This window comes from Mixophyes fleayi, chromosome 6 (genome assembly GCF_038048845.1).
Source record: "Mixophyes fleayi isolate aMixFle1 chromosome 6, aMixFle1.hap1, whole genome shotgun sequence".
Taxonomy (NCBI): domain Eukaryota; kingdom Metazoa; phylum Chordata; class Amphibia; order Anura; family Limnodynastidae; genus Mixophyes; species Mixophyes fleayi.
In genome coordinates this window covers 4,080,382-4,145,042 of record NC_134407.1, presented here as the reverse complement: position 1 = coordinate 4,145,042, position 64,661 = coordinate 4,080,382, and the positions used below count along the sequence as shown (strand labels likewise).

General features: G+C 42.4%; 1 protein-coding gene across 1 annotated transcript; it reads left to right on the top strand.

Moving 5' to 3' along the window:
• Positions 1–6,607: 6,607 nt before the first annotated feature.
• Positions 6,608–61,029, top strand: TDRD1 (tudor domain containing 1). The gene is made up of 24 exons (XM_075215633.1): positions 6,608–6,685; positions 10,469–10,610; positions 16,179–16,249; positions 16,373–16,526; positions 17,310–17,415; positions 19,190–19,250; positions 20,262–20,372; positions 20,876–21,061; positions 25,792–25,935; positions 26,037–26,208; positions 26,299–26,388; positions 28,003–28,185; positions 28,288–28,395; positions 40,592–40,762; positions 40,843–41,196; positions 42,502–42,612; positions 43,474–43,644; positions 45,797–47,230; positions 48,931–49,050; positions 49,327–49,443; positions 51,022–51,189; positions 51,669–51,896; positions 52,223–52,260; positions 60,040–61,029. Exons 2-24 carry the CDS (start codon positions 10,475–10,477, stop codon positions 60,094–60,096), a joined length of 4,491 nt encoding a protein of 1,496 aa, XP_075071734.1. The 5' UTR covers positions 6,608–6,685; positions 10,469–10,474; the 3' UTR covers positions 60,097–61,029.
• The last annotated feature ends 3,632 nt before the right edge of the window (positions 61,030–64,661 follow it).

Sequence of the window (64,661 nt, the reverse complement as noted above, 5' to 3'; positions counted from 1 at the left end):
GGAGGAGCAATACTTTACATATATGTTATGATGTATGTGATTCCTTTCCCTATTACCTTATGTAGCAGTGCTCCTCACAGTGACTGTAATATGAAGTGCTAAGTTATGTGTACTGTAAGACATTTTTATTACCTTGTGCAATAACTATAGGAGCTGTAGTTCAGTAATCATGTCTGTGTGTATGACATTACAAACCTCATTACCATACGTAGCAGTGCTCCTCACTGTGACTGGGAGGAGCTCAGTGTGCATATGATAATCCCCTACTCATTATTCTGTGCAACAGATCTCGTGACTGTACCAGGAGGAGCCGAGGGCCTCCTGAAGGAGAGGTCAAGTGTGAGTGCGAAGGGGAGACACAAAATTTTGGACCCGCCATGATATGACTTTAATAAATTAAAAAAGTAATTATTATGTCCGCACCCACAATGGTGTGTAGGTGACCCAATTCTGGCGTCTTTTTATGGTAGCAGGATTTGTGGGGAGCCTTGCGCTTTATATCCCCTGGGAATGTGACATGTGTCCCTATTAGTGGTCCCATAATGGGTTACCTTGGGCTGAGCTACCTGCATTTGTTTCCAATAAAATAGGCTGCTAAGTCGAGTCTTGCCCCCGGGCTGAAATTTGCCAGCCCTCCCCTGATTGTGTCATTGTGGTCTCTGTATGATGATAAACACTAAACAATAAATCATCAAACAGGAATCATGAGCACCCCCCAGAAAATGAAATCCCTATAACAGGTCCACCTCCTTGCAATGCTTCCAATGCACATTCCTGACACTTCTTTAACACTAATAGTCCATACAGAAATGTGAAGCAAATGGATTTTTTTGTGTCAATTTCAACTCTGCAGACTCTGTACACTATAATGTTCTATGGGAGAGCTCATTAAGTAAATGATATCATTATATTAGTGCTTTCTACAAAATGACAGCTAGAATCTGATTGATTGCTATAGGCAACATCCCTACTTTTTCAAACCCGCAGCTTAGTAAATCTAGCCCCTAGTCTTGATCTCTGTTTAATAGATAATTGAATTCCAACAACAAAAGTATTAGTCACGATATACCTCACTATATGATGCTATGTTTAACATCTATAGTCTCATCCACATTAATAAAGTCATGTAGTTCAGCCTAGTGACTCTGTTAATATGGATGAGACTATATATACTTAATATAGCACTACTGAGCATGGTACATAGCGGTAATACCGTTATTGTCAGAGATTATGTCCTAATAAACGGAGGTTATTTTATTATGGAATATGAAGGGCAGATGAAATTTGATATATACCCCTACAATATCTATTCCATAATAATAAGGAATAAGTTTTGAATATACTACCTAAACTCCGTGAGTGATTACTTATTACGTATTTAGGATATCTCCCGTTTAGGACCTAAGAATTTACACAGTCCTCCGTTTCTATAGATGCACAGACAGCTACAATAATATTTTCTCATTTATCATAGACTATATTTTTTGGAGAACCTTAAAGTTGTCTCTCATAACACTACGAGGCTTGGCGGTGTTTACTGCCATTTTAAATTTATATTTTTGTTAATTCCTTATTTTTTTTGTTTATATTTTGCAACTGGTGCTACAGGTACTATTTTTGGACCCATTACTATTTTAAATAAAACTAATAAAATGTAAGTTTTAAGCTACTTAACAATCATCGACTCCTGCTGATGATGTCATCGGTGTTGCACAGATCGATCCCATCATGGAGCAGTAGCGTGTAGTGCTGCACGTCGATCCCCCCTCCATCGGGTAACACAGCTGCTGGGAACGGCAGATTGGGAAAGCAGCAGGAAGCAGGACATAACTGCTGACTGTCCCTGCAGTCAATACAATGTCCTACTATATGGAACAGTTCCTGGAATCGGGCACCAGGTCCGTTGGCAGATTACTCTGTTCTGCTCTTCTTCCTGTTCTGCTGCTGCCAATGTCAAAAAATCCTATTTGTTGGATTCTAGAATTTGGGTGCTTGTTTGAAAAAGGGATAGGTATTATTCACCTCTTGGAAAACCAATAAATTGTCAGCACCCATGTTTAACAATTAGGCCTATATAACCATCCCTGATAATAAATTATTACCCCCCCCCCCCACACACACACACATTTAATACATAGACTCCACATTGCATTATTTGCCCTTACAATATATTGCTTACTTGCTTGTTCTGTGACAACATGTTGCTGTTCTTTGGTAATATACTAATTGCTAATTCTTGTCTGTTTGTTAATGCTATTTTTAAAAAGAAATAGTTAAAAAAAAAAAAAACTTTATTGGGGTGAAATAGAAGTAGCAAAGGGTAGCATTAGTAAGAGACAATGAAGCATCAGCTAATGATTCGTCACCTAGTCTTAGACCTCCTTGAGTTGGCATACTGTTGGTTCGTTTATTGCCATTGATTGCCATCTTCATTTAGTCTGATGTAGAAATGCTCCATTAGACAATATATGAGAAAATAAGTGTAAGCTAATGAAAATGTATAATCACCCCCTTAAACAATGCAGCAGGGATGACCCTCTAGTCACCAAGTGTTCAGGCTTTTCTGGGTTTGTCCTAGTTTAGGGCCATCCTGCTGTCCTGGTTTGCTCCCCGAAAATCAAGACCAGAAAATCTGGAATTTGAATCGTCCATCACTGCTATTTATCATTAAAAAAGACACGATGCTCAGCTTGTTGGTGACACTGACTGGCAGCGGAAAGCACCTCTTCTCCGGAGTGAAGAAACGGGGTCTCCATGGACTGTGGACTTTTTATCCATCACTCGTTTCTCCCAGTAGCATTAACTTTTTAACCCATGGCCCACTTTAAGTATATACACCAGCGGTCAGGGCCGGATTAACCCGAGGTCTAACAGGGCTACAGCCCAGGGGCCTCGGGCATCCAGGGGGTCCTTAAAAGTGGTCAGCAGCATTATTGATCAGTACGGGGGCCCCCCGGCCCGATCAATGCTGCTGAGCCTGCCACTGTACACTGTAGTCATTCCGCGGCCCTCAGTAACCTCCTTACTGAGAAGATCTCGTGATATTGTCACGAGATATCCTCAGTAAGGAGCTTACAACGCGCCACGGAAGGACTACAGTTTCAGGAGAAGGTAAGTGCTTGGGGGGGGGGTGGTGCTAACAGAGGGGACCTCACGGGTCTCGCAGGGGGGGCCTCACGGGGAATGATGGAGGCCTCTTAGCCCAGGGGCCTCCATTCCATATATCCGGCCCTGCCGGCAGTGTATTATATCATGTGTTATTCCATGTTATACTATACATTTCGCCCTATTGCCTGTAATACTGTATGTATTGGAAATGTAAAGACAACTGCCATGTTGTTCACACGTGACCAAAACGCCATCTTGTTTCAGCTAAACTCTTAGCTTAGCCAGTTTTGAAGTTAGGCTTCAGCATGGTTAATTAACCAACTGAAGTGGTCATTGTCTATTGATTAATTATAGATAATTTACCTGCCTATACAAACCAAACATGGATAATGTTTTGTGTATTTAAGATCCAGACATTGTGTTTCTAGGTGTAACCACTGGATGTAATCAGTTCAGCCATTGTGCGCTATATTCTTATATTCGCAGCCCAGCTTTTTGGCTAAGATCAGGGGGTAAATGTATCAACCTCCGGTTTCTTCAACTCCCGCGAGTTCGGAAGTTTCCCTTTACAAGGCAGCGCCGCTTTAAATTTAAGCTGCGAAGACTCCAAACTCGTGGGAGTTGAAAAAACCGGAGGTTGATACATTTACCCCCAGGTGTAGATGCCCATGTTAGCACTTCTACCTCACAGCACTGGGGTCATGAGTTCGATTCCCAACCATTGCCCTCTAGCTTTTGGGAAGGGTTCAAAGTCCTAACTGCACTGGGTGATTTGGAGCACACAGCTCGGGGTTCAATAAAAAATTGGTTATTAGATTCTGGGCCCTGTAAAATGCTCTGACAGAGGGAAGCTGAACACCCCCTGCATTCTGAGGCTATTCCGAGAGTATAAGAAGGGGCAACACAGAGAAGTAGGGTCAGTCTAACTTGGAAGATCCTGGTGTATATAACACCAGCACAAAGAACTCTGGGCCAGGGATGGCGGTACCGCCGGAGGACACCCTACCAGGACAGAGGGTAACCACCGTACTAACGAAGGGTGGTTTCCTCACATCCGGTCAGTCGGTTCCGTCTGCATATAATTGACCTGGCACCCACAGCGCCCTGGGAGGCCGGTCACGGCTGCAGATTGTAAGAAAATGTACAAAATATAAAGATTTAAAAAAAAATAGAAAATAGTAAAAAAAACATGAAACTATCTTTAAATGGAAAAGATGCTGTATGTAATTAGATAAAGCATTGTCCCTGTACCGCTGCTTCAATAGCAATCACCTTGATCCTTCTTAAATAGACTTCCTCATGCTATTGCAAGAGGAGGTGGCCAGCAAAGTCAGGAGCCAGTGATAGCTATTACCGGCTTTGGGGTTCAGAAAATAAAGAGAAGCCCTGACTCTGACAAAAGCACCTGTGACCACCAGATTTAAAGCTCTTCTTCTTATCATACACTCCATAGACTTTGTCTTTGATAAATGTTTGAAATAAAAGTAGCAAAATCATTTATTTGGAACAGCCCATCCTGTCTATGGCAACTGTGTAGCAATTTTGTGTGGCCCCGCCCCTGGCACCGCTAAAATTACACACTGTTCTTGTCTGACATCTAAAACTACTTCACTATAATACTGGGGTACCCCCACTGTCTCCATGGTAACACTGAGTAGACTTGCACATGGAGAGACTATAATACTGGAGTACCCTCACTGTCTCCCTGGTAACACAGAGCAGACTAGCACATTGGGTAACTATAATATTGGGGTAGCCCCCCTGTCTCCATTGTAACACAGAGCAGACTAGCACCTTGGAGTAACCACAATACTGGGGTACCCCCACGGTCTCCATGGTAACACAGAGCAGACTTGCACATGGGGAGGTTATAATACTGGGGTACCCCCACGGTCTCCATGGTAACACAGAGCAGACTTGCACATGGGGTGACTATAATACTGGGGTACCCCCGCTGTCTCCATGGTAACACAGAGCAGACTTGCACATGGGGAGACTATAATACTGGGGTACCCCCACTGTCTCCATGGTAACACAGAGCAGACTTGCACATGGGGTGACTATAATACTGGGGTACCCCCACTGTCTCCATGGTAACACTGAGTAGACTACCACATGGGATAACTATAATACTGGGGTACCCCCGCTGTATCCCTGGTAACACAGAGAAGACTAGCACCTTGGAGTAACCACAATACTGGGGTACCCCCACGGTCTCCATGGTAACACAGAGCAGACTTGCACATTGGGAGACTATAATACTGGGGTACCCCCGCGGTCTCCATGGTAACACAGAGCAGACTTGCACATGGGGTGACTATAATACTGGGGTACCCACGCTGTCTCCATGGTAACACAGAGCAGACTTGCACATGGGGAGACTATAATACTGGGGTACCCCCACGGTCTCCATGGTAACACAGAGCAGACTTGCACATGGGGTGACTATAATACTGGGGTACCCCCACTGTCTCCATGGTAACACAGAGCAGACTAGCACCTTGGAGTAACCACAATACTGGGGTACCCCCACGGTCTCCATGGTAACACAGAGCAGACTTGCACATGGGGAGACTATAATACTGGGGTACCCCCACGATCTCCATGATAACACAGAGCAGACTTGCACATGGGGTGACTATAATACTGGGGTACCCCACGGTCTCCATGGTAACACTGAGTAGACTATAATACTGGGGTACCCCACGGTCTCCATGGTAACACTGAGTAGACTATAATACTGGGGTACCCCCGCTGTCTCCACGGTAACACAGAGCAGACTATAATACTGGGGTACACCCGCTGTCTCCATGGTAACACAGAGCAGACTATAATACTGGGGTACCCCCGCTGTCTCCATGGTAACACAGAGCAGACTATAATACTGGGGTATCCCCGCTGTCTCCATGGTAACACTGAGTAGACTATAATACTGGGGTACCCCCGCTGTCTCCATGGTAACACAGAGCAGACTATAATACTGGGGTACCCCCGCTGTCTCCAAGGTAACACAGAGCAGACTATAATACTGGGGTACCCCCGCTGTCTCCAAGGTAACACAGAGCAGACTATAATACTGGGGTACCCCCGCTGTCTCCATGGTAACACAGAGCAGACTATAATACTGGGGTACCCCCGCTGTCTCCATGGTAACACAGAGCAGACTATAATACTGGGGTACCCCCGCTGTCTCCATGGTAACACAGAGCAGACTATAATACTGGGGTACCCCCGCTGTCTCCATGGTAACACAGAGCAGACTATAATACTGGGGTACCCCCGCTGTCTCCATGGTAACACAGAGCAGACTATAATACTGGGGTACCCCCGCTGTCTCCATGGTAACACAGAGCAGACTATAATACTGGGGTACCCCCGCTGTCTCCATGGTAACACAGAGCAGACTATAATACTGGGGTACCCCCGCTGTCTCCATGGTAACACAGCTCAGCCTTCGGCCAGGCCTGGAGGACACGTGACAGGTCAGGTGGGCGGGCAGCGCGCGGAGCATCACGTGGGGGCGGCGGAGAGTCCTGAGCTCAGGAACACGGCGGCCGCTCAGCTGCGTAACCGTGAGGTGATGATGGCGGCTGGGGGCGCGGAGGGTATTACACACAGTGGCTGGGGACAGAATGGAGGGAGGGGGGTATTTATTTGGGGGATGTTAAACCCCACTTTACACAGTAGCTCAGTATATTCTGGGAGGACGAGGAAGTAATGGGGGGGTGTTATTAACAGTCAGCTGCACGTGGTGCCCGCGTGAGCATGGGGGGGGGGGTGTTATATACAGAGCTCACGGCACACAGTGCCTGGGAGTAATATGAGGGGGGGGGTGTTATATACAGAGCTCACTGCACACAGTGCCTGGGAGTAATATGGGGGGGGGGGGTGTTATATACAGAGCTAACTGCACACAGTGCCTGGGAGTAATATGGGGGGGGGGGGTGTTATATACAGAGCTAACTGCACACAGTGCCTGGGAGTAATATGGGGGGGGTGTTATATACAGAGCTCACTGCACACAATGCCTGGGAGTAATATGAGGGGGGGGGGTGTGTTATATACAGAGCTCACTGCACACAGTGCCTGGGAGTAATATGAGGGAGGGAGGGAGGGGGGGGGGGTGTTATATACAGAGCTAACTGCACACAGTGCCTGGGAGTAATATGAGGGGGGGGGGGTGTTATATACAGAGCTCACTGCACACAGTGCCTGGGAGTAATATGGGGGGGGGGTGTTATATACAGAGCTAACTGCACACAGTGCCTGGGAGTAATATGGGGGGGGGGTGTTATATACAGAGCTCACTGCACACAATGCCTGGGAGTAATATGAGGGGGGGAGGGGTGTGTTATATACAGAGCTCACTGCACACAGTGCCTGGGAGTAATATGAGGGAGGGGGGGGGGGTGTTATATACAGAGCTAACTGCACACAGTGCCTGGGAGTAATATGAGGGGGGGGGGGTGTTATATACAGAGCTCACTGCACACAATGCCTGGGAGTAATATGAGGGGGGGGGGTGTTATATACAGAGCTCACTGCACACAGTGCCTGGGAGTAATATGAGGGGGGGGGGTGTTATATACAGAGCTCACTGCACACAGTGCCTGGGAGTAATATGAGGGGGGGGGGTGTTATATACAGAGCTAACTGCACACAGTGCCTGGGAGTAATATGAGGGGGGGGGGTGTTATATACAGAGCTAACTTCACACAGTGCCTGGGAGTAATATGAGGGGGGGGGGGGTGTTATATACAGAGCTAACTGCACACAGTGCCTGGGAGTAATATGAGGGGAGGTGGGTGGGTGTTATATACAGAGCTAACTGCACACAGTGCCTGGGAGTAATATGAGGGGAGGTGGGTGGGTGTTATATATAGAGCTCACTGCACACAGTGCCTGGGAGTAATATGAGGGGAGGGGGGGTGTTATATATAGAGCTAACTGCACACAGTGCCTGGGAGTAATATGAGAGGGGGGGGGGGTGTTATATATAGAGCTAACTGCACACAGTGCCTGGGAGTAATATGAGAGGGGGGGGGGTGTTATATACAGAGCTCACTGCACACAGTGCCTGGGAGTAATATGGGGGGGGGGGGGTGGGTGTTATATATAGAGCTAACTGCACACAGTGCCTGGGAGTAATATGAGGGGGGGTGTTATATACAGAGCTCACTGCACACAATGCCTGGGAGTAATATGAGGGGGGGGGGTTGTTATATACAGAGCTCACTGCACACAGTGCCTGGGAGTAATATTGGGGGGGGGGAACTAGATACAGAAAGGTAAAGGGGTGTGTGTGTGTTACAGTTACATGCAAAGTATAGGGGGGGGTATCATACAATGAGGGGTAAGTTCACCATGCAGGTTGTATACTATGGACAGAAGGTATAAAGATTTCTCACTCACATTGTAATGGCTGAATAAATACTGTCATTAATGTATAAGAACATAATACAAATAGCAAAGGGAATCTGCAAAAAAAATTTTTTTTTTTATCAATCAGAATAAATATCTATATCTTGTACTTACACCCTCACTCTTCATCATTTTCAATGTCTTGTCAGTACTGGAAGACTGAGGCTTAATTATTTGCAGGTAGAGCAAGAAATACCACCAACTGCTGTGCAGGACTCCCGTTGAGTCACATTTGGTCCATGTTGCTTACAATGTTTACAATAACTAATGTTCAGTAATATGTAATGGAAGTTTCTGGCAATGCCTGTCAGCACACTGCGCTTTCAGGTGAAGTCCACGGTCAAATTACCTACTGCAGAGGTGCTCAATCCCAGTACTGAATAGCTACCAGCAGTTCATGTTTTCTGGATTGCTGTTTGCAGAAACAGGTGGGATAATTACTGACCCAGCCAAATAGTCACCTGTCCATATATAGAAGACCTGAAAACATGACCTGTTTGTAGTGCTTGAGGACTGAGTTTGGGCACCTCTGTCTGACCTACTGCTTCTACAAGTGTTGCTTTCATTGCCCATATGTATGTAGCATTAGTATTTCCCACAACACTAACTTGCATTCCTTCTTCTGCATACCAGTGTGGTATATATTTGTTGTATAGATCTTTACAGGTGGTAGCTGGCTGTCTATCACTTGGCCCTCACTCTTCCTCTGGATTCTGGGAGCAAGCTCTCACTTCAAACCATTCAAATACTACCACCCTGATTAGAACTGTTAATGGGAACAGTAGTAGGGTGCTGATACGAGTGAAATGCAAAATCTACGCAGTGACAGAATTATTTCTGCAGAAAAAAAAATCTATTCTGTAATGGAAAATAAGGAAAATGTGGGAAATTTTTTATCTAAGGCGTTCACAGGGTAATTGGATATGAAGTTGTACCAAGCTGTGTAGTTTCTGCCTTGAAATAATTTTTTTCTAGTTCTTTGGGCAGCTATTCAGGTAGTTATATTTCAATAATTTAGCTCTGACTGGATTTTTTATTTTTTTGGAAGGAGGAGGTTATTTGTTTTTGTTTTGCTTGGGTGGTTTAAAAGGAAAATCAGTTATTCCTTGATATTAGGCACTCCTATTGGGGGCATGACTAACATTGTTAGTGATATTATTAAACTGAAATTAGTAAGGGAGAATTCAGGGTATTATGGTACCTAAAACATTGCTGAATTTTGCTCGCACCTTTATGAGGTTTGCATGACCAGAACTGTGGACATTTTACCCAGATAGTTTTGGTGATTGGACTAAACTTGGACCTTCAGAGGTGATCTATGTGGAACCTTCACTATAATATTCAGTGAGTAGAAGTGACACTGAGTACACCTTGGCCTTTTAGAATAAAGTTGACACTGCAGGGTTGGTTGTGATGTCAGTGGTGGTGGTTTGGGGACAAGTTTATGCCCATTTGCACCCTGTATGGCTCTTAAGTTTATACAAACTTCTGTTCCTCAAACTCCACCTTTTTCTTTGGGAAACCATTTACAATGTAAACATTTTGGATAGTCTCAGAACTTTTCTGATATAAAATTGGTCTGCTGTTGTGGCCTGTAAATGTACCAGTGCTGTGTGAGATAATTTATATGGCATAGAAAATACTGTTATGTCCCTTCAAGTTTGTTTTCAAAAATTTTTTGTGTGTGTATTTACATATATATTTCCTATGATGTGTATTGAAGTCTTTGTGTTTTGTTTTTAAAGTGTTTTCGGAGCATCTTTTTTTTTTAGCTAATCATCATCTCAATCACGTCTGTGTCTCCCCATATTTGAAGTGGGTGGGAAAAGCTTTTGTGATGTGTCTTTTTGGGTTAATGGAAACAAAATCAACTTACTTTTTACATTTTTTTTTTTTTATTTTTATGTTGTTGTGCACATGCTGTGTTATTTCTGATCAGAGTTCAATGTCTGAGGAGGTTCTTCTGGATAATGAGAAACGCGTTGGAGTTCAGCATGCATCTCTAAGGAGCCCCCGATCTTATCCTGAGCTGTTTGATGCTGCTAGCATTGGTAAAGGAAGGGGTATTTGTTCCATCCAAGGTACTTATAACAAGATGCCAGACAGTGTTTTATGTGGCAGATGTTCAGGTTCTTCTGTAATAACAGTATGTTATGACACTGGGAGAATCATGATGTGGGTACTGGTGACAGGTGAAGAATGATGGACTGGTTGATGCCATGTGTCAGGGCGCAGGATAGGGCTGGTATATTATGCTGCTGATTTATAGAGTATAGTATTATATGTCTGCCACTGTGTTACCTAAAATCACTTTGCATTGCTTGCAATTTGTTACAGAATTGGTGGCTCTTAACCTTTAGATACATTTTGTCCACAGTTGTCTGTTTATAATACACAGGTGTCATTAAAGTGGTTATACAACTCACTTTTTGGGGAAAGGTCCTGCAGCATTGACTCTGGGAAAAGTAAGAGCTGTCAGCACTGGTGAACTTAACCCATCCTAGCTGTTACAAATTGAAACTTGCATATGATGAGAAATAATGTACAACCTATAGTTGTTCTGAACACATCTCTCCAAAATTAGGAACCACAATATTGTAACAAGCTAATCCAATTTTCCATCCTATTGCTCTCCTCCTCATTCTCCCTTTTCCCCTTAATCCCCCTATCAACATGTCCCCCTTCATTATCATAACCCTGATCCCATTATCTCTTCATCATTATAATCATAATAGTTAACCCACATAGTCATCATTAACCCTTCCTTCCGACATCATTACCCCCATGCATTACTCAATGTTAACCCTCTTTCAACCAGCCATCTAATTCTTACTCCCATTATTATGAAGCTCATTCTTTATTATTAACCCTCGCCCACTGACATCTCGCTCCTCTGCATTTACTCAGAGGGGAACTTATAAAACATAAGTTCCTCTCTGAGTACTAACGTGCCACCGCCAAGTCTGCTTGATAAGACAGGAGCTGATCTGTGATCCGGTACCTGCGGAGCAAGTTTAGATTTGGCGCTGCAGATTGCAGGCCATACGCACAACATTCTGGGGCGTCGTTGGATGCAAATATTGTCAGAGCAAAGAACTCGGAGCAGAGCTGTCTGCGGCTGTTTAGACACAGCAGTGCATGTCCTTATTCACACATGGCACAGCTCCATTGGGATTGTGGAGCACTACGCTATGTATTGTAAACAGGCCTTGCAGAGCTGTATAGGAGCAGGTCTTGTGGGCTCGTTCTTTATATATATTCACAGAACCATTTGGTGATCTTTATATCTCATAGTATTTGTTTCGTAATTCCATATATAACATACAAGTTACGTTTATAAAATTTCAGTAATAGACAGGGATTTGAGCCACTGCTGCTGAGGACTCCTGGGTCTATTAGTTTAAGTAATTGTTACCCATTATTATTATTTTATTTCATTCCTTTTGCATATGTGCAATATTCTTAGGATGTTAAGATGCTTCTATATATTGTTTCAAAATACTTAACCTAAAACTGCACATTATATACAGTTTCTGAGATCGGCATTTTATTATTATTATCATTTATTTGTTAGGCGCCACAAGGTTTCCGCAGCGCCGTACATAATACAAACAGGAGACCATACAGGGTGACATAGTACAGAGCAATAAACACAAAGTACCAATACTTCAGAACTCTGGGCAGACATATGAGCGAAGATGGAGTAGAAGAACAGGTATGGAGACAGGAGGGGAGAGGGGCCCTGCTCATACGAGCTCACATCCTAAGGGAGGGTGGACAAACAGGCACAGGAGGAAACCATTAAAGTAAGGGGGAGAAAGGCGGGGCTGGTGGAGAGAGGGGAGAACGAGAGAAGGATGTTTGCGAAGGTGCAACAAGGTAAGGGTTAAGTGGATTGTTGGTAGGCTTTGAGGAACAGGTGAGTTTTGAGTGCCCGTTTGAAGGAGCACAGACTGGGTGAGAGACGGATGGAGCGAGGGAGGTTGTTCCAGTGCAGGGGGGCTGCACGGGAGAAGTCTTGGATTCTGGAGTGGGAAGAGGTGATCAGAGTGGAGGAGAGGCGACGGTCATTGGCCGAGCGCAGGGAGCGGGCAGGGGTGTGAATGGTGAGGAGGTTGGAGATATAGGGGGCAGTAGACTGGGAGAGGGCTTTGTACATGGTGGTGAGGAGCTTGAAAATGATCCTGTAGGGGAAGAGGAGCCAGTGTAAGGCAAGGCAGAGAGGGGAGGTGGAGGAGGAGCGGCGTGAGAGAAAGATGAGTCGGGCAGCCGCATTGAGAACAGAGCGAAGGGGGGCAAGGTGGGAGAGGGGGAGGCCAGTAAGGAGAAGGTTGCAGTAGTCGAGGCGGGAGATGATGAGAGCGTGTATGGTGGTTTTTGTGGCATCTTGTGAGAGGAAGGGCCGGATGCAGGCAATGTTACGCAGCTGGAAGCGGCAGGTTTGGGCTAGAGATTGGATGTGGGGGACAAAGGAGAGAGAGGAGTCAAGGGTGACACCCAGGCGACGGAGCTGGGTGACAGAGGAGATGGTTGAATTATTAACCACGAATTATTAACCACGGCATTTGTTATAATTTTCACCAAGAAGTGCATTTAATGGAAAAAAAATTAAATGAATATATTGTTCCTTGAAGTTCATGATGTAGTAAGATGGACGAAACAGACCAAAAAGCAATCCACTGTAAATAAAATACAATAGTAGCCTTCTTAAAACAAAATGTATTCACATTTCTCTGTTATAAAATAATGTTGCCTCACAAAACCAGAAAGAGTAGATTGTAATCCTCACTTGTGGTCAGAGACATGTAAATCAGTTGTTTATATGTCCCTTGTATCCAGAAATAATACCACAGATACTATCGGATATGTTCAGCAATATTTTCAATTCGCATTCAGATGTTTCAAGCTTATTAGATGCCATCTGTGCAAGATATGTTTTAAATGCTTTATAATCTATCGTGGATGTTGAGTGTCTCCAACTAGAAATCTTCTGTTTTTTTTTCAACTTAAGCTTATTTTATATTTTGGAAAGGACCCCCTAGATTGTGGCAATTGGTATATTGTCAAAAATAGTGAAATATAGGGCATTATCCATTTCCAGTGCTGACATATCTTTTCTTTATGTAGAGACGCAGTTGCCGGGAGAGAGTCCTTTACTGTTTGAGCTTTTGGACCTCTGATCTCTGGCTCCTAAAGTTCCTTGCAGTGTGAGGACTGTATCAGGTTGTTTCCCTGGTATTGCTGAAGCACTAGCTATGGCCCTTTACCCCTATAAGCAGATGTCATCCTCTGTTGATGAACCTTTGTCATTACCCAGTTTCTAGTCACCCTCCTTTACAAGTCGTTGGGCCACTCCTGTTGATGAATAGAGTTTAAAGATTTTGTTCCTCAGTCATTTGAATTATTGTTTTCTGGATTCAATCCTATATACACAAAATCTCATGTGGTGACACTTTGACCAACATGAGTATTGTGCTTAGAAATAAACATCTGGTTATTTGAAATTTGTCCCACCACAGTCTTTGGCTTTTTTTTTTTTTTAAGGTTCCATTATCTCTCCACCTTAGTGGTACCCTATGGATCATAAGGAATGTGCAACTGTTGTGTAATGCCCAATGCCTGTCATACGTGACTGATAATTTCACTTGTGAGATGTGTCCCCCGTATCTGATGACCTAGTGATTAGTAACCTTTATCTATTGAGAAATTCTTCTAGCAATTTCTTTGCTGGTGTGACAGCATCTGCTTCCACACAAGGACAGACAACTACACAACCCGAAATCTGAATCTACACACACAATCTTGTAATCAAACTGATATTACACAAATGTATAAATGCCAACTATCTGCAAATTCCAAAACAGCTCCTGAGTTTTTGGCGTAGGTGCCTGTCTAACCTTTGCTGGTGACTTGTACAATGATACAATAAGCAGGGGAAATCAGTGACCCCATCCACCCTTTGTTCAAATGGGAAACCTCACGTGATACTTGTACCAAAGGAAACAAAAAGTGAAGGCGTTGCAGTGAGTCAGTGGGAATGGTCTCCAGAATCCATCAGTATGTAGATAACAATCAGCAAGAATAATGGTTGCTTGGCCAGCAGAATCCTGCAATGGATTAAAGGTTAAAAATCACTTGGTCAGGAGTCACATGTGCTTCAAAGTAAAGGTTGCAGGATGAGCCATGCAAACAGCAACATTTGTAGCAGTCAGGTCTGAGCGCTGGTTCGTCACAGCCATTATTATGGCAGCAGTGTTATTCAAAACGAATCAATCAGTTGTTTCAAGGCAATACACTAAATCCCAGATAGCAAGGGTATCAGACTCCCCTGTATTCAGGGAGTATTATCAAATCTCGTATACACTATCTTTTCCTTGATCCCTTTTAATGTTGGCTACATGATTAAGAAGCTTTTTTGCTTCATCTAGTTTTAATCAGTATCCTGGAGGGTTCAGATCTCCGTAAGAGATGCTGTTGGCACAGAAAATTATAAAGAAGCAAGATTAATATTTTTTAAAGCACTAGACATGTTTTTTTTTTTTTTACCTGTCCTACAAATCATTATCTCCCTTTCAGAATATCAGAAGGTCGCAGTAACAGACAGACCCGCAGCTCTCAGCATGTCATGTGAAAGCAGAGCAGGGAGAAGGAGGGGGGTATTTTATAGGGGTTCCGAGGGGGGCATTCCAAAGCCTTTCTGCTCACTACATCATGTGACTGTGGTTGCCGTGGTAGTGACATGACACTGCAGCATTATCAATCATTAATAGAAACCTTAAAAAACACAACAAAGAAAATACTATATACTGATATTATTCTTATAGCCTGCCACACTGATACATGTTAAAAGAAAAGGAAATTAAACCTCATTTAAGATAACTCATGGGGGTAAATATATTAACCTCCGGATTGTTGAACTCCCGCGAGTTCGCCGTGTTCAGCGCTTAAATTTAAAGCGGCGCTGCCTTGTAAAGGGAAGTTTCCCTTTACAAGGCAGCGCCGCTTTAAATTTAAGCGCTGAAGACGGCCCTTTACAAGGCAGCGCCGCTTTAAATTTAAGCGCTGAAGACGGCGAACTCGTGGGAGTTCAACAATCCGGAGGTTAATACATTTACCCCTTGGTATTGCTGTTCTATTTGAATGATTTAATCCCAATATTTTAGGTATAAACTGTTCTGCTGCAGCTTCTCTCTCCACATAACTGCAGCTGACGGGCTCCTGCTTTGTGTAAACAACCCTGTAGTTTAGTAGTCACCAGAATGCACAGCATCAGTCTGACTTCCTACTCCATGTCATATCTAATTCCATATCCGTCCATACTTCAATTCATTTTTACCATCATACATAACATCTTTTAATTCGGCCACTGTGTGGTGACTAAATTTTCTGCCCAGTAATTATCCTATTCATTTCCATAGGGTAATTATTTGGCATCATAATACTGCAGCGTGTGACTGGATTAAGTGCTTATGATCATGAATGTTTGTGGTAGTGATACATCAGCCACATGGTGACCAAGTTTGTGTATGGGAATGATAGATACATCTGTAAATACTGAGTTACAGTTTTTATGAGGTTATTGCAATTAGTTTTGGTGATGGTGTTTGTTTTTTTTTTGTTTGTTTTTTTTTTAAATGATTTCCATCCAGGTAATTGCAGAGAGGATATGGAAAAACAGAACGGTTTTGCTGGATATTCGTCTGCCGATGCTATGACCTCTGTAAGTGCCATCGTTATGATCTCTATCGTGTCTTGTTACAGACTATGCAATATGTCCCTGATGCGTCACCACACAATACTGCCGTGTGCCCACAGTGATTGACAGCGTTCTCTTCTTGTGCAGGGACCGCATGCGAATGTCAGGGCTACTCCCACTAGTGAGAGAAAGCAGCGGGGGACCCTTGATAACATCATGTCTCTGGGCAATGACCCAGAATTCTTTAACATGATAAAACCAGTATCACGATCTACAAGCTGCCATAACTGTGGGTTACACGGTAAGTCTAAAAGTTTGCTGTTGGGGTACATTTATTGGTCCTTCTGCAGCAGGGGGATACAGATGGTGGTTATGTTTGTACCCCTCTTCTTGTCTGTAACACACCTGCACCTTCCTCAGGTCTTCATTGTCCTGTATAGGAGCTGGGGATAGAGCTATTGCCCTCATTTATTAAAGTAGCTCTTGTCTGTGTGGTGGTGTGGGCACATATGCTCGGGCATCTACTTCTGGAGACCTCATGCTTGCCCCCCCCAGACTTAGTTCAGTTCTCTTCGCCCAAAGAAACAGTGGGTTAGTTACACAGAGAGGTGTCCCTGCATGTGTAGGGGCAGCAACAAGAAAGTTGGATGTGGAGCTGACAGACACTTGGTAGCACAATAGGGTAATACCTTCAGACAAATTGAACTTACCTATTGCTTTGTATATGACCACCTGTACTTTACTAAATACGTTGCTTTATCTTTCATGTCCCATTCATTGTTTTTCACCCAAGTGTTTATCATCAATAACCTTTGTATTTAATGCAACCTACAGTGTATTTTCTGCAGTGCCATTATACCACTCCTGCACTCAATGTAAATCTCAAGGTGAAATGAGCCAGTAGGATTTGTTACCTCTGTCTGAAATCTTTTAAATCCGTTATCTCAGGATTCTTTCTTTATGCCACTTGAATTTGCCACAAATGAGTTTTTTGTAGTTACTGACGGTCAGATCAGTACCTATGATTACAGTTGTAGTTATTTCCCTGTGTTGTGTAATACGTCCAGCACTGTATTCTGTACAGGATCCAGGAGATGCTCCCAGTGCCAGCAGACCTACTACTGCTCGGTGGAGTGCCAGAAACAGGACTGGAAGGCACATTCTGTATTCTGCAAGCCGGCGATGACGACGTAAGTGATTGTTCGATTTACCAATACTTGGGTTATTGCTGGTATATTATCTTGCTGGTTGTTTACTTTTTAGCTTAACATCTTTCAAGCGAAAAAGGCAGAGTGTGGTGGCACATAAACTAAGAATGGAGAAAAACTGCCCTAAACCTTAGCCCCCAGAAATACTAGAAATATCCGCGCTCCATATAACCTAACTGCAGAGCCAATCTCCACTTCAGTGCACCATTTGCTTCAAAAATAGCGCAGAATCGTTGACCACAGTGTTGACGGTACGTCATAATCATGAGGTTGTTCGCTAAAATTAACAGCTATGAAGAACTTCTTATTAATTATTCCTCCAGGCTTGGGTAGACGTTTTATCTAAGTGGAGCTTCTCATCCTAAAGAAAGTAGGTCAGGAGCGTGAAAGTAACAGAATAGAGGAATGATATAGAATTTTTATTTATTTATTATAAATATGTCATATAACAAGAAGGTATAGTCTGAATTTGGAGGGAGACTGAAAGATGCAAGAGGAAAGCACTTATTGTAAAATATATTAAGTGTTATAAAAACATTACACTGCAATTCTGTTCTAATGTATTACCTATCTACCTTTACAGAAAGCTGAAGCTTCTCCCACATCTTAAGTACATTGTCCTAGTAGGAACTGGTTTCTGTCAAAAAGCTGAGTTTGCAGTCATTTTAGCTGCTGTGACATCACCGGCCCTTCCCTTGTGTCTTTCACTCTCTGCTATTTTAGAGAAGCTCTTTTCTCCTAGTAAGACAGTCTGCTGCTGAAGAGTGAATGTATGGGTGGTTGTATTTCATTAAGTATCAACACTAGATATTTCATGTATATTTTTCTGCTTTGTGATACACTTATCAAACAGTGACTTTTTTTAAAGCCTTAATTTTCCTGCCCCAGTGGTGATGTTTTTGAAGGTGTCACTGGTTGGTGTCAGGAGGATTTTATATAAGATTTTGTTGGTTGGAATGAAAGGATTTGGAATGTTGGATTTAGTTTCTTTCCCTCTCCTCAGTTTGTAATCCACACTTGCTAGGTAGCCTGGTCTACTCCTTGCCCCAGCATCTGATTGGATAGGGGCAGTAGCTATTCTTTCAGGTCCCATGTTTTTGTTGTTGTTGTTATTTATTTCTAAGGCATCACAGATTCCATAGCGCCAGATACAGAAGCAAGTTACAAATAGAAGAGATAATACATATAAGTAGCACAGATGAGTGTGAGTAATGCTATGGGGACTCACACGGAGTGCAGCAAAAGAAATGACAGGACATACGTGGACAATAGGTAGAGAGAACCCTGCCCACGAGAGCTTACATTCTAGAGGGAGGGGTGGTGAGAGACAGTAGGACCAACTGGGAGAAAATGGAGATGGCAGGTGAGGAAGAAGAGGTGATAGATAAGTTGTTCAGTACACCTGTGTTTGCTCAATTCCTCCAGCTGTTTGCATCCCAAGGGAGAGATCCCTACTGATATCCACCATATGGGTCTTCTTGGGGGAGGCGGTGTGTCCTTAATTCAACATCCCTTCTAATAACATTTTTGTCAATTGTTTGCAAATTTTAGAAAATGTTAATTAGAATAATAATAATTGAAAATAGAAGTTTGCTTTGTGCCATTTTATAGGAGCCAGTTGGTGGCGCTGCTGCTCTGGTTTTCTTGTTGGTACTCTCAATATATAATCTGTAGTGTAGAATGCACTGTGGTGTTACTGTCTCTATAATGTAATTCTGACCTTGCTATTAAGCTTCTGCTAAATCATTAATTTCAGAAAAGGGCCAGATGGGGATAAATCATCAAGAGGAAGAGGAAATACAAAAGTATCCCCAAAGGTAACAGAAAATCAGCATGTCCTAGCTATGGTGGCCAGCTATATTAATCGCTATTTGCTAAATTGTTAAAATTTTAAGTACAGTAATATTTTTTTTTCGTTCTGTTTAATTTTTGTATTGGCAGCAATTACAGTAAATAGATCTATTAAGAATAATAGACTGAAACTAATCTAATTAAATTATCAATTTAATGCAGAAATATTTTAAATAGGTCTATTTTGGCAAAAATATCAAATTATGTGTGGTGTATATAGTCAAACAGAGTTATAGCGACAGGTAAAAACAAAAGGGTCTTTGTTCCAATGTTTCCATCCCTTTTGGGACCTTTATCAAAGACAATATGTCCTTCCATCTCTTCCCTTAACCACCTGTCATGTATAGTTCATTAGTACATGGCACTTCTGTGACTCAAATGCTGGGTGTGTCTAACAAGTACTCGCCTGAAGATGGGTGATCTTGTGACCAGGAATCTTATCATATTTTATTTATAATCACTATTTCCATTCTCCTTAATTAATAAGCAGCGTTTCTGTACCCGTGGGTCCCATTTTGGGAGCTGCGTTGTCCCCATCACATGATCAATTTTCTTTATGCAAGCACTCCTTAGATTGAGAGCCATGTATCCATAAACGGCTGAGAGGCTGGGCGGGGAAAGATGAGGAAATGAAAAGGTGTAAATATATGGAAATAAAATGTGAGCCACGCGTTTCAGGAATGAATTAGGTCCGTTTATGAAAAAGTATCCATAATATCAGTCTAGGAAAAACAGTGACAAAAAGAGGGTAGAGGGATATTCTAGTATTTATGTGGATAATTAAATGGTGATTTTTGAACGTGAAAGGCACAAGAAAGCTCCCCCCCCAGTTGTGATGAATGAGCCTGTGTCTCAGTACAGTATCAGTCCCTTAGTCCCGTCAGTGCTGAGCATATAGGGCAGCGACAAGCTTTCTGTACAATGTGTTCATCACCTCATGCTATATGCTGACTGTTATTGTATCCTCTTTGTCTTAGCCCAAGCCATGTGCTGCCGTGCCTGAATTCAGGAATTTTCAGGAAGATGTAAGGAAGATTACGCTGCGTGACTTACAGGAGACGACTCTGAGTGAAGGCATGGAGATGCAGGTGATGTCGGATCTATCACTAATATCTGCATGTAAATGTTCCTATGCAGGTTCTCAATGCTATGAGTATGTCGCACTTATATATTGTGTTATAGGCTGGGCATTTCTTCATGTCCTCAATAGGGTTTACTGACCAAAGAAATTTGGTGTGTGCTGAAAAACATTTCCCATAATCGCAGGCTCATTATTTCAGATCTCTTCCTGAAACTTTGTTACTGCGCGGTGTTCTGTATAATGCAATATGCAGTTTGGTTTCAGCATCGGATGTGTAGATTACGTTACGGATGATTTATCCAATCTAACATATTCTGGTGAGCTTTACAGTGTAGACCCCACAGCTAAACGTGTCCTTACAGAGGTGGTGATTCACTGTTCAAACTTCTGATTTAGTTAAATTTGTAACGGTTTAGTAGCGATTCACCACTTTGGTTTTCATTTCCCTGTATGGAAAGTTTTATGCAATTTGTTGATTTTTTTTTTTGTATGTGTGTTTTATTATTTCAGGGTTATGTGGTGGAATTTTCAAGTCCGAGTAATTTCTTTGTCCAGTTTTGTAATGCTACTTCGTTGGAGTCTCTTGCGATGGTATCAAGGTCGCTGAAAAATGTGTACTCAAATCCAGAGAACGTGAAGAGAGGTTACACACCTGACATAGGGGAGGTATGCGTGGCAAAGTTCTCCCAGGATCAGGTAAGTGGCAGCTGCAGGTGTTGATGCATATTTGTGTACAGCATATTGTGATTATATTTCATAGGAGGTCTACACCTCTATCTTAAATTGAAACTCAAGCAACTAATAATTGTATGTAAGATTAAATGTCATTTTAACTCTTGGTTTCCTTTTTTTGCATTAAAAAGTTTCCATTGCAGTATTTCTTTTTCCCCTTCAGAGACAGTAAGAAATGCTTCAGCTTAGGAGGCCGAGCACTGGGAAAATGTAACTCATCCTCTGCACCTCCTTAGTCCTTATCCCAGCCCCAATCATATGAGGTGGCCATGGGCCCTTTTGCTCTTACTTTAGATTTATTTTTTTTTTTGTGTTGGGTCATGTTGGCTCCCTGCTGACTGGCCAGGGTCACCACTGCACTAGAACGGTCCATTAAGGGATAACTCGAAGAGTTTTTGGCCACGTTGAACTTTCTTTGACTGTCCAGGTCGCAAATGTCTCCACAAGACTGGTCCTGATGAAGAACATGATCGATCATTCCCCCAGTACGCCATTGGATTTCATGATCTCACAGCAGGGACCTGATGGAACAGCAAATGTTTTTGACAAGCAGATGAATGCACTTTTGTTGCCACCCTAAATGATTCTACAACCAAGAGCGCCTGTTTCAAATAGTGAAGGGTTCTGGTGGTCCCTTAATCCTGTTGAACGTATTTTCTTGACTTGGTTTGGGTGCCCTTCTAAGGCCAGTGCTAATGGCTACATATTGGTACCCAGTGATCATTATCATCCCATGTTCCCGTTTTTCTGATGGGAAGGGTGTCACCCAATGGTTTTATGAGCATGATGTTATCCGTAGGTTATGGCCTTCTCAGTTGTCTATCTGAACCCAAACAACAGTTGGTGGCTCAAAGCACTATTAGCTGACCTTATATTTGTGTTTTTAGTCCTGTTTTTTTTAAATGATATGCTGCCTTTTGTGTAACAGATATTTAAATTCTTGTGTAAAACATGATTACATTTATTACTTTGGTAACACGCATTTCTTTAATGCATTTTTCTCTTTTCGAAAACATACCACCTTTAATATACAAGAAATCCCCATCTAACACAGGCAATAGTCATGTGTATAGTCCATCGATAGAGTAGTCCCTTGTTGAAACACTGTAATACTTACTCTGCATAAAGTCTGTCACTTAAATAAGTTCATAAGTTTCTTATTTTTTCTCTCAAAAATCTTGAACAAATAGCCCAATAAACACCTTTAAAGATAGGGGAACAATAGTATTTCATCTGCCCTACAATATATTGATGGAAAAACACTTTAGACAAAGTTTAATTGTTATTTATAATCTGGTTAAAAAACCTGCCATATAGTGGGGAAGTAGAGCATACAAAACATAGAATACATTCTACATGTTACTAATGGAGTACAGACAGTATAACTGCACGGTACAGTAAAAATAAGGTATAAATGCAAAATACAGTGCATCAGATGTTAAAGACAAGGGGCATTAAAGGTGACATAGAGAGTGTGAGTCAGGGGAGTCACAGGTGGATAAGGAGAGCCCTACTGTGAGAGATTACAATCAAGAGGAGAGGGGAGTGAGATCTTTGACTGTGAGGTCGCATCATTTTTAAGCTCCTAACCCTGTTTCCGAGGGAGAAGGGGAGGAATGGTTTTGGGACTCCTCAGAGTGTGTGAATGATTATTTACCTAAGTAGACAATCTTGCATTAACTCAACTGTCACATGGAATTTACACTCTACAATCCTTGTGTATTCACATATTATCTAACAGAGTAATATAAAAGAATAGGGGAAGAGAAACTGATTGTAAAAAGTTGAATTTTAGTTGTGTATTTACATTTTTTTTATCGAATCAAACAATAAAAATATAAATGTATTGGTAAATCTAGTATAATACTATTGTGTATGTATATAATATACACACACACACAGACAGGTGGGAAAATGACCTGTTTAGGTACTTGAGGATCAGGATCAGTGTTGGGAAACATTGTGATACAGCAGACAGTGGCATCCTAGAGAACTGCACTTCCAGCTATATGGCCACTGTTTGGGGAAGGCCCTTTACTGTTTCAGCATGACAATTCCCCCGTGCACAATGCCAGGTCCATCAAAAATAAAAAATGTTTTCCTGGTGGAGGGGTGGTCAGTCATCTGATCCCGGACAGCCAAGGTCTGAATTAATGCTGGCATCTTTTCTCATTGGGACCTGGTCCTGGAAAAAATGAACCTCCTGTACCCCCAGGTGACAGTCCACTGCTGTGGTGCTAAAGGTACTTTTCTTCACATATAGTGGGACTGCCCAGTTATTTATGACTTTTGGAATCTCACCTATCAATCAGGCCACTGGTGTAAGCATTCCCAAGGACCCTCTGATACTTCTCCTCAACCACCCCGTCCCCCATCTCAGCAAACCCACTGATCGCCTGCTCTCATACATCTGCCAAGCCTCCAAATTGCTCCTATCCAGGGCATGGAAGCAGCCACCTCTCCCTCAAAAACTGAGCTGCTCAATCAATGTAGTTTTACTCTACATTCTATGGGGAAGATTCAATTACTTTTAGCATGGATTTTTGCTCGCGGCTCACAGAACTGTGAGCAAAATTCAACATTGATATTACCGTGCTAATGGTAATAATGCGCATCTATTACCGTAGTAACGGCAATGATCCACAACCCGCTTTGTTCTATATGATGCCACGGGGAATTGAATCTGTCCCTATAAGTTGTTTGTCTGTTGTTTTATATATTTGAGCCACGTACGATTTGGACAATGTATCTTGTTTACTGGGACTTCATGTTGTAATGTATCATTGTTACGGTTTGAAAATAAAGAGTTTGAGAACGGGACTGAGCCACACGGATCCCTGACCTCACCCCCATCATACACCTTTGGGATGAATAGGAACAAGCCAGGCCTTGTCGCTCATCATCAGTGCCCGACCTCACTAATTCCCTTGTGGATGAATGGATACCAATCCAGCATAGATGTTCCAAAATCTAGTGGACACCTTCCCAGAAGAGTGGGAGCAGCAAAGGGGGGACCAACTCCATATTAATGCCCATGGTCTAGGAATGAGATGTTCAACAAGCACATATGGATGGATGTGATGTTCCGGTGTCCACATACTGTTGGGAAAGTAGTGTGTATATGTGTGGTAGAATATTTGTTTTTATGTGTTTCTTAACATGTTATGAATAGTTTGTTCAAATATGTGTGAAAGGCAAACCTGGGCTCTTATAATTAAACATGGTTTTATTAGATTTTTAATAAATTCATTATTTTATTAGATAAACAATTTAAATAGAAATTATTTTTTAAAAAAAATATTTCCCAACTTCTGATAGACTTGTATTTGCTAATCAATAAGATGGTTGTATTAGAGTATTTAGATTGATTCTATGGTGAGTACTTGCAAATGCCGGAGATCCAAAACGAGTTGGACCTGTCATTATTTGAATGCATTATGAGGTGTAAGACTGCTGGCTTCTGACCATTACAGACAATGTAATGTGTAAGTTGATTCTTTCCGAGCTGTAAGTCAGGTATTTTTATGTTCAATAAAATGTAGCTTTTTACACCAGATTATTTTTCCCTTGTGGATCTGGATATTAGCAAGTGGTGGACCAGCACTGGGGAAGCCTTAACGAGGCCTAACGGAATAAACCACAGCTGGGGATTTCATACAATTTACACCATTTATCTAACCAAGAATAGGGAGTGGATTTACTCAGTTCACTCTTCACACACTGCTAGAATAATTAACCAAAGTGATAATAGGAGGACATCCCAATTCACAGACAATGCCTCTCTGACAAGGCAGCATTCATAATATATTATTGGGACATTAAAATAAAGATACAAAAGAAAGAAACTTTGAATCCCAGACATGTATGCTGGTCATGCATCCACTCTTCAGCTACCGAGGACCTGTCCAGACATCTCACTCTCCCTTAACCTTAATTCACTTAGGCACCTGCATTAGGGCTGTTGTTCCTTACATTTAGTGACACACATGGAGAAAGATTAAGGGTACCACGCATTGTCTGGGAGTTTACAGGGGACCACAAATGGTGCAAAACTGATAACCAGCTATTATCCTGTAATGTTCGTTTTTTGTTTTTTTTGTTTTTTTTGTTTTTTTGCCCTTTACCCAGGCAAACAACAAAATCGCATTATAGTTGACCTGACTACTATTAAAATACTTGTGCTAAACAGTATTTTCTTAAAAAATGTGGCCCGAATGCTTACTTAGGAACAATTCTATTGCCTAGTATGGCGCCCAGGCTTGGATCAAGACAATTCAATGTACTTGTTCTCTGCTCCAATCGTTCGGGATTCCACAGACACCATAGAGTTGTGGTTTAATTTGAGCACAGGAGGCGTAAGAAGCAGAAGTAACATCCATATGAGATACATACACTACATGGATAATACATGCATAATATTTTAAACCGATTCTACGAGCTATAACAAACAAATTGGTCAATACAGTGGGAAGAAGCTGGGGGGCCATCTCTGACCTTGACAATCATCTCCAGACTATCAGTTGATTGTAATTTTCCAGTTGTCTGCATTAAATATAATTCTTGAAAACTGAAGACTCTTGGTCCTTTAGACGGACATCTGTTCTTTTTTTACTTGTTTATATTTCACAATAGAGATATCATAGAAGACTTAGCCAGAAAGTGAAGATCCTCCTGTTTATACCCTTTTCTTTCAGCAATGGTACAGAGTGCTTGTGCACAATCTAGAGATGACTACGAGCACAGCACAGGTTCTGTATCTGGACTACGGCAATGTGGAGACTTTGAAGCTGGATGATTTTCAGCCAATGCATAAAGATGTAGAACTATTACCTCCTTCTGTGAGTCCAGACTTCTCTCAGTGGTGGTTTTCTTTTCCTGGGGAAATGCCGTTATTGAGTGGAACATATTCTCATGCCTATCTTCTCTTTGTTTTCCATAGGCTGTTAATTGCTGCATAGCTCATGTGGTTGCTCTTCCCATTGGGTGGACTTCCGAATGCCTTATAGATGTGAAGAGACTTCTTGTAGGGCAACGGTTGTCTTTCCGTATAGTCCATCTGGTTCAGGAGGAATTGCCAAGATACACCGTCGATGTTTGGATTCCAGATTCAGGTCTGCAAGCTGGTTCTTACCCATAGATACTGCTGCCTTACTACACTGGTGGTTTCTTTCATTTTCCCCATGTTCTTTATCTTTGTACAGGAGAACATGTACATAAAATCATGCTGGAGAAAGGGTACTCATTTACACCACTAAGAGGAACCCATGTACAAGATGAGACCTCTGGAAAAGGTTGGATGTATTTATAAGAGGCAGTAGCATTTGGGAAAATAAGACCACATTGTAATTCATGTAGAAACCTGACCAGGAATCTATCAGTAGTTCAGTCACAGATTTTCCATAATCTGCTCTTCCCTCAATGATTTATGTCTGTTACTATGCTACTCAGTGAGATGTCATTGCTTTAATCATATACTCTTATGTTTATTTTCATGGTCTTTGAAACAAATTTATCTGTGCAATGTAAAATGTATGAAAAAGCAAAGCTATAATCTGAATATCCACTTTGTTTTCAAGATTGCTGCTGTTAAATCCGTACACTTTTGAATGCTACTTAAGCTGTAGCGAGAGAGAGCTATTGGTAAAGCAAAATGAGTTTGTTTGATTAAATTTAGGTAGTGTAAAGTAGGTTATTGTTTTGTTTTATACAATTAGTTTTTTACTTGCAACAAAACCATGAATTTGGTTTATTCACTCTCATCTAAGTAGAGGGATATGTAAAGGGAATGGGACATTTTGTCATGGCAGATATTTGCTGTCAGTACTGGTGTGTGACCTGTCCCATCTCTGTAACGTTTCTCCTGGGATTAATACCTTAACACTATTATCCTTGACTTGCCCAGTATTCATGAGAAGTCAGGCCGTCATTCCAGCAGGCATTACTGACATCACTGAGGGGCTGAATATAGTCCAGGCCACAAACTAGTTGCTCCCGCTTTGTATAGATGCCACTTTAGTACAGTTTAAATATTATTTTTGCATATGAAGCAAAGTGCGGTAATATTATTTTATGCACATTACTGCTCGGCCCCTCTAGAGAACAGGTAATAAAATAAACCTGACCCCTGCTGATTTGTGTAACAGTGTCCCCCTGACACGTTAGTGATGAGCTGTAAATGGTTTGTCAAATGAAAAGGTCATAAAAAAATATAATCCAAGGTAGTAAAGATTGATGATTAGTGGAAGTTTTACCATTTATTAGGATTACCTTTTAAGTGTGTGAGATAAGAAAGTGCCAATCAGTGTCTAGTTGGACACTTGTGGCCCGATGATGTAAATTAGGAATGAATACATGATTTGTGAGTAAATAAAGCTGGTTTAACAGCAGCCACTGCAATATAGGAATATGTATTTATCTTCGCTTGGCTCTATTTGAAATGTTCCTCCTCGTCAGTGATGCTTGCTGTATTCCATAATATCTGGCTAAATGATTACACTGGAAACAAGTTTTATTATGCAGTACATGGGTTGGACATTGTTTGATTCCCTTAAATATGTGTACAAACATCTGCAAGATTTTACCTTTTAAAGCTGGCAACACATGCTCCAGTTTCGGCTGTAGCTCCCGTATTATCGTTCAGTTAAGTCACATGTGGGTGGTCAAATGGGAATCCGGCTGATGGATTAACCCGACAGCTAAGCAGCCGGATCAGCCTATAGCTCCATTGCATGTGTTATAGGTTTGACACTTTCAGGGGCTTGTATCTGCATTTCTTTCTTTTTTTTTCTAAATAACTATTGAAATTGACCAGTCCCATTTGCCCTTTACACATACAAGCTTGATTCTGCATGAAATAACTATTTTATCCAGTTTGCAAGTGAAGTGTGGCTGTTACGTTTCCATAGGTCCTGCCGTGGGGGAACTAGCGGAAATGTCTGGACAAAAGCAGGGGGAGCTCAGCAAAGATTCGCCCCCACCTATACCACAGGTCAGATCCATGTCCGCTTCTGTGGGAGACCGTCTTCAAGCCGTCATCACCGTAATCCATAACCCAGAAACATTTTTTTGTCAGCAGGTGCAGAATGCAAGTGAGTCTCGGCATGTACACATCTCATTCTGTTGTACTTAAATGTTAAAGCAGTTATATATTACTCCCAGATTATCTGACAATTTTCTTGTCTGTTTTTTAGAACAACTTGCGGAGTTAATGACATCAATGAATGAGCGTTATAGTACAATGCCCATCACTCCAGGTTTTATGCCAGCCCCCGGGGAAATTTGTGCTGCACAATTCACAGGTAAGTAACCTAATAATTCCAGTGTAAATAAACTAGGATGCGTCAAATCCTGTTCTCTGTCTAATCCAGAAATATTCTTCTAATCCTGATCCGAGTTAGAACCCTAATTTACATATTACAATTAAGCCGGAGGAGCCTATATCTGAGCTGGGGCAGAAGTGACATCTTGGAACCTGTATTCCTGGGGCCTGTTTTTGGCTCGTAGGTAGAACCAATCTCCGGGACCAAGTCCTGGAGGTCAGTGTGTGCCGGAGATTTACAGATAAAGTTCTCCAGCCCGCTGTAGTGTCACCAGCGCAGAGAAGGGCTGCATGTGAATGGGGGTGATCACACACCCCTGACAGTTAAGTAAAGGTGTCTGATCCTTGTCTGAGATAAAGGAACAGACTGGTTTACTCCCTTCTAGTATGTGTGTATCCGTAACTGTATTAAAGGAGTGCTTGAAGACCTTGTAGCCTAACAGATCTTAGACCTCCTATGTTCCTGTGCCCCAGAGATTAGAGCTAAACTCTAATCCATCTCTCAGATGTCATGTGATGAACCCAGCATCCAGTCTTACTGCTCTGCCCGCTATACAGCAGTCCTCTGATCTGAAGTAACCAACAAAGAGGTGCTGCAGCAGCTGTACACATAGCCCAGTACTGCAAGTGGTTCCAGACTGGGGTCAGTGTTATTGTGTGTCTGACCCGAGCAGTCAGTGGGTGACTGGTGGACAAGTGATGCCAGTGCCCATTGCCAGGGACAAGAATTTTAAGTAAAAAGTATATATTTACTGTCAGTATGTATTAAATATGGAATATGTGATTATCTTGTGAACAAAACAAGTTGTACATATATATTTCTCTGTCTTCCTTTGGGGGACACCGGGGACATTGGGGTATAGAGTAGGAACAGGGCGAACTGGCACTTTAAACTTCTGTTTAACTAAGTCCTAGCTCCTCCCCCTCTATACCCCACCTCCTGTCCAGCCTCAGTCTAGTTTAAGTGCCCGGCGAAAGGGCTGTGTCTGGGCTGCTCAGCAGCCCTCTTCTGTTACTTTTATTATTTTATGGCAGGAATCTGCAGTATGCAGCGTGTGGCAAGCACTATATGGAGGGGGGGGGGATCGGAGGTGCTGTGAGAGGTGCCTCTGTTGCCAGCCTCCCTCTCCCAACGTTTTCATACCCTTCTAGGAGCCGGGCACAGTCGCCGCAGGCTGTGTCCGTCCTCCTGATCTGACAGTCAGATAGACTGCAGACACTGCGTGAGGAGGGGTGGCAGAAGGTAAGTGAAACCCTTTCCCAGCACAATGCTGAGAGAGAGGGGTAGAAAATCTGTGTCCCTGAGCAGGCTGCTTCTTACTAGGAGCAGTCATTCTATGAAAAGAATAAAAAGAAAAGAGATTCTATTTTTAGCTCAGGAGACGGGGTCAGGCTGGGTCACTAACATAGTGAGTCCTGCTAGGCACTGGATTGTTGCATGTTACCAATTCAGTGCTGGGCCCTGGGGAAATCTATTACACTTCCTCCATGGTTGTCTCTCACTATTATGTGTGCAGACACCAGAATAAACAGCCATTTTATAGCTCCCCTTTTCTGTCCTGAGTCCTGATAGAAAGGTTTGGGGATTGTTATTTTCAAAAGTTTATTACTTTTACTCTGTGGGGCTTTATTGGCTGTATTGCAGGCTCACTTTCTGTTCAGTTTTGTGGGCTGCTTGTTATTTATATTGTGTTTTGTTACACTGTTTATTACACTGTTTTGTTTTTGTTTTGTCCCATCAACATGTCAGAAGGGGAAAAACCATGCGTGGTGTTACATCAATGTTGAGTTTCACCTGGGCTGTCTGTCACGTTAAGTTACCATCAGGTCAGTCAGACGCGCAGGCTCTGTGCGCAGCCTGCCGGTCCTCAGAGAGCATAGTGTGTAATACAGCAGCTGCTGCTTTACATACGGCAACACATGCCTGGGTTCTGTCTCTCTCCAATACAGTGGCTGAACTTGCTCAGTTGGCGCGGTCACAGGCTGTGGTCGCTCCATCTTCTGATTCTGCTTGCACTGTAGCAACTGATATGGGTTCTAAACTGTAACAAATAATGCACAACCCTTACAGCGCTTCACAATTCTCTGCAGCAGATGGACAAATTCTAGACCACACACGTAAGGTTCAAAATGGATATAGACATAAATGTTATTATAAATCAGTCCTTTCTGCGCTGAGATTCCTCAAAAACTAACAGCACAATAGCAAGTGTAAAATAAATGAATACTTATATTGGATGATGTTACGATATATCGTTGCTCTTTGCTATTTTCCTCTCCAATATTGATGTACATATGAATGGAAAGAAAAAATAACAACAATAGCGTAATTCTGTGTGATATTAAATGATCTCAAAAAATCGTACAATAATTCACAAGTGTCTGACAAATGGTTAATGAAAACCAGAATAAACCTTCACCGACAATTGTAATTGAATACATCAAACAATCGTGGGTGTCCTGGTCGGAGTTTCAGCAGAGTCCAGATCACAGATGACAGCCGGCGAGGTGAGCGGACTGCAGGATATAGCAAAGAGCAACGATATATCGTAACATCATCCAATATAAGTATTCATTTTTCTCTTTCATCCAGTCTGGGGGACACTGCTTACCATGGGGTTGTGGAGGGGAGCTTGGGGAGTTCCCACCTAACTTGTTAACTTTAGTACTGCCTACAGACCCCTCCCCTCTACAATCCCCCCGCCTCTTCCTCCTCAGTTTTTTTTAGGTGCCCACGGAGTTGGGCAGTACAACGGCTCTCACTGACAGGGACAGGAGAAACGGGTGCCTGAATTGGGAGTGACAAGCGGTCTCACGGACCGCTGTCACTCCTGGAGCCTCCCCGATAACCGGCGCTGCCACTGCAGGCATAGAGCGCCGGTTATCGGACATTTTCAGATCACTGTGACCATCTTGGATTTCGGGAACGAGGAGTGCTTCGGTGGCTAAGAAGAAGGGGGCTATACCTGGATCTCCCCTCATGCATAGGAGGGGGCATCAGGTATTATCCGCTGCGGAGACCTCCCCTGGAGGTCTCTACTACTCTGCCATATAATGCCTCTTATTTTTTCTATGGAGAATTGCTACAGAGGCAGCATTACTGAAGGGGGGGAGCTAAGAAATAGAGTTCCCCCTCCTTCCAGAGAGAGAGATGGTCTATCCCGGTCTTCTGGCGCCAAGGAGAAGCCCGGGAAGAGAGAACTGATCTGAGGGAGCAGACACCAGGACACTGCTGTTGGACTTCTCCCCTGTTTGGCCTATGGGCTTAGTATCAGATTTATTTAAACACATATTCTGTATTGCTGTGTACAAAGGAGCTAGTAGGGGTTATATTATAGTTCTCCTACTTGCTTAGGTATTATTTTGTGTTTAAATTATTACAAGTACAACTTTTATATCTAGATTAGTTGATTACTTGTAGTTTTACACTTTTCTCTCCACACATTTATATCTCTCTCTCTCTACTCAACTAAACTTAACAATTTAAGTCTGTGTGTTTGGTGTGTCTTCCTTTATAAGAAATGACAGATAAGGGAAAGGGCTAATTGCAAAATATTTTACATGTTCTAAATGTAATGTGAAACTACCTGGTGGACAGAGGGACCCGCTGGCGCTATGCTCTGTCTGCAAAGCAGGGGTCCCCCCTGCGCAAACCCAGCAGATTTCAGCGATTTCCGCCCCACTGACGGAGGACCCGGCCTGGGTGACCTCCCTGACACAGTCGGTTTCCTCTTTAGCACAGATGGTTTTTCAATCCAATCAATTGCTATCTCCTGTGGCTACTTCAGTGGCTAATAATTCTACTACACAGTTGGGCCTCCCTGTTACCACAGGTTCTATTGGAACGTCTATACCAGGACCTTCCTCATTACAGACTGACCAAGCCCATGTTCCCACAGAACCGGCATGGTCTGCAGCATTTATAAAGGGTTTGGATAACTGAACCAGTTACTTGATTCCCCAAACATCCCGCCTGCTAAAAGGAAGAGGCTTAGATCTGACAATCCCCTTATGGTCCTTTCAGACTCTGAGGAGTTTTCAGAGGAAGAGGGGGAATTTAATTCTGATCCTGACCAGGTTCAACCTTTGGGACAGGAAGAAAATTGTAAAAGCCAATTTATTAATGATTTGGTTTTAGCGGTCAGACAAGCGTTGGACCTCCCAGAACCGGAGGATCCTACCCCTAGAGACAGAAGTCTCTTTAAGAAGGCCAAAAGGAAGGCTATCCGTTTTCCCCCTTCTGTAGAACTTAAGGATATAGCAGAAGGAGCATGGAAACAGCCTGATAAAAGGTTCTCTGTTCCCAGAAGATTCTCTTCCCTGTATCCATTGCAGGAGGTAGATGTAGTTCGCTGGGAGAGTATTCCCAAAGTGGATATTCCAATAGCCCGATTGGCCAAACATACTTTACTTCCAGGTTCAGCATCTCTACAGGATGCAAATGATCGCAGAGTGGAATCTCAGCTGAAATCTATATTTGCGGCTGTGGGTTCTTCCTTTGGACCCACATTTGCTTCAGCTTGGGTTGCTAGAGCCATGGAAGCATGGGCAGACAAGCTGGCAGATGCCTTACAGGACTCTGATTTACTTCCCCTGGCTTTGCATTTGAAGGAGGCATCGGGGTACCTTTATGAGGCGGCCCAGAACACAGCGGCTGTATCCTCTTCTATTCAGACGGCATCTATTTCAGCAAGAAGGACGCTATGGCTGAAATCCTAGGAAGGAGATGCGGATTCAAAAAAGTCAGTTGAAACCATTCTTTTTTCAGCAGCAGGTTTGTTCGGACCGGAATTGGATACCTTGATCTCTCAGGCATCGGGGGCAAAAGCACTTCCTTGCCGGTATTCCCTAATAGGAGTCAGAACCCTCGGGTCAGCTCCTTTCGTCAGCCCATTCGGGGGACCTTTTTGACTAGAGGACAGTCCTTTAGAGGTAGACAGCCTAATGCTCGAGGCTCCTCTTCTAGGGGGAGATCCTCGTTTACGGCTAGGCGCCAGGTCTCCAAGACCCAGGAGAAGCCTGCGTCCTGACGAGACTCAGTTCTTCTAGAGGGGGCGCCAGTGGGGGGACGTCTGTCTTTGTTTCAGGAACAGTGGGCAGCGTCCTCCCAAGACTCTTGGATTCGGGGCATTACATCAAGGGGATACAGGATAGACCTGCTGGGCCCGGTTCCACTTCGTAACCCCGCTATCCCGAGATCCATCAAGAAGACAGGCTATACAGGATTGTGTCGCCTCTCTTCTTTCGCAAAGAATTATCTGCAGGGTCCCAGACTACCAGAAGGGACAGGGGTTTTATTCAAACCTGTTTCTGGTCAAGAAGCCGGATGGCTCCTTTCGACCCATCTTAAACCTAAAGGGCCTCAATGTGCACTTAAGGGTGAACAGATTTCGGATGGAATCCCTGAGGTCTGTGATAAACGGCTCGGAGAAGGATCAGTTTATGGCGTCCATAGACATAGAAGACGCATACCTCCACGTTCCCATTTGGAGCGACCATCAGTCCCTCCTCAGATTCACAGTGGGATCCTCTCACTATCAGTTCGGGCCCTCCCCTTCGGCCTCCCCACAGCGCCGAGGGTTTTCACGAAGATCAGGTCAGTGATGGCGGCGCGTCTTCATCTTCAGGGAGTTCAGGTCGTGCCTTATTTGGATGATCTGCTCATCAAATCCTCCTCAGAGAATTGCTTACGTCATCACCTGTCCCTCTCCTTGGCGGTTCTCGAGGGCCATGGATGGCTGATCAATTTAAAGAAATCCCAGATGGTTCCGTGTCAACGCAGGGTTTTCCTGGGCCTCATCATGGACACCAGCCAGCAAAAGGTGTTCCTGACTGTCGAGAAGATCAGTTCAATTCAAAGCATAATAACTCCAGGTCTTGTCTTCTCTCAGCTCCTCAATGCACTTGTGCATGCGGCTGCTGGGAAAGATGGTGGCCTCCTTCGAGACCATCCCCTTTGGTCGAGCCCATTCTCGATGTTTTTTAGTGGGATCTGCCTTCCTGGACTGCTCGCCATACAAGGTTTTGCCAGTTCAACATTTTTGCTTCTGCGGACACCTGTTTTGGCTGCAGCGTTTTGCGGGCTGGTAGGCCAGAGCATTCCCTCCCATAGGGGCTACTTTAGAAGGTCCCCATTGTAGCAGTGTCCCCCAGAGTGGATGAAGGAGAAAAGAAGATTTTTGTACTAGTGTTAAATCTCTTTCTACAATTCCATCTGGGGGACACTGTGTTCCTTCCCTTTTGCTGTTCTACACTTGTTTGTGGTGTTGCGCATTTTTCTTGGGACTTGAGTATCACTGAGGTCTGTGGGGTTGCAGAGGGGAGGAGTCAGCAGCAAACTTGGTTGTTAACTATTTAAGTGCCAACTCCATGCGCCCTCATACAACCCCATGGGGGGAATCGGAGAAAGAGATTTAACGTGAGTAAAAAAATCATCTTTTCTCTGTCCTACCACTGGGGGACACTGCGTTACCTTGGGGTATAGTAGGTGGGACTGGAGTAAGGAACTTATAAACTTGTTTGTTCCCCTGACTCCTCCCCCACTATGCCCCTCCTCTGTAGCTGACTTCAATTGTTGTAAGTGCCTTCTGGAGAAAGGTCACTTCTGTATAGGCTCCTGCCTATACTTAGTTTAGTTTTTTAGTTTTCATGTTTTTATTTTCTTCCTTTTGCAGGTGCAGCGTGGGGATCTAAGTCCCAGAGTGGGTGAATAGCCTGTCAGGTTTTCTTTACCCGGGTCCCTGTGCAAGGTAAGAAGCAGCTTGCCTCTCTTACTTTGCACCATTGCCGGCAGTCTCCCCCTAGAAACGAGCAGTTGGCCCTTTTATTGTCTCTACCATTCGGGCAGCAGCTATAATATGTATATTTTAAACGGCCATATAGACGGCCAGGGCCCTTAATTCTGTGTCGGGCAGGAGTGAAGCTACAATAGCCTCTCCTCCCCCCGCAGACATGCCGGCAAGTCCCCCGCCTCCTTCCCCCTTTGGGCAGCGAGTGGTGGGGACAGAGCAGCAATCGCGCTACAGTAAAGGCGATTAGCTTGCTAATGCTCCCCGCAGCCTGGGCACTTTAATTATAGCGGAGGATGCATGGTTACAGCCGACTGACATACTTGGTATGTGCAGTTCGGCGGCACGTGGAGGCGGCCATCTTGAGGGACGGATGGAAGTTTTAACTCCCTCCCCCTTTCAGTTTCTGCACACAGACGGCGCCCATGCCTGGAGGCTGTGACAGACAGACAGAGACCTGCACCTGAAACATCTGTCTCCAAACTGCCTGTACCTCTGTATTGTCTTTATTTGTTTACTAAACAACCGTTAACTCGTTCAGTCTTTATTGCATATAGACTAGGACTGTTTTCAAACTTTGTGTCTAATACCTAGAAACTTCCTGGCATATAGACTAAAGGAATTTCTATGCTGCATTGAACATGTAATATATATGAAAGGCTTGTTATGGACAACCTGTGCTTTTAATTTTCAATGTGTCTGCATAAGAGCTCCCAAGTGTAATAGTCATTCTCTGGTATTTCTGTACTATGATACACAGGTGGCATATGTACTTCTGGATTATCTTTTGTCCAACCTGTACAAAAGGCAGCATGCACACGTATGTGTGTGTGTGTGTATATGTATATATTTGTGTGTGTGTGTGTGTGTGTGTGTGTATGTATGTATATGTGTGTGTGTGTGTGTGTGTATGTGTATGTGTATGTATATATATATATATATATATATGTGTGTATGTGTGTATGTATATATATATATATATATATATATATATATATATATATATATATATATATATATATATATATATATTTAATATGTGTGTGTATATATGTATCACACAATGTATTTTATTAAAAAAAAAAAGGATTTATGATTATGCTCTATGCTTTTCCATGGTAGGAATTAGCATGGGCATGTTGCAATGTGTATATTATTAAGGTGCTCAAGATGTATTTGGTATCGCCTATTATTCCATTGCATTATGGCTGGACAGATTCCCCCAGTGGGAGATTTCCGTCTGTACTGACAATATTTATGTACAAATGACGAGATTCATTTATATTTCCTGACCCTTTGCTTACCATTGTCTTAGGTGTCAGAGTACCTCTCTGGTACACCTGAGTTGTATTATGTCTGTACAAAATGTATATTTTAATATCCCTTTTTCTACAGCTTAGCCCGGATGCTCTCTGTGGAGCTTATGAGACTTAGCTTGGCGAACAGGGTGCACCCACTTCGGTGACTGCAGTTCCGCAGAAGTCAAGCTGAGCTAAATCTACGGCAGCATCAATGGCCTAGGGTCTACAATCAGGGTGCTCCCATTTCGGTGTCAGCAGTTTTGCAGAAACAGGTCTGGCCTAAATCACTGTCGCCTCGGGTGGCCGAACTCATTAAGGTGATTTTAGAGTCCGAAATGGTGCGAGAGTATACCCTTTTTCATGCTTCTACACATGTTACACTGTGTTGGTTAAACCCCCACACAGCTTATATCTGTCCGCTAACACAGAAGTGGCATTCAGCTATTCAGGTGGAAAACCATCTGGACAAAAACGCTGTTGTTCACCATCTTTCACAGATGGATAGGTTTTTATCTTTCACTGTTGTCACAGTCAGAATCAGGATGTGGGTCATTCCTCACTTGAGGATGTCTATTTCGACCTTGTTTTACTAACAAGAACATTATTCCCTCTGGTTGCACACATGAGGTGAATTATCCCAGCTTAAACTTTACACTGTTTTAGCATTGGCAAAACACCAGTCTATATCTCAATTTGCTTCCTAAGCCTTAGTGACATCCTATTGAGAAAATGTTTTCCCTCATATATTACACTTGGTGTTTATCTTTGACAAAAACCTAGTAAACTGTAATAGACTGGCCAAATTTTCATCTCCCCTCCCTTTACCGTCAGAGTGAATACAAGGGAAGTATTCCCTGCTGGTGACAACTCTGTGGCTTTTCAGTTCTCTTATTCTGCTTATCCCGGTGGAAGCTGACAGAAGAGGTTGAGCAGGAGCTGGTAAAGGGATTTATCTAGAGGCTCTCTGACAGAAAGAAGTTCTCTAGCCTTTAGTTACATTAAGGGTTACTGGGGTGGTTTGTATTCACCCAGCAGAGTCATAGATGGTAGTCATATAGTCATCCAGCTATGATACCAATAGTTTTCCACCTGTTCACAGGAATACGTTACAATAACGGAACTCTCAGTTTGCACTATTACAAACGAGTATCCAAAGGCTTCTGGTGGTAGGTGTGCTTTCTTTTTTGTTATGTCAGCGACACCAGGCCATGATGTTTACGTGTTCCATCCGTTGATCCTCTCTGTTGATCAGAGGTCAGGGTGCCACATCCCGAGTCAGGCTTAGCCTTACAAGGGTGGTTATAGTTTATGTACAGTGGCAGTCAGGTAAACAACCATAAGTCTGGGGACATCCTCCGAAGGTGGAAGTTATTTATTACAACCAACGCTTAGCTTACAGCTAGACGTTTTCATTCAGAATATTATACTTGCAGCCTCTCAGCAAGCAGCAGGGCTGCATTATTGAGTTCACAGGTGGTCACTTTAGACCTACCCAGGTCTTTGCTCATTCTACCACAGCAGACGTGTTGGCTTATGCCTTATCTTCTAGATTGGGGTTTTCAGTATCTTCCTACCGAAGAACACGCTCATCTCTCTTCTACACAGTTCCAAAATGCTCCTGGCAGAATTTCCTTTCAGTAACAGGAGTTTCTTTTTCCCAAATTGGATACCAAGGTTCTAGTTGTATTATTGGCATTCCTCTCCCATGTCTCCACAGAGAGATGTTCATCACGGGAAGCTGCCTTCCTTGTTTTGGACATGCATAGCATCCCTCTGCCCTGATCCACTGGTTTACCTTTCGGGTGGTGCTTAGCCACAACGATTTTTAAGTGGGTCAGTTGTCCTTCTTGTACAGGGGGTCAGAAAACCTGTAGAGATTCGGTCTCATAATGCAGGGCTGTTGTATATTTGTAGCACTTCTGGAATACCCATATCCTAATTGCAGGATAGGGGTCGACCTGTGTATGGTCGGAGGGGTGTGCTTTGTGCCATACTATGGGCCAAGTGAGTCCAACGTATTTTTATTGAGTGCCGAATGCCTTAGCAATCAGTCATTTACCAGGTAAAGTGGGTCACTCCAGGATAATACCTTTGTGCCTTCCTGGTTAGGTCATAGGGCTCTCCGAGAGGGACCCCAGGTTCTTTTGACATGTTCACCTGTTTTGTCTGTCGGTTCTCAATCTAATGACCCTCAAGTGGATTTGTCCATAGCCAAGTCGCGTCTCCCTAGAACTTAGGGAGTGTACATGTTATTTACAGGTCCCATTTCTTCGTGGGTGTTTAAGAGTTTCTAGGAGGGGGCGCATTCCAGCTAGTCTGGTGGTCCGCCGTGTGTCTCGCAAAGCAGTGTTCTCCTGGTTTAGGGGACTAGCGTTGACGTCCCTCTATTTCCGGTTCCAGAGCGGCCTCATCTTGCAGTTTGGCCCTTTTTTAATTTCCATCATCTAGTTTGACGCTGAGGCGTCGGACGCCCAACATTTACGGCCTGAGAGCCCTTACAGGAAAATGGTTGCTACCTCAAATACAGCCGTAGAGCTTCTTCTTCAGCTGTTTCTTTGAGCTTGAAACTATATTCGGTTGGTGTAAATTCTTTGAGTTTTACACGTCCCACTCAGGAATCTTTAAAGGGTTTTCTTTTCTAGCTGGCTCCAATTCAGGTCTCCGCCTTACTCCCTTCAGCGGCAGTTCTCGTGGCTCTCCGGTTAGCTCAACGGAAGGCTGTCTTGCTTAAGGGGTTTCTTTAGGCTTAACCCAACTTTGGTTGGTCGCATATTTCCAGGGAGTCTAATTCTCGTCATCAGGGGGCTTGCTTCGGCCTCCGGTGACTCTCTGAATTTTTATTTTTAAAACTGTTAACTCATGGTATGAGTGTATATGTATATATGACGGCCTTACGTTGTCAATTCTCTATATGAGTGCTTCCTCAGATATCGCTGAGTTTGTTCAGTGTATATGGTGATCTTTTGGATATCATTCCTTAGATATCGCTGATTGGCTTAAGCTGTTGAATCAGTGTATATGGTGATCTTTTGGATATCACTGAGTGGATTGAGTTGTTAGCTCAATCCGGGGCGAGTGTGTGTATGGCTCTTCCTCATTTTATTTTCCAAAAATAAATAAATTAGTTGCGCGTTGTACGAGGCATTATTGGTTCTGACGTTTAGTGCCTGCATTCCACTGACACAGGGATTGCGGTATATCATTCTTGTGCCTCTTCTTTGTGTGTAACGTTTCTCCAACGGGAGATAGTGTGTGCTCTTGTTCGCACAGTTCCTGTTTAGGAATTTTATGCCCTTTAGCCTCTCTAGCGCTAAAAAGCGTAGGGGGCGGGGCAGGGTATAGGTGGTCTCTTGCCACTGCATCACGACCAACATTCTGTCTGTACCCTTCTGCAGGATCCAGTGACTTTAACAGTGCCAGGAGGGTTGCAGCTTTTTGTACAGCACAACAGCGTCATTCAATGGCGCAGTTGTACAGAGTGGCAGAGTCTGTTTCTGCTGCATGTTGTTTTCTTTGTTGCATGCCTTTACATTCACAAATGCAGGGTTTTGGCCACAAAATATTGCGCACAGCCGTTCCAGAGCATTCCCGCCCTTGGACACAGCTTTGGTAGCTCCCCAAGGTAACGCAGTGTCCCCCAGTGGTAGGACAGAGAAAAGAGGATTTTTACTCACCGTAAAATCAGTTTCTCTTACTACACTGGGGGACACTGCGCGCCCTCCCTTGCTCTGAAAGTAGTGCTGTCTTTGGTGTTTCTGCTTTCTAAATTGCTTCTCTCTTCCTGGCTTTGTTATACAAAACTGAAGTCCGCTACAGAGGAGGGGCATAGTGGGGGAGGAGTCGGCTTAACAAACAAGTTTATAAGTGCCTAACTCCAGTCCCACCTACTATACCCCAAGGTAACGCAGTGTCCCCCAGTGTAGTAAGAGAAACTGATTTTACGGTGAGTAAAAATCCTCTTTCATCTCATTCTTATGTAAGTATTTAGTTATTTGTTGCTTTTTTAAACGTGTCCTTAAAAAGTGATAACATGAGTATAAATTATATAATTTGTGGTGTTGCCACGCTTTTTATTTGTTGCCTGCAGAAGACAGCAATTGGTACAGGGCCAGCGTTGTCAAGCATATAGCAGATGATTCCGTGCTGGTTGGATACCTAGACTTCGGGAATGCAGAAGCTCTGAATATATCCAGACTGCGCCACATTGACGCTGATATGTTGTCGATCCCTTTCCAAGCTGCTCAGTGTTGTTTGGCAGGTAAGAGACCCTGCGATAAGTCATGCATGCTCTTGAGATGTGCAAACCATGAAGTGTACATGACCATACTGCCTCCGTAGGTGTGAAACCTCCATCGGGGACATGGACCTCCGAAGCCTCACAAGCACTGGGGGTACTTACTATGAATAAGATCATTACTGCTGCTGTGGTGTCTGAGTCCAGCGGGATTTTGACGATGGATTTAATTGATGAATCTATTACACCAAATATTTTTGTCTCTAAACATCTAATCGAGGCTGGGTTGGCGGTCCCAGACACCTCTAAATCTCCAAGCAAGACACAGGCCAGTCTGCCTGGGGACTCTTCTGTACAACTGAAGTGGGCAGAGCTTCCACTCGGACAAGTAACTGAAGTAGTAGTGTGTATGCTGCGGAACCCTGGAGAATTCTTCTGCCACATCTGTAACCAGACAGGTATTGTTTATCTGGAGCAGCAATGTTCTGCACAATGGGCCATTGTTTGACATAAAACTATACAACTGCAGTAAGTAGAAAATAGACTTAGCCATATTTTTAGCTTTCCTTTTTTATTTGTAATACTGCAATGTTATATAGTGGATAATACGTTTAATGTGTTACGAAGTTCTCCGGTCTGTAGATTTTGTATGTTTTTCAGTACCATAGTCCCTTGTGTTGCCTGATAGTGTTATTCATTATTCCAGGGTTTCCCAAATCTAGTAGTCAGGGAGCACTAATAGTGGAGTTTTCCAGTTCATGGGTGAAAGCATTAGTAGCACCTGTGGATCTGTTACAATGTATCAGTCAGTAATGCATACCCCTGTGCTCCAGCAAGCAGATATGGAAAACATGCCCTGTTAGGGTCCCCTGAGGATTGGATTGGGGAAACTCTGTATTAATTAGTTTATTCATTGATATGTAAATTATTGCAAGTATATCTTTCTACTATAGCTTGCGGGCATGGCCTAGTGCCAAGGGGTGGGAACCTATCTTTAGGTGTGGTATATGACCGTCTTGGAGTACCAGAGATATATGAGTGTTTAGGCAAAGAGGGTGGCAATCAGGTCTGTTCATAGTCTTCACAGAGAAACTAACTGAACTCTGTTATGCAAATGAACAGAAATGAATCACACACCTATTATAGAATTGTTAGACAAGAAATGTTATTAAGTAAACTGGGATTAAACATTGTTTTAACTATTTAACATTTTTTTTTTTAAAAAAAAATTACTTAAATTACTTTTTAGAGAAAAATAAATAAATATTTTGCGCTACTCTGATAAAACATAGTGATGTGATCAGATGATGGAGGGTGCTGGAGTCTAGAAGGAGCCTCCCAACCGTAGGACAGGTCCGTGCTATATACACTCTAGTAGAGCGTGTATGACCAACGTTTGTACGTAGGGTAGGCGTAATATGGGCCTTGAAGTCTTATTTTCAGAGTAAATCTCTTGAAATAAAAAGCGCAGAAAATGGACATATATTTAAGGACTATTTAATAGGGCAATTTTTTCGAAACGCTGTGAAATTACAACTCACCATGTTTATAAATTTCACCATATGTGACTGTTTACAGCCTACTCAGCTTTTATAGACTACTCCTAACATGCTGAAAACACTGAGACTAGTTTTATAGAATGTTTAATTCATACACCAATCGTTTTCCTCCTTTTTAGCGATGGAGGAAGAGGGTTTGTCTCTCATTGTCATGAGCTGTGTTTTCTTTTTATAACCGTGTGATGCAGAACTTCTAACTTTCAGATTTAAATTTGCTGGATGAATTGAACACAGCGCTGGGCAAATACTGCAAGGATCATACATCGGAAGATTATAGGCCAGTGAGAGAAGAGGTGTGTGCCGCATTCTACACAGGTTAGTGATCTGCAGCAGCTACAATAAACCAACATGGATACTATTTCCAAGGGGCTTTCTGTTACCTTTGAGTTAACTGACATCAATTGCTCATAGACACCCCTGTCTCTCATTGTAATACAGACTTCTGGAGTGTTAGTCGCAGTCTCCACTAGAGGTCAGTGTGTGACTGCTCTCATACACCTGTAACTGAACAGTCCGCAGTGTTAGCTGTGCCCGGGGTTAGACACCAGCATGCAGTATAAAGATAGTGAAGTGGGGTATATTTAGTGGGTTCTGTAAAGTGCGCTGTGGTGCCTCTTGGGCCTGGACTGGCAGCTATGTCCTTTTATTCTTCTTGTATATTACTTCTGCTCTGTATGCACAATGTAGTTATATCCCTTATGCATGGAGAGGATTCCTGCTGGTTACTACTGTCTCCTGGACATTAGAGGTTGAGCTGTCTGATTCTCTGCAAAGATCCGGCCTCTCCCATTGCTTTCCGTGGACTGGTAGTGTGAGAGCTGTACATGGCACTTTCTGTGGCATATGGTCCTAGAGGTAAAGCTGTAATTGGTGGCCAGTGAGTGTGGAAGGCTGACCTGGCAAGGCTAGTGTTAATAGGCTACTCTGTCTGTCGCCCTACAGCCTCAGAGACAATAACTTAATGGAATATTATTGCACCCCTCTTGGCTTCGCAAAGCATAAACTGACTGGTCAGTGACAGGAGTTTGAGGGGCAATATAAAAGGTTTAGTCTACAAACACCTCAGCTGTCTCCAGGGACTCTGACATATGATGGACGTGTGTAACATTGCTGGATAGATTATTCTGCCTTATGTTGAATCTAATGTGCTTTTTCTATATACCCCCTTCCTGCCAGGTGATGGGAATTGGTACAGAGGACAGGTAAAAGATTTTGCCCCTGATGGTGTCACAAAGTTCTTGTTTTTGGATTATGGTAACCTGGAAAATGTGCCAGTGGAGAAACTCTGTAAAATACCCCCCAGCTTCCTGGAACTCCCTTTCCAAGCCATGTGCTGCAGCTTAGCTGGTAAGTACAGTCATACACGTGACTAATTCCTCTGTGCTGCTACTGGGTGGGGGGTGCTGCAGGGTGTGTGTGTGGGGTGGGGGGGGGCTGCAGGGTGTGTGGGGGGGGGAGAGGGTACTGACTGTTTTAGGGTACAGACATAAAATTACTAGTAATTTTGTTAAACTACCATGTGTTTCATGTGTTTGAGGCCAACACCATCCAAGTAACAAGTATAATAGGACGTAATTTAGATGTAAAGCTAATACACTTTTACACAAGTTAAATAAAATAATATTTGTTGTGCAAATCAAGCTGACACCGATCCATCAGGGTTTATGTCCACAACTGGTGTCTCACGGGGAGCTTCCAGATGTCGTCATCGCCCAATGACAATGTCAGTCATCAGGTATCCTTCTCGCCTGCAGTGAGGGCTTTTAATTCCTTTACGGTGGGAGGCCTTGGTTGAGCCCAAGTATTATATGGGGTACCCATGCCAAGTGCTAAGGCAGATTCTACTTTTCCATGTCATATTCGTCCATTTGTGAAATTGGAATAGTGCGGTGATGGTGTTGGGAATTGAGCGAATCGGTTTATATGCTGAAGATGTAAAATATTTTGCTCGTGCATTTCCTCTGGCAGTTCCCTAAAATATAAAGCTTTGCGACTAAAGTCATCAAGTGCGGTTATAAAGCCGTTGTGAGGATAGCCCTATATTCACTGGGTATGTGTGTTTTTGGGTTAAAACTGAATGTCATGATGGACTTTATTTTTTATTTATGTTGGCCAAGGTTTGTATGGCCAGGCTGTGGATGACTCGTATAAGAACAAATAAATGTAGATTAGAATAAATTAGTTAATGAAACAGTGGCGTGTGAAGATTTGTATACAATTTGAAGGCATCTAGAGCAGATGAACTAATTCTCCTTACTCCTTGATAACAATGATGATACTATAGCAGCATTCTAACTACGTAGACCTTTGTAAATTGTGAGTTGTTCATGGATGGATAGCATCAGTCTGGTCTATTTATATTGCTTTGTGCATTTGCGAGAGGAAATGCCTGTCCCGAAACCACGTATTCACAGCTAACAACATGCAGTAACAGCTCCGTTTTGGATATTGAATTGGTGTTTTAAAGTAACACAGGGCATAGTTACAAACGTCTAAAGTTCCTCTTTGTAAGGTGTAATAAATGTTTGCGCTGGTGTTTGATACCGTAGCAGACGAAGACGGTTATACCTCATTCACCAGTAAGCGCACACAAGGCCAGCTCCAGAGAAACTCCTTTACTGGTAGGAGATGACACAGTAACCCATACTGCAGCTGACAGTATACTGTTGCGGTATTTTATAGTCATTTAGAAGGTATAACGCTACACCACGTCTGTGCTGTGTTTTGAGCGTCTGGTAGAAATGACACACAGTGAAAATATTCTCAGCAATGTGCATTGCTCTAAATCGGAACCTCTAACAGTTCCACGATGGAGCGACAGTATAAAAAGGTAATATATTAACATTGTGATAGCCCAAACACACATTTTGGAATAATTGGGCAGAAGAACAGTATTATACATCCTTTGGAGGAGATGTTTGTTGTTGTTCCAGACTGATTCTTGCCTGGGGTAATGCTTTATCTCTTCTCTAGTTTTTATTTAATATACTTTTTCCCTGTTGTCCCAAGCGCTATAACCTATCCAATAGTTTTCATTTAAATATAAAACCCCAGCTGCACTTACCGTAGGCTGCTAGTTGATCCTGTGGCCCCGCTGTCTGCCAATCAGAGTCACTCACACTTTGACAGTATGAATTCTACACAACAAGTGTCAGTCACATACTCTCCAGTACCTTCAGGTACAGACATCATGGTGACGTGTTGGCAGACAGACTGGGTTAACAGGTCACGTAGTAGAAGCTTACTGGTCTACGGTGAGTGCAGAACTTGATTAGTGTATAATTGCCACATTCTGAAGTCCAAATACACCAATTATACAAATGTTTCAGAAAGTCAGTGCACTATGTCCATTATATACCTGGAAAAGTTTGTGTCAACCTGTCTCTGTTCCAATGTATCAAAAAAGGTTAATTATAAAAAATTTGGAGTCAAACAAAAACTGGTTTCCCTTAATGCATTCTACTATTTTCAATGTGTTCTAACCATTCTATATTTACAGGGGTGAAGCCTCCTGGAGACCAGTGGGATAAACAAGCAGCTGAAACATTTCAGAAGTCTGTTGTGGGAATAAAGCTAAAGGCAAAAGCTGTTGGCCACACGAAGCATGGATACTCTGTGGAGCTGGTAGCCTGTGAGACGGCTAATATTATCACTGATGTGCTGCTTGCTGAGGGAGCTGCTGTGCGAGATGATGGCAAGGTTGGCAAAACCGCAATGGGGACTGGTCTGTCGCCAGTACAGGAGAGGGCCAATATGGTTAACGACTCCCTCAAGTCTCACAGAGATATAAAAATGCCTCCTCTAACTCAGAGAGAGTCTCACTCCACTCCCTGTACCTCACCAGCTGACTCCACTAAATCTTCCCTTTCTTTTCAAAGAGAATTGCTTTCTACTAATTGTAGACCATCAGCTCCCACAGAATTGCGTCCCCCTGATGCTATCTCGTTATCTCCTAAAGATTTCAACTCTGGTAATGCTACACCATCGGTTTATAGAGAATTGAATTCCACTAACTCAACCCCATCAGCTCAAAGTGCTTTACGCCCCCCTATCTCTACCTTATCAATGACAGAATCTCTCTTTGCATCTCCACCGATGCCTAGAGAGAATCCAGCTTGTAGCCCTACCACATTGGGTCCTAAAGATTTGCGTTCCGCTAACTCAACTCCACCAGCTCGGAATGAACTGCGCTCCCCAAACTATTCTCCATCACTTCCCAAAGAACCATTCTCCACTAAGTGTAGTCCACCAGTTTCTAGACAATTGGGGTCCACTAGTTCTACCCCACCTGCTCAAAGTGCTTTACGCCCCCCTATCTCTACCTTATCGACAACAGAATCTCTCTTTGCATCTCCACCGATGCCTAGAGAGAATCCAGCTTGTAGCCCTACCACATTGCGTCCTAGAGATTTGCGTTCCGCTAACTCAACTCCACCAGCTCGGAATGAACTGCGCTCCCAAAACTATTCTCCATCGCTTCCCAAAGAACCATTCTCCACTAAGTGTAGTCCACCAGTTTCTAGACAATTGGGGTCCACTAGTTCTACCCCACCTGCTCAAAGTGCTTTACGCCCCCCTATCTCTACCTTATCGACAACAGAATCTCTCTTTGCATCTCCACCGATGCCTAGAGAGAATCCAGCTTGTAGCCCTACCACATTGCGTCCTAGAGATTTGCGTTCCGCTAACTCAACTCCACTAGCTCGGAATGAACTGCGCTCCCCAAACTATTCTCCATCGCTTCCCAAAGAACCATTCTCCACTAAGTGTAGTCCACCAGCTTCTAGACAATTGGGGTCCACTAATTCTACCCCATCAGCCGAAAGAGATTTGTACTCTTCTGCAAACAAACAACGACCTCCAGTACTTCAAGAGACGCTCAGCTGTAATAATTCTGCCAACAGACGATCTCCAGTCATCCAGGACACATCAGGTAAGATATTGCTGTTAATGCTGCAATGTAAGAAGCTTATTGCATATTTATACCATGTTATTAAATCACCCACAGGGACTATAAAATATTAAATATGTATTTACTAATTTACTGTGTTAGACTAGAATATTTCCTGTTTGGAAACCTAGACTACATTACTCATTTTGAACATTAATTCATTAGAGTACAGATTGCCGCTTACATTTTCTAATTTAAAAGACACAATCGGAACAACGAACCAGCAATGATTATATTTCCACGGAGGTCCTAGTCTGAGCGCATCTATTTGAATATCTACCAATATGGCAAGAACACTTGACTTTGTTTCCAAATTTTTTCTTTGAGCCTTTTCTTGTTTTTCTACCAGGGGACAGGACAATATCTGACTCCTGTCCTCTTATGTAGAAGCTCCAGCTATATGATGTAGCTCCAGTTTTGTTTGTCCTGCCAGGAAATGTGTCTACACTTATATAGACACTATCTCCCAGATGTTTATTTACTTCTGTATGTTTGCAGGCAAGTTTTTTATTTTCTTTGATGTGGCTGCATGTGAGCTGTCATTCCCCTGTTACTGCCTCGTCTCTGAAGATGGGACTTGGCATGTTTCTGTTGTGGTAAATAATATATATACGCTGAAAGGTTAGGCACAGGAAGCTATACAATCCAGACACTTCCCTCAGTATTGTGTAGAGCTGAGAGCTTACTTAAAAACCTCCTTCCTGAATTGCCACAAACTTGTGAATCCTGGAAACTGGGGTCTGCCCTGCATCCACAAACTTGTCACTTCTTTCCTTAAGTCATGAGCATTTTATGTGGACTCCTGTGGGGCTTCCCATCCAAATCCAGTCTACTAATGCAACAGCGTTCGTTTACATAAAGATACGTACATACAATACACTGATTTACTGTCTGTGTGTGTTTTTATGACTCTCCACACATTATGGTAGAATGTCAAAATCCCAAAGGTTACACAGACAGTTCAGTGCTTATAAATTCGAAGGGGTATCTTAATATGTAGGCTGTATGGATAGTCATTGTTTACAGCACTAGTAAGAAATGCTGCCTTTCTTTATCTGTGGGATGTTCTGGAGCACAGGTGTGTTCATTACTGACTGACACATTGTAACAGATCCATGGGTGGTATAATGATTTGTTAGGGGTCCCCGATGACTGGGTTTTGGAAACCCTTCTCTAAGTAATTTGAATTAGATACTGTTTATTTGCCACAAATTATTTACAGTTTATACACTTTAAAACTATAAAACATAAACACATCTTTTGTTTGTATTATGTTACCATAAAAGCAATAAATGTATATTATTAATTCATAGTAATGATTGTTATGAATTGTTGGCTCTACCTATTTACTTGTGTGCAAAGTGTTTTTGTGTTCTATTTAAAAATTAGTAAATCTGGCACAAGTATGTTGGGATAAATTGGTTAGAAATATTCGGGTTCTATCATGTTCTCTCTAACAGTAATGAGTTTTGCAAACCCCATGTGAATTGCTTGGGAAGCCTTAATAAATGGCTTATTAGTGTTCATTGTGTGACATTCCTGATTTGATCCAGGCTGAATACACACAGAGGTAATTAATGTGATTCTTCCTGTCTCCTGGATTAAGGAGTAACATTGGCATCTTCCTGTGTGAGGAGGAGTTTGGTATTTGCAGCACTAAGCCCCCGTTTCTGTTTGGGTAGGAGTCTGCGTTGCACGAAGGTGGGAATCCGTGGATTTGCCTCTAAATGAAGCGTTGCCAGCTTGTGTGCTCAATGTGATCAGTCCAGACCTGTTCTATGTGTTCCCCAAGGAGAACCGAGGTGAGATAAAGGTGCAGATTATATATTCACCTCCAAATAACAGCGTCTACCCCTCCTTTGTGTAAGAGCTCCAGACCACTCTGGAGGTGTTTGATTTATTATAAAATATTTAGTATATTTGTCCCTAATATTGCTGGATGCTTGTTTATATTTGTTTTATCTCTTCTATTAAATTGGAATCTAAAACAGGTGGGTGCTGTGTTTTTGCCTCATGTCCTCCCTGGTGCCCCCAGGGTCACTTTCCTTATTCATAACTTGCTGTGTCTGTTCTAACAGTGAATGTGGGAAGACTCCAGCAAGTGATGATGGATATATTCACTCATTGCAGTGCTGAGACGGGACAGCACAGCTATAAACCATTGGTTGGCGACGCCTGTTGTGCCAAGTTTACAGGTCAGTATATAACTATATCCGAACAGAGGCGAGGACAGGAGAAACAGTTGTTTAGCTGTGTTGTATCTGTGTGGGTCCTGTACATACTATGTGCCTGCATACTGAAAGTAACATTTATCTGTTTTGTATCAGATTGTTGCCACTGGAACTTTTTTAAATCTGTACAAATTGCTATTTTCAATGGAGAAAGTATAGAATATCCCAGACATTCAATGTCTTCCATGTAGCCAATAAGTGATATGAGGTATTCCACTGCTTCATCTCTGTGGGTTAGGACTGGGAACGAAGTCCTACTACTCTGGTAGCTCACAGCCTAACGAGGATCCTGGCTCCATCACCACCTCACTAGCTACATGTGCAGATAGGATACAGGGAGGGTTGTCCACACTTAGACTTCCCCTTTTTATAAAAAAATAAATAAGTGACCATTTGCTCTGTCCAATTCCAGACTCTAGTGGTGTCGCCTTCTTTTTGTGTGTGTGCGCATGCGTATATGGACATTTCATATTGTAAAGAGTCAGGGATATTCAAAGAACAGGGGAAAACTCTATTCTCGAAATACCCGATCTAAAACAAATAAACTGCAGAGCAGTAACTGTGGGAAGCAGAGAAGCAGGGTTCCTTAAGATTTGGTTTGCATTAAAGTCTTTCCAGGGGGTTTCACTTTCTAGGGGGTGTACTTGATATTTCAGGTGCTCCCTTCTGGCTGGTCCACACCCCAGCAGGTCTTCACCAGAGTTATATAATGTCAGGTATTATGATTATTCTATAACTAGATGACATACTGGTGATCATCTCGAGCTGACCATCCAGACTCTGTAGCCCCATTGTTGGATTAACAAATAAGGGAATTTCTTACATTGTTTTCTGAAGACTTGGACTACTGATTCCTCGTAATGCACCTCCAAGGAGGAACCGTCTAACACTGGTCGACTGTGCCGAATCGATACAACATAAGGCCGCTATATTGTGGTTCTAATCCAGCAGGATTACATCCTTCCCTGTCGCAGGCAAAGTGGAAGCCTTTGTAGACAGATTCTTGTGACCTAGCCAGGAAGATCCGCAGGCAGCGCACTGTATCCAGAGAGTAAACAGCTACTTCATTAAGATTAAAAGGATGGGGACATAAGGACGGTGCCACTAACTCCTGGCTGATCTGATACCTGGAGAGCATATATTGATGAAAACAAGAACAAAGATGACCCAGGAACACTATTTACTGATCACATGAGAAGTTAATGCAGTATTTTTTTGTGCCAAAGGGATGTAGAAAGCAAACTGATCGGCATATAAAATGAGTATCTATTGGAAGCAGTGCAGTTCTAAAATGACTTCCTTCATCAAACAATTAAAATACTATACATACTGATAGGAATACCTGTCTGCGTTTGTCATTCTTCGCAGTGTGACTAAAGACCGTTTCTGAGTACTGCACGTCTTTGGCTGGAAAAGTGCAATTTGAGACACGGCATTAGAGAGTCATCAGTTAAAGTGTGGTCTGAACATAGGCATTGTATAATACTTACTTGGTTGTATGTATAGAGCCATAATGTAAGATATGTTGCTTTCTATCTACAGCGGATGGTCAGTGGTACAGAGCTGTTGTTCTGGAGGTCTCTGAGACTACAGTCAAAATCGTTTATGCTGATTACGGAAACATGGAGAGTTTGCCCTTTTCCTGCCTTCTTCCCATAAAGGAAAACTTCCTAAATCCTCCAATGCAGATCACAAAATGTAGCTTAGCAGGTGAGATGTTTCTTTTTAAACAACTGGCTACCATTAAATAGAATAGTCCAGAACATACATATTTTCCAATACAACATGTTACATGAGCTAGTTATAAGATACTTGATACTGGTGAAATCCTGTTCAGTTTAGTTGCTCTGGGTAACACACACTTCACCTGCAGCTTTGTACTGGGAAGGTTTGGCTCCTACCACTTCAGACTATTTTGTGTTATCTTCTCTGCCGCTGTTGGCTTCATGCACAATTTAAACACTTCCTGCAGGCAGCTTATTGATTCAGTTATGTGAGAGAAGTACTGTTTAGTGCTGCTGTTGGATGCTTACATGGGGGTGATGGTAGTTGTAGTTTACTGACACAAACATTACAATCAAAGCTATTATGTTACTGCAAGATTTTGAAAATATACAAAGGCAGAAAACTGTTACTTAGCTTTATTCTAGAGAAGTCGAACAATCATCTTTCTCTTTTCCTCCCTATAGATGTGATCCCAGTTACTGAGCAATGGTCTCCTGAAGCTACACAAGCATTACGTTCTCTATTAGTGGGGGCTGAGGTGTCCATCACAGCCCTGTCAGTAACCACTGGGACATATTCGGTGTCTGTGGAGAAGGTGCAGGAAACGGGACCTATACGTCTGTCTGAGAAGCTGATAACGGATGGTCTAGCAAGATGCAGACCCTCAATGCCTGTCACACGTGGCTGTCCAGGTGGGCAGTACCTCATATACAGCTATATACAGTGATGAAGCATTTTCTCACATCTTCCTTCTTTCTCATGTTTCTTACTATGTGACCATGCCCCTCCCGCCCCCACTGCTGGTCCCTAACTACCGTTACTGGGGATCTCTGCTGGAAGACTCCAGTGATGATGTATGGGTGACTCTGCCCGTACACCACGTGACCCTGCTGTCACTTCTAGCTCTGGTTCCTGCACTTTGTTGCCAGCTTCCTCTCGGCGTGTAATGTAAATAGTATCTATTATTGTCAGTTGTTTTATAATCCATTTTATAACACTTGTTATGTGTCAATTTCAGAGCGAGGTGGATGTTGCTGCCGTGACCTCCAGAAGAGAGTAAGTCAGTTTCAGGGCTTGTACTTTGTTTTTTCTGGCACCCTCTATTAATAAGAGTATATTGTACATCTATAGTAGGTGGGATAATGGTCTGTGGTCTCCCAGTGACTACTTTCCCCACCTGGATGACTGGTATGGGCTTCTCAACTGAGGGAGCTGGGAATCCGCTGGCACACGCCCCTCTGCCAGTGCTGTTACATAAGCTAGAGAACATATCCGTGTATAGGACACTGACCACAAGCAGAGAGCCGTAGTACCCATAAATATAGATAGTTCTGACTCAAGTCTTTTATTCTTTTATATTTTTATTCCTCCCAATTCTTTGGTTTGAAGTCTCCATTGAAAACTCTGCACAGTTTAATTATTTTTTTACTTTGTTTACTTGGAGAATTAATTTTCCAAATGACCCTAACAACTTGCCTCTCTAAATTATACAGTGATCTGCCTGACTTTTGTGTCAGTCACATAATAAATGTGCCTGATTCAAAAGTAAATAAATTATTTTATACGGTAGTTATTGGCTATCCCTTTCATATATATATATATATATTTATTTATTCTACTATATAAATGCCTAGTGGCGTGTGTAGAAAAAAAAACCCAAGCTGCAGCGCCACCTGCTGGGCAGAGTTATACACTGACCTATATATTTCTTGAAGGAGAAGTGACAGTTGGGAGTGGTTGGTGGTTGCCGGGGGTGACAGTGGGGAGTTTTTAACACCTTAAGTAGCTTGATTTGACTAGAATGCATGAGTATCATGCACGGGTTAACTGACCTACTAAATTCTTAGTGTGTGTGTGGAAAAAAAAACTCAAAAAGGGCTGAAATTTGGTATACTGACATTATTGACGAGTTGAGAGGTCAAACTCATTTTCGTGATGTAATTTTACCTCATGAACACACATGTGTACAGTGGCGGATCCAGGGGGGTGCGATCGGGGCAATCGCCCCCCCCCCCAGCAGGGGTTTGCTGCCGACGGCTGCACAGTATGTGCAGGTCCGTTTGGCAGTGACAGTGTGCTGCCCGGCTGCTCTGATTGTGTTTTAAACACACTGTCCCTGCCTGTCACTGCCGAGCGGACCTGCACATACTGTGCAGCCTCAGAAGTCGGAAAGGGGGCGGGGCCTAAATCGCCCCGTCCTAACATCCCCCCGGGGAACAAACATTTTCTAGATCCGCCCCTGCATGTGTAGCGGCGTGTGTTAGTGTGTATGTGCCTGTGGAAAAAACTATTTTCTCAGAAAGAGCTCATCCGAATGACCTGAAATTTGGTATACTGACATTATTTGACAAAAAAATTAGAATAGTGAAGTCAGTTAACTTCCATCATACCCCCTTCCCCCCGTGGGAGGGGTAGTAAAGGCTAAATTTACGAGTTGAGGGCTCAAAATCATTTTCGTGAGGTAATTTTACCTCATGAACACACATGTGTAGTATATTACTGTGCTACCCGCCTTCCTAACAACTTGGCAAACACCTAGTAATACTACTCACGCCTTCCTAACAAGTCGCCAAAAATTACTACTCACGCTCTGCTGACAAGTCAGCAAAAAACTAATACTGACGCTTTCCTAAGAAGTCAGCAAAAATTACTACTCCGCGCTGTACTAATAAGTCCGCGAAATATAAAGCACAATCCAACTTCTATAGCCCTCACTATAAAACAATAGCAAACAAATTCATTATCTTATTTTAATATTTTTATTCTTATTTAAATGGGGAGATCAAAAAAATACGCAAATGAACAAGAGAGGTGAAGGGGGAAAACTGCGCAAATCAAGAGAGAGTCAGAGTGAAGATATGCGAGAGCAAGAAAGAGAGGCAAATAGAAATGCAATGAGACAGTTAAGGGAAAGTCAGACTGAAGAGTTGAGTTGAGTTTTTGAATACGTTGACTCCTTCCGGAATGCCAAGGCACAGATTAAGATTGAAAGTTGGAAGCATTATTATGCTATTGAGACATCTGAATGTTAAGAGAGGACTGTGCAATGGCACTCGATTAGTAGTGACAGCACTGAAAACGAATGTGATACAAGCAGAAGTTTTGACTGGCTCTGCTGAAGGAGAGAAGGTGATGATACCTCGGATTGACTTATGTCCATCCAAAACAGGACTGCCGTTTAAGCTAAGACGGCGGCAGTTCCCTTTGAAGGCGGCATTTGCTATGACCATTAACAAGTCACAGGGTCAAACACTTGACCGTGTGGGTATTTATTTACCAGAGCCTGTTTTTGGTCATGGACAATTGTTTGTCGCATTTTCATGAGTACGGAGAAGCAGTGATGTGAAAGTGCAGGTTATGAATACTGGCCTTCAAGGAAGACTGATTGAGCACAGCGATAAGGTGTTTAGCAGAAAAGTTGTGTATCGAGAGGTTTTAGAACAGTAAGACGATGGAGATGAAGGATGTGGCGATGAAGATGAAGGATGAGGTGATGGAGAAAAATGATGAGGTGGTGACATGTGGACAAAACCACGTTAAAAAAGGGCGCTTACGTCGGGAAGTAACGCTCTTCCCCAGAGGAGGCCTGGGCTATGGCCCAAATGCATTACAAGAACTTAAAAGGCGTTGGGGGAATTTATTAGAATTCCTATCTCCAAATCTAAGAAAGCTACATTATTGTCAGTGGCGGTTGAAGTACACATGTCACTGGTTGTTGAAATAATGGATCTAAAGTGCCTAATTATATATACCTTATAAGGTGACTCATCCAGTGAATGAACGGTTAAGGGTTCTTGTTAGAGGATGGTGTCTGTAGATACAACATAAAGCTGCTTTGACACATGTACCATCCTCATGACTGTCTACTTTCAAATAAATTCTTGGTTTAAATATTGAAGTGATAGTTAGAATTGTACAACCAAAAACAGGAGAGGTGCAGAAATTGCCAGTGGTTGAGCGCACAAAGCCAGCATATGAACACACAAGTCCAGTGAAAAAACAATGTTACTTTAATAAAACAAAGGCAACAGATTAACTAACATAGATGGTATGTTCAATCAAGTTTTAATATGTTAAAATTAAAAATGTTCATTCACTGGACGATTTACCCTAAATATATTCTCAGTGTAGCACAGTCATAGGACCAGTGTGCACCAAACCACTCCATAGACCCTGCATCCCTTCACACAGCACACAGTGGTCTCTGTGTCACCCATACCTCTACATGCTGCACATTCACAGTTCTACCAACTGCTCCATCACTCCTGGCCCCATGTTTTGAAGTACATACTGTCAGGATTTTTTGTTTCTTAAAAGTCCCTTTATCCAATCCTTTCTGAACTGCTAGTTCTATCATTTTTTTTATTGTTAGGGAAGAACTTGTCTCTTGAAGGACTGCTGAACCCAAAATACAACTTGTATTATGTACACGAGCTGGTAATAACATTCACCAGTATACAAATTATATAAATTCATGTGACATAGCTGGAGAGATGTCACATCTTCATCAATGCTGAGACAATAGGCGCTCGTGGGACTCTGAGTTGAGATGGGACTAGTGCTGGTAGGTGGGATAGATTAGGGTGGTTGGTGAGCGCTTTGAAGGTGAGTCTTATGAATTGAATTGTGGATGTAATGGGGAGCCAGTTTATGGACTTGCAGATGGTGCAAGGAATGTGGAGCACCGAGAGGGGAAGATCAGTCTTCCTGCAGAATTTAGGATGGATTTTATAGGGCGAAGGCCAGGTATCAGTAGTCAAGGGGGGCAATCGTGATAATGCATAAGGGTTTTGGTTACATAAATGGGAGTGGGGCTTTTTTTCGGGAAATGTTTTGAAGGAGGAAGTGATGGGACTGTGCAAGAGACTAGTGGGTGGAGTGCAGTAGAGGGTGGAGTTGAGGATGACACAGGAAGCAAGCTTCTGGAACAGGAAAGAGTGATGTCAACTGTGAGGAAGATTAGAGGTGGGAGAGTGACACTAGGAGGAGGGGAGATGGTGAGCTCTGTTTTGCTGCACATTCTGAGCATTTAGGTAGCATGGGTACATCCAGGTGGAGATAGTAGAGAGGCAGTTGGACAAATTGGGATAAAAGAGGAGGAGAGAGGTCAGGGGAGGAGCGGTGATTTGGGTGTTTTCTGCATGTAGATGGTAGTGGTGGCCAAAGGAATGTATTCATCACAGAGAGAAAAGCAGAGGGCTGACATATGGGACGGGGGGGGGGGGGGGATTGTCCAGGAGTGGAGACACTGAAGGAGCGTTTAGAAAGGTAGGAGGTGAACCAGGAGAGAACAGTGTTATGAAGGACAGTGAGTGTAGGGTGTCTAGGAGAAAATAGAGGGTGACCAATTGTAATCAAAAGCAGCAGCCAGATCATGGAGGATGAGTTGGGCCGTGAGTGGATCATTGGGCACTTTAGTGAGGGCAGACTTCATGGAGTGTAGAGGGAGGAAGCCCAACTGTGGAGAGTGAGTGGATCAAGCCACTCAAGTATTTACATTTTGTTGTATATGAGCTAATGTTCTCTGTCTTCAGTCGTATCTATATAAGGCTGATTGATACATTTTCATCTCTGTAGTTCTTTTATTTTGTACTTGTGAAAGTGACATTATTGGTAAAGTAAACTATTTATATGCTGCGCTTTGCTAGTCATGTCCTCCATGGGCTGATTTACGGGACCATACCGTTTATTTCTCCACGGTTGGCCCTTCATGCCCCAGTTCATCATTGTCTTTAATATTACTAATATGCGGTGGTGTTGGCAGCAGGAGGGTACCTAGCGTTTCATCCTACAGTCACCGTGGACACAGTCATCTTGTGGACTGAAACAATATACATGAGAATGCAGGCAGTCACTATACTGGGATATACCTGATAGAGGCTTCATGCCTCATATGTTGGTGCTGTCATGTAGTTACTAGTGAGATGTTAGGCTGAGTCTGGGGCAGACAGAAAGTGCCGCTTCCACTAAGCTGTGCTATGTCGGTGCATCCAGTACTGACCGCTTTACTGTCTCCCTGATTTATTCATAGTCATATAACAAGATAATGTGAATTCCTGTACATAGAGAATGTTGTACAGCATATGAATGAGTTTTCACAGTGATGGCAAAGTACAGATAAGTTACTGCAGTCAGGTTGTACTACAAGCATAAGCGTTATGTTTATTTTAATGCATAACAACAAACCCACATGTGTCTAGACCCTTCTTATCTTGTGTGCTCGGTGCTGTGCTTGGACTTGCCGTGGAATATCTCTGCAGCGTGTTTCTGGTGTATGCGGGGACTGTAATTGAAAGACGAGTTGTTTACAGGACTAGCGGTACAATAGGTTTTAGTTAACACAATTCAAATATATACTGTTGTAAGCAGTAATGGTATGTTATAGATACACTTGTTACATTCTATGAAAAATTATCAAAAGATTAGTGAAACTAAAGATAACAGATTGTGGGGGGATTAATATTGTTAGCGACGCTGTGTAAGTCAGTTGTCGGACAGGCAGAGGGCCTCACGGAGATCACAGTTGTATGAACTCTGCTGCAGAATTGTATTTTTGAGTCTGTGACGTTTTAGCACCAGGTGCAGGGGACAGAATTAGCCCACCCTCTGCAGAGTACAAATTTAAACATTTCTGCACATTTTAATGCACGGTTACTATTTTATTTGCTGACTATAACAGATTGAAACAAAGACACAGTGACTGGGACATGTGCAAGAGTTTGGCTCCGTTGTTTCATTAATACCTTTTTAAGGGCTAAGCAACTGATTGACTAATTATGTCTTAAATTAAAATAGGTGACGATAATTCCAGAGTCTGATTCTACTAACCTCTCAGGATGTTGAGCCTGCTCGTAACACTAAGAGCTCCTCTAAGTGAGGACTAGAAACTGAAGGTATTTGACTGCTACTAAGCGGGGGAAGGCTGTAAAGAATATCTAGATTCTTGATCTTGGTATTTCCACTCACTGAAACAATAAGAATTGGAAGTAAAAATTAACAAGATCTGGAAGACCCAGAAAAATCTCTGATTGATCTGCTTGTAAACTGGTGTGTTATGTCACTCTAGAGGCCCTGTAGAAAGGTTTAGCTGACCCCCAGATTAGGGATCCATCATACAGCACTTCTTACATTGCAAAGCTCAATGTCTGAGGTATGGGAGAGAGTACCTGGGCAACACAGTAACATTTTTGTTTCATCCGTCCACAGCACTTTGTTCCCAAAAGTTTGTTTTGTCACAACCACAATAGTAACATTTAGAGCAAAACAGGTGAAGCATATGAAGACGGTCCTGGCGCTTGCTGGGCATTATTGGGCGCCCTGAAGCTTTCGTCACAACTATTGAACCTCTCTCCTTGAAGTTCTTGATGATCCGATAAATGGTTGATTTAGGTGCAATCTTACTAGTAGCACTATCCTTGCCTGTGAAGCCCTTTTTTTGCAAAGCAATGATGACTGCACGTGTTTCCTTGCAGGTAACCATGGTTAACAGAGAAAGAACAATGAGTTCAAGCACCACCCTCCTTTTAAAGCTTCCAGTCTGTTGTTCTAGCTCAATCAGCATGACAGAGTGATCTCCAGCCTTGTCCCCGTCAACACTCTCCCTTGTGTTAACGAGAGAATCACTGACCTGATGTCAGCTGGTCCTTTTGTGGCAGGGCTGAAATGCTGTTTAAATGTTTTTTGGGATAAAGTTCATTGTCTTGGCAAAGAGGGAAAAATTAATTGCAATTCATCTGATCACTCCATGACATTCTGGGGTATATGCAAATTGCCATCATAAAAAGTGAGGCAGCAGACTTTGTGAAAAATAATATTTGTGTCATTCTCAAAACTTTTGGCCATGACTATTCTGCATATGCATCTATGGCCCATTTATGTAAATATGCTGCACTTAGCATTTGGACATTTTGCAACATTACAACATCGTTAAAGAGGACAGATTTACGTTTACTTTAATAATTGGATATATCAGTGATTAACGTTGAAGGGCAACAAATGCAAAATTAAGAGACTGATACCATCTTAGTCAGCAAAATATTTTCACATCTGGTGGGTTTTCACCCCTTCATGACCAAACCAATTTTATGTTTTGGTGATCTGTCGCTGAGAATAATTGTTTAAGGAGAAGTGGGGATTTGTTTTTTGCCAATATATATTGTATGTCTCTTATGTGCTAAGAAAAATTGCAAAAAAAAATACAATTTTCCATAAAATAAAAATTTAAGTAAAATAGACCATAGTTACTGTGTGAGCTTAAATATTTACACAAAAATGTAAACTCCTGACTTCAGCAATACTAAATACAGTACTTTATGTGAGGTCTGATGTAGCTACGAGGCCCAGGAACAGAGGTGCCCATGTCAATGTTAAATTTTAGTTTTTCACTTCCTGATAGTTAGCTGTGATTGTTTTACTTATCTTAGATCAGCTCGGTGTACTATAGAAACATAGGCGATATTACATTCTCATGGCTGCAGTCTGCACATGTGTGTTGGCAGTGTGTAGTTAGATCGGTCGTTGGCAGGAACATGTAGTTAAACTGAGTGAGGTCCCAGACTTTTCATAGTCTGTTTTACTAAACTTGAAAGTATACCTGAAGCAACATCTCATCTCATCCCAGATTTAGGTGTGGCTTGCAGTCTCCTAAGTAACATCAATATTCTGTATAAATTGGCCGGCTTTATACATACGTGACCAGAACCTAATTAGAACAATATTGTTTCTGATGTAGGAGTTTGGTAAAATTATAACTGCGTTATTTTACCGATTCTGGTAGTGCCGAACTAACAACCACGTTCTGCTGACCGGACACTTTCTGTTCTTTCCTTTGTACAGGTTGAGAAACTGGAGCTGATACTTCTCAGTCTACTGAAGGAGGAAAAGATGAAATGAGCGACTGATCCCCAGAATCCCAGCCAATCTGTGCCTAGCCTGGTCAATTAGGGGATATAGAATCTCATTATTAGAGGGCGCTTATTAGTATGTTCAGAGTTTTACTTTGGTTGAGATGTTCCACTGACCTCATATCTTCCATAATGTTTTACATGTCCTTGTGCTGTTATTATGATCCTTACACTGCAGGTCACCTTTATCTCCAAATATTGAAATGTATTCATATAACTGATGATGCTGTTCTGTTCTGATATAACAAAGCTATAGTGGGTCATCTCATTGCCAACACGTTAAGGGGAGAGTTGCCTTTTTTGTTTCTATGTAACCTTTATTTCTGTAAACTGGCTGCAGAAGATGCAGCACTGTAGAAGCTGTAACAAGATGTTTATACTGTAAGTAAGAGCGTATAATACTACATTATTATAGGTGTTCCTGAACAGTAACATCTATAAGTTTAATAGGAAGTGGCCACTAGTACTGTTCATTAGACTTTCACCCAATTCCTGTCATCTGTCGTCATAGTTTGGATAAAAGGTTTAGAAAGTGCAAATAAGAATCTCTTTAGAGCACACTTAATGTGTAAGAGAGCAGCTGCCATTCTTGTGTTTATTTTCTCTTCTCAGTATGAATATGGCAGATTTTGGGTTTTATACATCATGAACAAGCCTTTATTCGACTATCTAGATTTGTGAAATTGGTGACTATCCGGTGTCCTCTCACCTCACCGGGAACATTTTGTTTCTTTTGATGTTAAAGAAGTTACAGGGCAGGGTTTCCTTGAACATAAGAAATTCAAATTATTTGTAGCAAGTATAGTGTTATTCAGAGGATTTAAGATTTTTATTTATAGCTTTATTTTGTGTTAGGATTTGACAAATGGCTTAAAACTTTGGATTTTTCTTTCTTGTTTGTGTTAAACTGTTCTCAAAATTGCTTATTTGTGCACTGTGTATTTCTTTACCTACTAATGTTAGACATGTATATGTTATCTGAATATCCTAAATCAGCAGAGATTTACCTGGATCTCCTGTACTGATTGTGCTAGTGGATCCACTGTTATACCTGGAAGCCTTTGCACAGCCAGAGTCTATTATAAATATAATGGGATCTTCGCAGTTTAACCCTTCATGTAACTGCAGAGACACGTAATGCTGGAAAATGATGCGATTGCAGTCCGTTTTACAGATGTGTGCGGCCATGTAATGCAGCCGCTCGACTTGCACGCCCAAACCAGTAAAATGCGTGAGTTCAAACCTGTCACTCAGGCTGAGCTGTGCAGTCTGTAATATAAAAATAAACAACAAAGCCAAATTGCGCTCTAAAAAACAAACACCCCACTCCACCCATGAGTCACACCCACAAAACTTAATATAAAAATGCAATAACAAGCTGCACGGTCCTAAAAGTCTATGGGGTATATTTACTAAACTGCGGGTTTGAAAAGTGTAGATGTTGTCGTTGTCAACCAGTCAGATTCTAGCTGTCATTTTGTAGAATATACTAAATAAATGATAACTAGAATCAGATTGGTTGCTATAGACAACACCTACACTTTTACAATTTATAAAATATAACCGTATGTGAACTTTACAATTGAGTTCTGGACAGAAGTCCGTCATAAACAATAGTGTCATCGTTAGGATACATCAGACTTATAATTAGCACAAGATATCTGCTGTATACATGGAAAGTGACAGATCACCACAAATCGCTGGTTTACTTAAATGATTAGAGGAAGGGAGAAGACGCTCCTCACAATTCTCACTGATTGTGAAAGCAACTAACTCATTCTCTAACAATATACTATCTGTCCTGATTGATACCATAATACCTGTAAGTATCTAAGTCAGGGTTTTACATATTGAAATCCCAGCTCACTTACACATTGGTCGCACAGTGAAACAGTCAAATTATTTGTCCCCATTTAACCTCCTTTTAGGCCCTGTCGGTCCTTCTAACCTCACTTCTCTCACAAACTGTATTGCTCTTTATTCCTCTGTTGACCCGATGTGTTAATCCGCACTGGGCATAGATACGGGACTGTGCAGCATTGTATCCCTTCCCATCATGTACCGCAGTGGATAATTAACTGAGCACAATGATGCCCCTATGGCATTATTTACTAAATTATTTATTATTCCTAAATGATCCCAATGTTGGGTTTCCCTGGCAGTGACTAAATATTATCCCAGCACTTTGTCATATTCCACCATTGGTCTCGGGAGATATAGGATATAAACTGCACCACACAGGAGGGTGGTACTCTCACAACTCAATCATCTGTACAGCTGGGCTCAATTAAATTACAAAGCTGTGTACTTGACTGTATGTTACAACAGAAATAAACTATTGTGATTAGCTCTGCTATCCTCAATACAACCAATAACACGGTTGAGTGGTAAATCCCTCTCCATCTTGGATTCACTTCCATATTAATGCAGTTTCTTCTTTAATGCAACTGGGATAACAGCTCGTCCGGTGATTCCGTGTTACACCAAAGTGGGGATTACAGCTGGCGTTAGCTCATTGTACTTGTGCAGGTTCACACGCTGGTAACTTTCCACCCAGATAAGGTCCTGCAAAAGCAAATATATAATTTACTAAGAGGCAAAAGTGAATTAACTTTACATGATGGTGTTACCGTGGATTAGTGTTCTGCACATAGTTGTTTCTGCTGTATATAATGAAAGCTGTGACCGGTTCTGGTGAATGTGTCTGATCCCTGGGAGATCTCGCTGAAATATGGATGTATTTGCTGGGTAATGTGTTTTTGGAAGACTAGGAAAATAGATTGGTGTGATTGTGGATCAGATATTATGGTTATACAGATCTATGGAAGTTCTCAGAAAGGCTGGAGGCTCAAAGTCTTGGGAGGTGAACCTGTGTAATCCTGAAAAATATAAATAATCCATACATAAAATGTAATAGCAGAATATAAAGTGTATCTGCATCCTACACATATCGGTGGCAGCTCTCTAATGGACTGAATCAACATTCAGCCTCGTATTACAAAGATGTGACCGGTCCTTAGTGAATTCATTGGTTTTGTTTTCAACTAAATTAGTTCACTTGTCAAAATAGCGGCATCCACTCTGTGTAGGAGACGGATACACTTCACGTTCTGTTACTGAATGGTAAAGAGAACTGTACATGATCAATGATTTCATCTGGTGTCCTCCCTGCTTTAAACCCCACATGATGTATTGTCGCCTCAGTCCTATATTTACACATGTTTACACACCTACAAATATACACGTAATCCGTTCTCCTACACACATGTAAATAATGCCATTCTCTCAGAGGTGGTCCAGGTGTTTCACATGAGATATATACATATACATACAATAAATGTTCCATTATTGCTGTAGAATGAGGTGTTTGTCACACGGTGCCTCCCCCTATGAGAGCCTGTCTGTATATTAGTGAGAAGACAGTGGCTTGGAGGTCTATTTATCACTTCCCTGAGCTATACAAACAGATTAAATGGTTGATCACATGGAGAAAAGAAACAATGTAACGATGTCTGCAACATCGCTTGTTACATTTTATCCAGCTCTGACCCCCTTACATGTCCCATGATGAATTGAGCCAGTACTGAAAGTGGTGGAGGATTGAGATGTAAAAGCTCCCTGTAGACATCACATCTGTTTGTCTATATCTGTATAATCGAAGCCAAACTACATTTTTTTTCCATTTGCATGTTGTTGCCACAAGGGGTGCTGTAACATTTAATCTACCACAGTATTTATATATTTATAGAAGCAATGTGTAAAACCCTTCATAGAAATATATATTTATAATTACATACAGTGGTCAAAGTGGAAATTTAGAAGTGGCGGTATGGAAATTTATGTCGTAAGTAAGTGGAATTTGATAGTTTTACAATGAAGGCAATAGGAGAAGTGTCGGTATGGACACACACCACAGAGTATATATATGTGTGTGTGTGTGTGCGGTTGTATATACACACCAGGGGACTGATTCATTAAGGAACTTAAATTAAGAAGTTTCTTAGTTAAGTCTCCTGGACAAAACCATGTTACAATGTAAGGGGTGCAAATTAGTTTTCTGTTTTGCACATAAGTTAAATACTGACTGCTTTTTCATGTAGCACACAAATACTTGATAGCTTATTTGTACACTGAAATTTAAAGTTGATATTTATGTGCTACATGAAAAAACAGTCAGTATTTAACTTATGTGCAAAACAGAAAACTTAATTTGCACCCCTTGCATTGTAACATGGTTTTGTCCAGGAGACTTAAATAAGAAACTTCTTAATTTAAGTTCCTTAATGAATCAGGCCCCAGGTGGTGTGGTGTTCGGGAACATTGTCCCTGCCCCACCATACTAGGAAATGTATTTTCTATTTGTTAACAAAACTATTTTTTTTTTTATATAATATTTACAGGTAACTTATCCACACACTAATGCAAAACTGTTGTGTAAATATAATTGACTTTTTGGTAATATTTCAAGGTCTATTCTAATTTCCCTTTTTTTAGTTTGTAGCTATTTGCGCAGAGCGTTCGCCTCTTCCCAGGAAGCTGTAACAACACTGATCT

What these genes read in the sequence shown, in the direction of transcription:
- TDRD1 (XM_075215633.1), top strand. Translation starts at nt 10,475, where the DNA reads ATGTCTGAGGAGGTTCTTCTGGATAATGAGAAACGCGTTGGAGTTCAG. An exon ending in TAGAACTATTACCTCCTTCT is followed by an intron (nt 25,936 to 26,036) that starts GTGAGTCCAGAC and finishes TGTTTTCCATAG; the next exon opens with GCTGTTAATTGCTGCATAGC. An exon ending in CATGTGCTGCAGCTTAGCTG is followed by an intron (nt 43,645 to 45,796) that starts GTAAGTACAGTC and finishes CTATATTTACAG; the next exon opens with GGGTGAAGCCTCCTGGAGAC.